Raw genomic sequence first — 70,246 nt, forward strand, 5'->3', positions numbered from 1 at the left:
CTTTCGAACGATGATTTTATTATATTACTCCCCATTATAAATCATTTATGTATTAAAAAAAATAAGAATAACAAAATGATATGTCAACATAAAATATTTGATTGACTATCAAAATTATATTAGTGCCACATAAATTAAGACGGGACAGAAAAAAAATATAAAACAACATATATTATTTGAAAATGAAATAAAAACTATTGTAAATAATAATAACTAACCAACAAAAATTTAAAAATTGCTTGATTTCTGCTTCAGCTACTTCAGTAGTGATTTTATTATATCACCCCTAATTAATTATTATGGTTATTTAAGTATTGTGCCACATAAGTTGAGATAGAAAAAATATTATAAATTACAATGACAAAAAATTTAAATTATTTAAAAAATATAATTAGCTATCATCGACACAAAACTCTGGACACGGAGAGTCGAATATATTATTTAAAAATTATTTAAAAAGTATTATAAATTACAATTGTTAACAACTTAAAATATCTAAAAAAAAATTAATATTTTATATATTTTTAAAAAATTAAATGAAAAATATTAGGAATTACAATAATCAACGACTAAAAAAATTTAAAAGATATAAAATACTGGTTGACTCTTGAAATTATATTAGTGTCACTGAAATTGGAATAGAAGAAAAGTATTATAAATCATAATAATTAAAAACTTAAATTATTTTTAAAATATAATTAACTATTAATGCTACAAAAATTTGAACAAGAAAAGTAACGTATATTAATTTAAAAAATACATAAGAAAATTTATAAATTACAATAATTAACAATTTAAATTATCTAAATACATATTAAAATAAGTTAAACTCATACTAGATTTCGGATGAAATTCTAAAAAACATATACAATCCTTTAATTAAAAAAATTTATTCAAATATATTAAAATTAAATAAATAAATAAATATCTTAATGTTGGGTATGTGCTGACACGGAACATGCTTCACTAGTATATATATATTTGAAATTCTCAAAATACTTACAAATTACAAGCTCAATCTTCTAAGAGAACATCAATAATAATTCTCTCTTTCTTTAATATAATAATAACAACAAACTCAGTACAATCTCAAAAATGATAAGATAAAAATATTAATAATTTTTATCCGATTTTAATGATATAAAAAGCTATTTTCAATAGACAAAAAATACGCACATCCCCCTTTTCTCTCCTTATCTTCATCCTTAATTAATTCTAATTCTACTTCTAGAATACAATTTTTTTCATATTACAATTTAACCCACAATTAACACAAAAACAAAAATCTCTCACAAAGTCCACCGTATGAATAGACTACTAATTACTATATATGATTCCCGCCAAAAATGCCACGTCACCAGTCAACTAACCAATCACCCCCATTTGCGTGAACAGACAAAAATAGCCCCCGTACAACACACTACATCTACTACCTAGCCTCAAGGGCAAAATCGTCAAAATCAAATTCGCCGAATTCATCCCCGTAGTATTTCTCCGGCATCCCAAACTCCGGCAACCGAAAGAATGAGTCAACGTCGAACCCAAAATCGTCAACTTCACAGAACCCAAAGTTATCAAACGGCGTTAAATCACCGTTAACGAGAACTGACGTAGGTGACAACGTAACAGCGTCGTCGCTTTTCTCTCCGCCGTCGGCAACAGACTCCGTTTCCGTCTCCGTCACCGTTAACTCCGTCGTCAATACTCTCGGAAAGTTAGTAACGGCGTCGGAACCTTTGAGTTTAACGGCAGCTTTATCGTAAACTTTAGCTGCTTCTTCTGGAGTATCATAAGTCCCTAACCATACCCGTTTTCCCCGGGTCGGGTCACGAATCTCTGCAGCCCAACGACCCCACGGCCGTTGTCGAACACCTCTGAACTTTTTACGGCGAGTGACGTCAGTTTCCGGCGAAGCTGACCTTCGTTTTTTTTCAGTTATCGGTTTGGGTGATGGCATGAGGTTGATCTCCGTCACATGTCTCTTGACTCTCCGTACAGTATTCCGGCCTTCGTCATCGGATGAATCCGTTGCGTCGGGGTCTGTAAGTATAATTCTTACAACTTTCTGAATAACCTTGGTATGGGGGTTGGATTTTTCATCGTTCTCGTAAACATGCTTGTTTGTAGTAACTACGTGTTGAGTGAATTTGATGATCGGAGGTGTATCCATGGAAGAAATCATTGAATTTCTCGTTATCGCTAGTTTTTTTCTCAAAATTAAAAAAAAAACAGAGCACAGAGAAGGTATCAAGAAAACACCATCATCATCCAAGTAGAGCGAAGAGAGTAACAAAAAATTGGTAGTAGGAGCAAAAAGAGAGTGATATTATAACAACAAGTGAATAAATTTATACGGGGTTTTAAGTTGAATAGTAACCAATTATTATTTTGTATAACAGTAAAGTGTGGAAAAAGTTGGAAATACAATGATTTGAGAAACAAGTTGATGGGTGGAAAAAAAGAAAAGAGATTTCTTTCTTTGCTGTTTTGGCGGGAAAGAAGAATCATTAATGGGCTAAAGGTGAAACAAGAGAAAGAAATATAAACAGACAAGTTAAGAGCTTCGCACTCCACTCAAGATATATATAGTGCATGGGGTATTGGCAATTGAATAATACACAGGTCTGAAAGGCCACTAATACCACGCAGACATACAAGATTGGGGCCCGAATTAGATCCGATCCCACACTCAACAAAATTTGAATTTGGATTTAAGGTTTATCCTTTAACAATATAAGCAACATTAATTTAACTAGATGGTCTTTTTTCTTTTTTCGATCGCGAAGAAGAAAATAAATCTTTTCAGATATTTTATGTGTCCGAGTGGACTAAGTGGGTATAGGATCTTCTTGACCCATTTGTTTCCCGCGCTAAAACTAAGTAGTAAGTATTCCTTCCGTTTAATTAAAAATATATTTTATTAAATTAATCTTATTAATAGTGTTTTGGATAAGTAATTTGAAACAACTACTTTTAGTATATGGACCAAGTAAAACAAAATGAAGAAAAATAATTTATGTGACAGATTTTTAAAAATAATTTTAAAATCATTAAACTTCACCGAGATGATTTATTATAGTCAAAATAAATATTTTAGTTTATTTAGACTACACATTTTTATTTTTTTTAAAACTATGCCTTTGGTCAATTAGAGTTACATAAATTGGGAGGAAAGATGAAAAAGAATATTAATTTTGTACTTGACTAAAAACAGGAGGATCCTCTTTACAACTGGTGATATTGGGATTCTGTACTTGTAGCAGCAAGTCTTTGGTCTTGCATTTTCCTTTCTACCTAATTGTGCACTAATTTCTCTTGATTTTGGAATAGGAACTTGCTAGGAAGCCGCCAGAGGAAAGTTCTGACATTCTATTGGATTCTTTGAAGTTTTAAGAAAGCTATAATTAGTCAAGGTCCCTACCTATTTATGCAATATTACAATGAGGATTTGAGGCAATTCAATAGTAGAATTCGAGAAATTACATTGTTTTGATTTGCAAATTCTCAACCCACCACAGAACATACATCAAGAGGACTAGAGGAGTAATAATTGAATCTTACCTTTAATAATCCATGAGAAAGCTAAAAGGAAGCTATTCTCTTTGGAGGCAAATTTATCAACATACATTATACATGTAACATTCACACAGCTAACACAAGTTATACTAGCATCAAATGCCATGCAATTAGGAAAGGCGATCTACAATGGTGAAACCAAGGACGGATCTAGCGGCGAGAAGGTGTTCACCTAGTCCCTGCGAAGTGAAACCAAGGACGGATCTAGCGGCGAGAAGGTGTTCACCTAGTCCCTGCGACAAAATATTATACTATTTAAGTAAGGTAGATTCTTTTTTAATTCATATATTAAACCCTCTAAACACAAGACTAGAAGCTGACCAATAATTTAAATAGTTCAAAATTCACCTTGAGGTTTCAGATCCAAATTTCAAATACTTTATTTTTGTATGTTAAGCCATCTTAATGAAAATCCTCAAATAGTTTATTTTTGTATGTAAAGCCATCTTAATGAAAATCCTGAACCCGTCAGCAGCACTGCTCGAGCCGTTAAACTTGAACATGAAGCAAAGTGAAGAAAGTCCTGATAGCAGGGCATGTGATTCTAATCTATAGGCTAAAAAGACTTGTTTGCTTGTAAACCAAGTGACAATTATTTGCACATATAATTTTCTTTATTAGCCCACTCTTGCACAAGCAGCCTACCTCTTCCAATTTCAACTCTATATTATACCAACAGACAAAAACTTTTGCCTCAAAATAATGCATACTCCAACATCTGGAGCTTTCCAATTGCACCAACAACCTTTGGGCCCTTTTTGATAGTGACCCAGCATTTATGAACCCCGCTCACACAAGTTGAACTATGAAAGTCTAGCTAGCCTAACTTCCTACACAGGAACAATATACTCTTCCAAAGAAGCTATTCCCACCGCCCACTTTCATTTGTCTAATATACTGAAAACCAAGAGATAATTTCATTTTTTAATACTAAGATTGACTTATAACAAATAATAGTTAATATAATAAAATTATCATTCCATATATTGCTTCTTAAAGGATATGGCAAGTTAAAACATTGAGAGAGTATTGGACACCAGCCGCATAATTACAATTGGCTTATTGACTGACACCTAGGTTGAGGTTGCTTGCACTATTTGAAAATATCAACTAAAGTGCGTTGGACTCTTCAAAAATAGTGCGTTCATTTTCAAAAATCTAAGACAAATATGATCATATATTTGGACCGTCCTAACAACATAAATTGACACACTGCTTATTGTGTGGCTCCACCTCTTCACGAAATTGAGGGGACGAGATAACAATATAAGTAAACGATTTTCAAAATCAAGATAATGACCTCAGCGTGCATTAGAGTCAGTCACCTTTACGTTCTGCAGACGATGGTTTCCAACTTTTCTGTGTTCAGCCAACACATTAATTAGCCCCTGCTGAAACGTCAGAAACTTCTTGAAGCTGTCTGAAAACGACATTACCAAAATTCTTGAATCCAGAGTCCAATATCTCAGCACGCCGGGATACACATGAAAAGAAAAGTCAAAAACTTTGAAGGCCAAATATGAAGGAAAACTTGACGAGAGAGCTTGGATGGTGAACACTCCTCATTTCCAAACCCAAGGGAGCAAACAGAAGGAAGCTCCTAAGAAGGGGCTAAAAAAAGGGAGAAAAACTTGTACCACCTAAGAGAGAAAAACTTACCGACACAAATTTTCAAAACAGAACAGAACACAGAAAAATGGTCTCATACAGATAAAGAGTTGCAGTTTAATCACTGAATTTTTTGCCACTCAAAAGATAGCACTCATACAAGACAGTCAAATAGACATGTAGGAAGGAGCAAAAGTAAAATTACATTTCAGGTTCTCCCCTCACTAAAATTCAACAAATAGATATTCACATATTGAAAGATCTCGGTCTTGACAACCTTGCAGAGTCTACATAAACTGATTTCCTTACCAACATTTTGTTCTTTCATCCAAAGCACAATGAAGACACTGCACTTAGGAATGAAAACAAAATGAAGTTAGCTGAAATTAAAAGTGTATCAGACACACCCGAGGACAAATTTGCCGTCATCCCATAGCATATTTTTGAGTCCAGCTACGAGCAGTGGTCTCGTATTTTGCCCTGTCAGTCTTGTACATATGAGCAATTTCTGGTACAAGTGGATCGTCTGGGTTTGGGTCTGTCAAAAGAGAGCAGATGGACAACAGGACCTAAAACATAAAATAGCCTGGTGAGATAAAATCCAAAAGATAATTGAAAAATGAGAGAGATAAACCAGTGAAGCTCTTCCCTTTCCCCATTTCCAGAAGGTTTAATGGTGCCTTGATACATAAACTGGTTATCAACACATTTTGGATAAACATGCAAACAAGAGAAATTAAGCCACACAAAGATACTACTCCCTCCGTTTCAAAAAGAATGACCTACTTTGACTTGACACAAAGTTTAAGAAAATAAAGAAGACTTTTGAATCTTGTGGCCTTAATTAAAGTAGTGTTAAATGTACCAAAATACCCTCTAATCTTGTGGTCATAAAGATGTCATGTGGAAAGTTGAAATTAAAGTATTGCCAAAAAAGGAAAGGGGTCATAGACTAAAAAGAAAAGTAGGTCATTCCTTTTTAAACGGAAGGAGTAATAAAGAAGACTACTCCCCTACTCGATTATCTAAGACAATACAACAAATACATACAACGATTTAGAAAATAAATCAACTGCATCAACATCAATTAGAGGGAAGATGGAAGACAGAGTAACACAAAATGTGCCATAAGTAGTTCACCTAATTTCTACCAAAGATTTAGTAGAAGCAAGTGAGAAGTGCTAGTCATTACATCAGAAAATAATAGTATAATACAGCAAATACTTATATAATAGGAGCCTAAATGTCAAAAGGTATCTTTCTTTATTAAGGAAATGAGCATGAGACTTCCCCTCACATCATTTTAAATGGAATAATTACTTGCTAAGGTGCTGTTTGACGTCTGTCAGTTGGAGAAAAAGGAAAATAACAAATATGTTATTTAAGGCAGTCATGTTTTGAAGGACATATTATGATAAATCTTGCTCTTTATTAGAAATAGATAAAATATAGATAATATATAGTTGCTCTTTCTTGTTTAAACAAGTCATCATACTGTTTAGTTACTGTTCTAGATTCTACTGTCCTTTGACTCCTTCCTTCTGATTCTAATGGTTAGTTATCGCTCCCTTTCTCTTCAAATACAAACATATCAGCCTAGACCACCATATTTCCTGAGCATGCTATCACATTAGTAAAGCCACAGTATAGCTTGCCAATCACAGCTCTCACATTCATTCATATTGACATAAAGCTTATTCTAATAAATATACTCCCACGTAAGATTATCTGGGCTAACTGTAGGCCATGATTCCAATGGCCCAAAATCCATAAATAAAGAGAGGAGATCAAGACTCAACAGGTCTAGACAACATTACATGACAAAAGTCGACCATTCTCCACCAAATATTATCACTCACCATCATCTTCATTTTATTAAATCTAGTCTTTGGCTAGGATTTATTTTCATAGAGAAATCTAAGACCAGAAAAGAAAAATAGCAACATTTAATTGGACATAAACAAGACCAGGATCCAAACCTTAGATATGGTCAAAGCTGGACTCCATTGCTCTTTAAGGATATCCAAACATATACTTCCATTGCTATTGATGTTAGGGTGGAAAACCTTAGTTCTGAATGCAACCTGAAACAAATAAACAATAAGAAGATCAACCTTGTCTGATCACCACAAAACCCAGTCAACAACTATTAATCAAAAACATTTTCAGAATTGGCAGATAAGAACTCCTTCAGCAAATCTCAAACAGAGCCTGAAACAAACAAAATCCTTGAAACCTACAGAATCACCATGTAGGTAAACCTAACCTAGCAGCAAACAAAAGGCAGCCATATTCTACACTATGGTGCACGGATCTTCTGGTGTAAAAGACCAGCACGCTTATAGGTTTGACAAAACAAAATGGAGGAAAACTGTTACGCCCGTGATTATTGATCTATAATCTTGAACAGCACCCTGAAGTACCAGCTCACTCTAGCACCAGAACATAAGAGAGAGAGCAAGGAGAAGATACACTTCTCAACAAAAAGCTGTGTCGTAGCAAGAAGTGGGAAAGATTATATGGAAGTTACAGTCATAGTAACTAGTATCTAAGGGCCAATTCTTGCTGAAGTTTTCCTAACGGATATGGATCTATTTGTCAATGTATATGTCCGTGCACTCATCTCTGTGGTATATAAACCAAGAAACCATGTGCCATCAAACAAAATGTCAGCATTTCTAATGCTAGCGTACTATACATTCTACTAAAATAAAATTAGAGATGGCGTAGTAGGCAGTAATTTGAATGTTAATATCGGTCAGTTCTATCACTAAATTATATATGGATACAGCTAAGTTGGAAAGATGTCATCCATTAAATTTCCTGCTTATTTTAAGAAAAGAAAAAAATTATCTTAGAAACACATATGCACATATTTGAGATGCATTCAGTGGATTCTTTGTATTTGGTCAATTCATGCAAAATCATACTCTCTAGCTTATAACAATAAAGAATGTAAAGGAACAGACACAGATCTGGACAAGGATAGAGCATAGGCATACCTTTGGAGGCTTGAAAGGATAATCCGGAGGGAAATGGATTGAGACCAAAAATACACCTCCTGCATAGGGGCTATCTGTAGGCCCCATGATTGTTGCTTGCCAATGGAACATATCTTCAGCCACTGGACCTGTATTTTACGAAACATGCTACTTAGTAACGACATAACAACCATGTCATTAACAAATGTATAATCACACTCAGCTAATTAAAGCCAATCCTAAATCACAGAGAAAATAGCAATTGCTATTTTGCTCATAAGGCAAATGACAGAATATACGTTAGGAGAAGTACAACAAAGAACAACACAGAAATTTGATGGACAATTACAAGTAACATTCACAATCTTAAGAGTGCCATGTATTGATTGTAACTCTTAGAAGTGAGAAATAGAAACCAATATAAAGATGCAATACAACCAGAGTTGAGCAGATGCTGGTCAGAAACCACTATCATATAACAAAAAAAGTAAAAATAAACAAAAAGTATGATAACAAAATTGCATTCAGCATATGTCCATTCATAATGGATCAACCAACTAATGATGCCACTAACGGTTTTTCCATAACATTAATGTCCAAGCTTGCTTATAGCCATCTTGAGTAAACCAACAATACATGCTACCTCCAAACTAGGCCATGTATCTCATGACTTGTTCCACCAACGCATAGGCAAATGGGAACAGTTCACCTAGTCCACCTCTACCGAGCTTCGAATCTTGGATCCTAAGATTACTCGTAACACTACCTCAGCTCTTAGACTGCTAGGCTACCATCGCGGAACTAATGCCACTAAACATACAAACGAACACTTCAATCATGCAATTTTTCTAGCAAAGAAACAGAAAATATGTTCAGAAAATTACTAAATCAGACTAGTTCTTCCGCCACAAGTTCTCTAAACCTAGCAGCAGCCTTAGGCTCACGAGAGCCACAGAAAACATCAGAAATACGATCACAGGGACCGCTAAGCTACCACTGGGAGCTAATGCCACTAATATTATAGAAACAAACATTTAAATTATCAACCTTTTAGCTTCTGCTATAACGGTTAAACTTAGCAGCATTAGCCTCTCAAAATCAGCATAAACCACCAGAAATTCAATCACAAGGACCAAATTATCGACCTTTTAGCTAACAATACTAGCACATAAGCTCAGAAATCAGAAAATAATGAGAGCCGACATACCAGCGCTGCATGATGTGGGAGGATCCTTCTGCAGATCCTTAAGCTCCTTCAATATACGCTTCGACGCCATAAATTAGCTCGTATACCTTCAAATCCAAGCCCTAAACCAAATATAAACACAATTTTTTTTCATCAAAATCCACAGATCTCCAACTTTAAGCAAAGTACAAAACAACTACACACACAAATTTCAGTCACAGATATCAGAAAACTGAATATTATCAAAAATAACCAAGAGAATAGCTTATAAAACTGAATCTTATGAGAAATAAACAAAAAAAAAAGCCCAAAAAACTGAAGATTATCAAAAAATAAACAAAAGAATAGCTTAGAAAATTGAAGATTATCAAGAATTAAACAAAAAAATTACTAGATCTAATGCGGAAAATCACAAATCTTCATAATTAATTAACATTGATATGCAGAAAGTACCGGAAGATGTGGAGGCGATTGATTGAATTTTGGTGGAAATGGAGGATTAGGTTTTGAGCTAATGTAATGGAAGAAGGGGGAAAATAATACTACTAGTAAATAGCATTACTACTGTATTAATATTGCGTATAAGAATGCTATTTTTCGTAGAAATATTCTGGAGTGGGGTCCACAAGTAAGGTTCTAGAATCCTCTACTGGAGTCATAATGTGGACATAGCCTGTGGAAATGGCACTAGGTAGACATTTTTAGGACCATTTGAATCTTACCCACTGCTTGTAAATTATTTAAGATCCCTTTTTAATGAGTATTATTTTATTTTAGGAAAAATTGTATCACTTGGCAACAAGAATTTTAAATATAATTTGAAAAAAAAAAAATCACTTTAATTTCTCTCACAAAAAATGATGAGTAAAAAAATTACTTTATTTTCATGGTCAAACATAATTTTAACTTCAAAAAATTTTATTTTCACCATCAAACGCCCGTGCTTAATGTTCTCTTTTCCTTTTTCGCCTTTAAATTTAAGAAAATGTGTTGTGAATTTTTTTTAGTTTTTCATTTCAAAACACCTGGTTGTTATTATTTAAAATTCAATTTTTAGTTCAAAATTTCAAGAAATTATATCCTTTAAGTTGAGCTATCCTTTAGCTTGAGTTGGGGTCTATCGAAAACAGTCTCTCTACTTCTTCGAAGGTAGCGATATGGTTTGCGTACATCTTACTTTTTGAGTTGAGTTAATCTAAAATTATAGGACATTATGTTCTTGAGTTAAGTTTTTCAATTCAAAGCTCAGGATTTTCAGCTTTTAGTAGCTGTTTGACCATGAAAATTATTTACATTTTTCTGAAAAATTATTTTACTTTAATGAAAAAAGTGAAAATAAGATGAGATTGGCCATAAAAATTTCAAATAATATTCCAAAATTATATTTGGAAAAATGAAAACAAATTTTACTTATTTTCACTCATACTTCTCTCACAAAATTACAAAAACAACTTTAATTTATATTCATGGCCAAACACAACTCCAATTCCAACTTTAACTTTAAATCCAACTCCGGAAAGTTATGTTTTTAGTTTACACAACATGCGTTGAGTCCTAAAATTCGAAATGTGTAGTTGTGGAGAAGAAGAAAGAACAAGGAGAATAACAAAGCAATTATGGTAGTAGTGGACCAATTTGATCAGTTTTATTACGACTTGGTGACTAAAACAAATGTGTATTTTCATGAAATTGTGTCATTAAATTTGAGTTCATAGCTAGTTTAAGACTTCAGAACATAGAATTTAAGCTTGAACTTGGTATTCTTGAAATAATAAAGGTGACAGAGATTATACCATTGTGAGATACCATGTTGGCACGTCCTTTATTAAGTACAGGTTAAATATTAAATAGGGAAAACATATCTTTTACTCCATGGACTTATCATCACAACTCACTTTAACATTTAAACTTAACTTTCGTTTATTTATCAATTAACAACTTTCAAATGAATTAAATACCTCTATAACTAACGTGACAAAAAAAAAAAGAGCGAGTGATTTTTTATTTTTTTTTTTAAAAACCACTTTATTACTATTTTTATTATTATTATCTTCATAGAAAACATTTTCATCTTCTTCATCACTCCCCTTCCCCACCCCACCCCCAACACTTCATTTCTTCATCTTCTTCATATCCCCAACCCGTTTCTTCGTAATTCCCTTCCTATCAAGTCTTAATTAATCCAGAATTTTATTTTTCGACAATTAAAAAGGATTCAAGATTGATGAACAAGTTTGATTTTTGACCAAAAATTTCATGTCATGCGAATATCATCTATGCCATTTTCGAATTTCGGACTGTTTATGCCATTTCTATAGACATTTTTGAGTAAGAAATTGAAAATTTAGGAGTTTTGGAATTTTGGATTTTGGTTAATGTGAAAGAATTTGGATTTGAGATTTTGTGTATTGATGTGTTTTTGTGATCATGTACTTGTATTTAGTTCATTGATGGATTTGCTCAAGTTAATTCAAGTTAATTTTGCATTTGATGAAGAAAAAAATTCATTGAAAAAGCTTATGGTAATGGTGAAAGAAATAGAAAAAGTGGTGTTTTTATGTGAAGAAGAAGAAGGAGGAGGAAGGGGAGGGGACGGGGGCTGCTGTCTAACGTAGAAGTAGAAGGAATTGAGGTGGGGTGGGGTGGGGGCTGTGAAAGAACGAAGGGGGTGGGGGTTGTGAAGAAGAAGAAGGAAGGGGGTGGGGTCTATTTTATTTATATAAAATATATTTTTTTATTAAAAAATATACTCTTTTTAAATATATATATATATATATATATATATATATATATATATATATATATATAAATAGTATATATAAAATATATAAAAAGTTAGTGTGTGGGATTATTAAAAAAAAAAAAAAGTCTTTTACGTGGCAAATGATATGACACTGATTTGGCAATGATGTGGTGCGTGTATAGCACACTCTCCGTCGTGAAAGTGGTATTCAGTTTTGAGGGGTAAAAATAATTCACTTTAAAGATGTTAAGAGGTAAATAAACGGAAGTTAAGTTTAAGTACTAAAGTGAGTTATGGCGACAAGTTCGGGGGAAAAGATGCCTTTTCTGTATTAAATAATATGTAAAATCATGAAATGGCTATCTGTTGATTTTACACCCTTGAAAATGATTTCATACTAAACACACCCAAATGAATTGTTGAGTGCAGAGCTGAATCTTACACAAGTGACAAGGAGTTCTTAAAAAGAAAAGAGGAAGACCAGCCTGTCTACTATATCTCCTAAGAAAAACAAATCAACAAATCCAACTTCCATTAGATACATTTGTCAATAGGATTGAATTGGAAAATTTAGGGGGAACATGTATGTTGTTGTTGTACTGGGTAATGGAATGAACTTCTCAGCACTTAGAAATTGTAAGTCCAAAATCCAAGGAATCAATGGATATGCACATTTGAAACATAGGGGATCTATTCTCACTCTGAGGAATGTCTGTTATCAGAGTTAGATTGCCTGACCTCTCCAATCATTCTAACAACTTCTTCCATGTCGGGTCGCATGTCCGGGACCTTTACAACACACGCCATAGCAATTTGCAGCATCTGTACCATCTCTTCTTCAATGTTCTGAAATCTCATCAAATCGACATCAAATACCTCTGATGTCCATTCCTCCCTGACAACTGATTGGACCCACCTAGGAAGGTCAACCATGTCATCACGCCCTGGTGATTGCATTGGCAGCTTACCAGTAAGCATCTCAAGTAGTAAGACACCGAAGCTGTAGACATCTGATTTATGACTATGCTTTCGGTATTCCATCACCTCAGGAGCGCGGTACCCTGGATAGCGAGAGGGTGGTGCAGGGAAGTTCATTATAGGGGCTAAACCAAAATCAGAGACACAAGCTTCCAGGTCTTGCTTGAGTAGGACGTTCGAGGACTTTATATTTCCATGAGTAAACTTTGGACCACCCATTGAATGGATGTGGGCAATCCCCTTTGCTGCTTCATGAGATATTTTAACTCGCGACTCCCAGTCCAGTGGAGTTCTTCCAGAAGTCTTGTTTCCTAAATGATCATGGGGTTTGATAGGGATTGGAGATCAGAAATATCAGCACTATTTAACATTGGCAGCATACTTTACACTGATAAGTTTATGCAGGTTAGTGAATGGAGATGAGTTCACATCACGGGTAGTCTTCCAGGATAGAGAATAGGTATATCATGCATGAAGATTTTCAGCACTAGCAGCTTTCCAGTTAGATAGGCGGCAAGATGGTGCTAGTGATAAACTACACATTGCATGGAGCAGTGATAGGTAAAAGATAGCTGGCAAATGTCAATATGTTGCAAGAGAAACAATAGATACAGAATCACATAACAGCTGTTTATACTCGTAAATTATAATAGACCTAGAAAGATCAGACATGTGCATATATTCGGAATGACTTTTTCTTCTCTAAAGTTCACAATTAGCTACAAGAAAGAATGCTCCTTTTAACACCAGTTCACAAGTTCAAACGTTCAAACTCAAATTGTTTAGATTCATTTAATAATTTGGACTTTACTTGAGTGCAGTTTGTATTGTGTTAGAAGTTTACTATTTAGTCATTCAATGACAAAGGGCGTATCAAGTTGCTATGCCAAAGACCATAAATAGAGAAAGGAAATGAAGATAAGAGCAGATGATGCCTTACCATGCAAGAGCATTGCCAAGCTGCCCGTTGAGAAATAACCATACACCAGTAGCTTCTCATCCTTGGAGTAATAATAAGCACGTAAAGGAACCACATTTGGATGTTGTCCAACTCTACCAATAATTTCCATCTGTTGTTCAAAATCCTTCTTCCCCACAATGACCTCTTTTAATCTTTTAACTACCACTGTAGTTGACTCCTCCAAAATAGCCTTATAAGCAGTTCCGAAACTCCCCTTTCCTAGCACTTCAGCTGAGGCTCTCAATAAGTCCTCGAGATCGAAATTGTACGAGCAGCCTTCAAAGAAAACCAGCTTATTTCTGTCGGGTTCTTGCACCCCACTACCAAACTCTTCCCTCGGCTTTTCGCTCCTTCCTCCACCTGAAGATTTACCTTTCATCACACCTGTGCCATCACCCCTTTTCCTCTTCAGGCAGCAGAAAAACATGATCACAACTAGCAGCAAGACCAGCACAGCTCCTCCAGCAGCAATAGCAATAATATATCCTAGTTTAAGTTTCTTCTTTGAGCTTTTTTCTTGAGTGTTTGGGGAAGGTGCAGGTGGGGAAGCGGATGGTGGTAGAACATGTGAACAAGGATTTAAGGGTAGTCCGCACAAGTGTGAGTTGCCCACAAAGGATGAATTTGGAAACTTATGGAGGGATAACGGAATAGAGCCATTAAGATTGTTGTGGCTTAAATTTAAATGTCTTAGCCTTGGAAGAGTGATATTGGGTATGGGTCCAGAAAGCAAGTTATTCTGGAGGCTTAAACCAGTTAGCTGAGACAAATTCTGAATTGTTTCAGGAATCTTACCAGTGAAGAAATTATGAGATAGGTCCAAAACATTCAGTTTATTCGAAAAAGAAGCAGGAATAGGTCCAGATAAGTTATTTTGCTGTAAGTACAGGGAATGGAGAGAAGGAAGTGAAGCGATAGCAGAAGGAAGGTTTCCGCCGAGACGATTGGATCGAAGGCTGATAATCCTTAAGCTATCCATCTTCCTGAAAGTATTATTTGGAAGTGAACCAATGAGTCCAACTCCTGGAAGTCGTACAGCCACCACATGGGCTCCATCACTACTACAAGTAATGCCTACCCAAGATGAGCAGATAGGAGTGGCAGGATTCCAGTTGATCTTCCTGCCATGTGGGACTGTTGTGGCAAAGTCGAGAAGGGCTTGCTTGTCCGAGTTTAGATCACCAAGGCACAGAGAAAGAAAAGTTGCTACAACAAAAAGAGAATGTAGCAGTTGATTGGTGTAGTAGATTCTCATGAGGAAACCTTCAACTGATTGAAAGCCACTATGCTGTCAGAATTGTGGCTGTCCTGGAATAAAACAATAGATAAACAACTTGAGAACAAAACAAACATCAAAGGGGAGAAAGGGAGGATAAAAGGACATTTTGACATAGCAAACATCTATGCAGTCAAAGTTACAAAAATTCCTCAAGAAAGATGTTTGGAGATGCAGTTTTGCACCAAAATTTTCATGATCTAAAACTGGATGACTTTTTATGGATTCGGAGTATCTATTAATCTGTGTCCATCTAATGTTTCACTTTGCACATACGTTCAAAAGCACTAAGCAATGAACTAGACTTAGATAATTCCTTATAAAATGCCAAATAGTAATTGTTCAATGTTTAACTAATTTTTCACCATCTGCAGAAGAAGATTAATAAAATTAATCATGTTCTCAAGGAACCAGAAAATAAAAGGCCGATCAAATAACATAATATGATGAAAGCTCTGCTGACTTAGTTAAAACTCTTATCCACCATACTACCAAGTAACAACACATAATTACTTCAAAAGCTATTCAATCTCATATTCACTGGTTAGAAGATCCATGAAATGAACTTCAAGTATAAAAACAGAAGTGATAATCGACATTATCTGTCTAGCCCGCAAATAAATAATTTTTTTTTGTGAAGTTCAAAAGTTAAAACTCAAAACTAGAGTCAGATTAGAAACAAAGCAGAACAAGATTTAGAGTTAACATACTAGAAAGATTGAGATGAAGGAAAAGATAAGCATGGCAATGCAATTCAGCACAAAAACGATATATTGTTTGCTTTTCAAGAAAGAAGCAAAATGCAAAAGAGAAGTGGGAAGGCAAAACAGGAAAAACCAGAAAGGTTGCCATATCACTTTCTAGGCCAAAAATAATGAAAACCTTATTCTACAGGGAAGCGCGCAAAAATGTTACAGATGGATGAATGATTACACCAACATAAGGAAAAAAAGAAAAAAAAAGATGCCAAGAGACACCAAACCACGTACAATATTAAACAGCTCAAAACAGAAGTAGTACTGTGATCAGAAAAGTATATAGTAGGAGAAGAAACATTCAAAGAAAAGTCTTGGGTTTACAAATATTCCATTTTCAATTTCATAAACAAAGAGTTTTGAAGTAGAAGAGCAAGTGCTAATATATACAAATAGCGAGACATTTAAGTATTCCAACTTGATAGTATATAATAAGCAAAGGGAAGGAGAATAACCATTTCTTAAAGGCTTAAAGTCATCTTGGGGCTAGACTAATCCATTTAATCACACAATTTTAAACCCTCGTGAAATGAAAATTTCTGATCCAAGATTGGAGCTTGAAATAGTTGATGAAGAAGAACTACATTTAAAAATCTACCAGATCATGGGGATTCTGGGGGTAGGGGGGTGTTTACCAATTACCACATTTCATAATTCAAGTAAATGTCAAGGAGAGTTAGGTTAGTTGGGGCTATTGAACAACCCCAATTCTTATGAGGTCCCAGTAATAGGGAATCCTAAGCTTCCATTAAACAAATATAATTCAATATGATACAATGCAGAAGGACCAACAACATTTTCAATTCTTTATATTTCCACATAGTCAAAGAAGCAAAACAGTGAAGAGCGAAGAGTACAGAGAACCAAACGTGTACTTATAGTCCAGGGTGCAGAGCCAGGACGTGCAAAATGGAAAATCATACTATATAATACAAGTTCAAAAAAAAAAATGTATATATAGTAGATGTTGAACCCCCTTTTATTAGTTGGCTTCTTCTTTATACACCTAATGTATCCTTGCTTTTTGAATTTTATACACGAACTATCAGTTGTGCGAGTTTCCTACCTTTACTATCACCAATTATTTGTCAAAACACACCTCAACTATTAATTGTCCACTTTTCCTACCTGAAACTTCAGGTATGAAACTCAAACAATTAATAGTTTAGGTGTATTTTAACAAATAGTTGGTGAAAATTCAGGTCGGAAACTCGCACAACTGATAGTTCAGGTATGATACTGGTGTGTTTTTGACCATTAACTCTATTTTAAACCAACTTACTGAAAATCCTAGCTCGACCACTTTTTAATACTCCTCCATCCATTCTCATGTAGATTTCCAAGTCAAGAGTCAAATGGGTTTAATTTTCTACATGGATTTCCTAATTATTTTTTAGAAACTAAATTCAACAGCTACACAGTTCAATCTAACAATGCCAAACAAATAGTAACCGAAGGAGCAAACAGATCTGCTACCAAAATTGACAGAACAAAAGTCGAGCTGAACAAATACAAAGAGATAGTAAAATTCAGAAAAAATACCTCAATTTGAAGAAACCCCTTCAAGTTTTTAGGAGGAATTAACAGTACACATGAACCTTCAAATAGAAATTTATCAACTGAATAGTAACCACATTTTGCATAAAATAGGAAATCCACATATAGCTAAGCTGAGAAGTACCGTTTTGCTTAAAGGTGAGGGGAGTAAATATTGGATCTGTGTAATGGAAAATATGTATAATATTAATATATGTGTAGAGAAACTGAAGGAGAAGCAAATTGAATGAGTGTGCTTAGTGCAAGTGAAGAGTAAGAAACGCTAGTAAATATAAGTAATGGTAGTATAATAATATAGTAAGAATAAATAGTAGTAATAACAGAATAATTGTCTGAATTTCTAACAAAGAAAAAAAAAATGTCTGAATACTAAACATTAGGGTGATATACATTTATTATATCCGAAAGACTCGAACAATTTAATCCTTTTGTGCCACTATTATTACTTGACAAATACATGCGATTTCAGTGAAATGATTTTTTAGCTTTTTATTGAAAAAAAATAAAAAATTATATATTTTTGTGAGTAAAGCATCTATTACCTTTAAAACTATGATTAAATTTGTTACGATACACTTCAACTTGAAGGGAATTCCATTACCTCCTGAATTAAATTTAGCGTATTTTTATCAATCTAAATTTTGTATATTTTTATCAATCGTTTTAATTGACATAACACGTTTTGTCAATTTTTTAAGCTGATATGACACCTTTGATATGATCCTCATTATATGCAATAAAAGTATCAGTTCAGCACAAAAGGGTGAAAAAATATGTTAAAATTGAGTTCAGGATAAGTTGAAGTATGTCGTACCAACTTTGATCGTAGTTCGAGGGGACTGGATGCTTACCTCTCTATTTATGTAAGAAATTTTTATTTTTATGTATAATATATTTGAAAAGTTTGCTCTTTTATTTAAATTATAAATAGGTAAGAAAGGTCCTTTCATCTGTTGATTCAATTTTTCTTTTTTAAAATTAATTAAATTATACATATTTCTTGTGAAGGACAGTTGGATGAGCATGATAGAAGAAGGATAGGTAAGGCAATTACTCCCTTTTAGAGGTGGAGGTGGGGATGTGGATGGTCCAAGGCTAAAAGTTGGTGTGTATATTTAATGGAAAAAGATTACTCACCTCAAAGTCCTCTTAATTTTATTAGGTGGATTTAATCATTATTATGTTTTGCTTCTATAAATAATGATCTTAAATTTCTATTAATTGAGAGTATTCTATTCATATACTTAGTAAATACATCACAATGTAGGTTTTGTAAACTCATTATAGTATGTTAACTTTTTTATAATTATAAAAAAAAAAAATTTAATCTAATTTATCATCGCTCAAAACTTGCTTTGTTAGCTTCATATGACGCATGTTATTTCGTTCTCCACATATATTAATCATTATTTGTAGCTCACATATTTTTTCCGTCTCCAATATCTTTTGTTTTATCTTTCCTTTTTTGTTTTTTCAGTGGTAGACCTGACTATCTTAATTGATTGAAAATTAACATGTCATTTTGAACCAATATGCTTGTCATTTGGTTAGTACTTATAAGGATTCTCTAGACAAACTAAAAATTCTTTTTGGTAGTCATGCTTGAAGAAACAAAGTGCCAAAAATGAAAAACAAAAGCAGGTCAATAAGAAAAAAAAAGAAAAGGAAAGAATTAAACACATGGTCCCCAATAAAGAATATGAAATTGATAAGGTACATTAATTATATTCACATGGGTGTGGTGAAAATAATATGCGTCGTTTGGTACGCAAAATGATAAATTCATATGATATTTGATTGACGATATAAATTTATTTTATTCAATATGAGATTATTTTTTCACATCTTCCAAACGAAATAAATTAATTCAAAAAATTTAATCCACATACCAAACTACCTTTGATACTAAAGAGAAGGGTTGATTTTGCAGTAATTTCGTAAGAGTGTTCAATGTTCAACTGTCCAATTTATTTTTTTTTCATTCGATGTTCGATGTTCGATGCCCATATTGAAATCCAACTAATTCAAATTCGCGCCGCGTAGGGTCTCATTCGGGGAAACGCTCCCTACCAAGGATTTTTTCATATCCAAGATTCGAACCCGAGCAGCTACATCCCCTGCACCACATCTTTTGGCGGCAACTGAATTGATGAACCGCTTGATAATTACTGTCAACAATTTAGGATATTTCTGTATTGCGTTGTTTGATAGATATATCAAAATATTTTTACTAAAGAAGTAAAAAAAAATATGATGAATTTATTTTGATGTTAGGAAATAAAACAAGAAAATAGAAAAGGAAGTTATTATGAAAATAGTAGTGACGTATGATGCTTCCCTTTCTGATAATTAGGAGCAATAGAAAGCATGCGTTGAGAAGTCCTACTCATAAGTCGGGCGGATATAGAGTATTACGTGCGGATTTTCGAGAATCAGTAACTTTCATATAGTTCTTGAGTTTATATTGAAAAAACTAGTAAATATATAAGAATTATAAGTTGGAAACTCACAAACAAAATGTGTTATTAATCTATTGGTAAAGAATTATAAGTTGAAAATACACAACTTTTAAATTCTAAATCCGTCTCTATCATCAATCATCGTCATCATATTGTCGTATTTTGGAGGAGTCTTGTTTTTACGATAAACTTAAATTCATATGACATAAGTATTAGTATTACATGGGATGCATGTTCTTATCTTGAATAAAGATGTTACAAGATGTTTTCTTGGTTCATTGTAAAAATTAAAATGGACGAATTATAGTAGGTTTTTGGCCATCAAAATTAAAAAAAAAATTAAGTTGAAATTGAAATTAAAGTTGAAGTTGGTGTTGTATTTGGCCATATCTTTTTGAATTTTTTCCTTGGACTTTTTTTTAATTATAATTTTATACCCTCAATTTTTAAAAATTATCAAAATCACCCATCTTAACTAATTTACCTACAAAATACAACCAAATGTCAAATAGGAGATAATAATGTTGCCTTTGTTGTTAGTTGCATCAAGAGTCACAAGAATGAACAGATTAAAATCCCGCTGTATTATAAGGAAGAAAAAAATTGAAGTTGCCTTTAACTCTGAGGTCTTTTATCGATGGAAGTAAGAAGAAATGAGTAACGTGATAGCTACGCATTTAACTCCGATTATTGGCTAAAATTAATAGGGTGCTTTTATAAAAGTAAAAAGATGGGTTATCCGTAACAATAAATGAAGTTGAAAAAAAGTGATTCACTTTTTCAAAAACAATTTGGAATTGAATTTGGTATTCTCATGTGGCCAACACCTCAATTTTCACAAGGTGAAATAATTTTTCGAAAAAAGTAAAGAATTCTTATGGCCAAACAGGTCCCTATAAGGTTACATTTTCAAGTTTGGGAAGAAAGAGCACACTTAAATTAGGTAGGTCTAAAGAAGTTATACAATGAACAAGATTCCTTGGTAGTGATATGCAAGGTTGGAGATTCTGCATGAAACCTAACTTCACAAGCAAATAAGAGTTCACCAGTAGGATAAAACAATACAAACACAACTAAGAGATGAGAAGGGCAGTCAAAATATAAGATGAAACAGACAGTAGGACAAATAAAACAGGTATTCCAACAATAACCAGCTAAGCCATTCGAAATCAGGGAACACATCATAATTACAAGTTATTAATCTGTCTGAAGAGGACCACACACAGCACAGCAAGGATGGAGGGGGGGAGTGGGGGGGGGGGGGGGAATTAGAGATATGTCATGCTATCAGATCAACTAATCACTATTTCAGGACCATTTACTGTGTTAACTAGCACATTTGGAAAGATCTGTTGGAAGCATTTCACTTGAAGTACCCAATGTCATGCAAGTAAGAAAACAACCAAGGTTTAATTTTATCTACCAGATTTATACCGGCAGTAGCACTCGAGCATAAAATTCTCTTACTCGTCTCTCCATAGTAGTCTACTAGTACAAGACCTTGAGACTAACCCCAACCACACTTATCTACTACTATCATGCTATCAAGATTCAAGATCCAAATTGTGGCCTCAAATGAGAAAGAAGATACATCATACATGCTGAGGCACTTGTGCTCATTTAAACAGAAACGTGTCGAACGCATATCTCACAGACATAGGAAATTAGTAATTTTCAAAACAAAATCTCAACAAAGGGGTGGAGACAATGATCACAGCACACAGATTGTCAAGCTTAATGCGCATGGCTCTTCTACCAAATTTGTCATTTCATATGGACAAACGATATTATCTGAGAAGTTATATTCAGTGATGTAGGTACACCTTTAGCATTAGATATAGCTATGAAAAAAACAGAACCAGGCCCGGTATGGCTAAAGTAAAGGTGGAGATGTCCCTCAATAACCTATCCTAAAAGTAACGGGGAATCCCTTGGCAGTAGCTTCCAACACTTAGAATTGACCTCCTCAAGTGCCAGATATGAAACTTTTCTGAATTTCATACAGAACTACTTACTTGAACTGATCTAAGCTCTTAGAGTTGGTCTGGAGGTTGAAAATTTTCCACTTAACAAGCTAGAATATGAGGAGAATCCCAATGATGAATTGCAGAGTTTCAAAAAAAATTCAAAAGGCAGCTAAAAAATCAAGAACAGTGAAGTCAAAGTGGAAATGGATGAGGTAAGTGGTAAGCAAAGAGAAACTTTCCATTTGCAATCAAACAATATGCTTATGCTCTATCTTTTGGGCGTCTGGCCTATACAGTGGAAAGGAGACCAGTGATGAGGATTGAACAATCCACACACTAATTCCAAAAAATATAAACTCCAATAAATCTCTCTCAAATTATTCTACTATGCTCAGGGATGAACAGTTAAGCCATCAAAATCTTTAACTCTACTATGAGATGGGCAATTAACTCATCAAAACATTTAACTCTGTGTACGACAACAATAACAACATACCCAATGTAAGTGGGGTCTGGGTAGAGCGCACGTAGTAAGGAAAGGAGTGAGGGCATTCATTCGAATCGAATAGTTGAAACTACTATAACTCCTATTTTTCTGTTTTAAGAGAAGCCTTCTAGCTCGTTTTAAAGCGTTGAAGAGAGAGATAGAACATTCTACAGATAGTTGTTGAGGAAGCTAACTACGAGTCCATTTTCAAGGACCTTATACCTACCTCGAGGAGGTAGAGAAGCTGTTTCACTATATGTACTCTTAACCTATAAATGAAAATGTGCACTGGTAACTTAACCAACTTATCTTATTGCAATAATCATAGAACAGTCTGGAAAAGCATATAAGAATTGCAAACTATCTTATATGGCTTGCTGAATGAAATTACCCACTTAAGTATAAAAGCTATAATATGAGAACATCGCCAATAATGTATGTGCAGTAGAAAATTGGGGTTTGTGATGATGAATACAGAGTTTTACCAAGGCAAAAGGTACTTAAATTCAAGAACAGTGCATTCCAACTTGAAAGGGATTAGGCAAGGGGTAAGAAAGGAGATACTTCTCATTCCAATGAAGGAATATGCTTATGCTCTTTTGTGCGTCTGGCATGTACAGTGGAGAGGAAACAGGGACCAGTAGCGAGGAATGGACATCCCACACGCTAATTTTGAGAATTATATACTCCAATAAGCCTCTCTAAAATAATTCTACTCTGCTCTGGGATGAGCAGTTAAGCCATCAAAATCTTTACCTCTACTATGAGATGGACAATTAACTCATCACAACATTCAACTGTGCACTAACAACAACATCATAACACCCACGTGTAATCCCAAGAACAGGGTCCATTAACTGTGTAAGCTAGGGTAGAGTGAACGCACACCTTACCCCTGCCTCGGAAAGGTAGAGAAGGTTGTTAAATTATGTACTCCAACGTATAAAAGAAATCACACGTTGGTGACTTAACTAACTTATCTTATTGCAACAATCATTACATAGTCTGAAAAAGCATATATGAATCACAAATATCATACAATGTATGCACGTATTTAGATAATACACAAAACATCAATACTAGCTAAACCGAATAGCAACTCCGTTCATACATATAAGCTCGTCTCCTCATATACATAATCACCATAAATTTATAGTATCGAAACATCTCTATTAAAAAAGATCAACTTCATAAAACATCTGTATTGAATAGCCAATAATCCCCTCCAAGCCACATATTAGTACAATACATAACATTTGAACCAAAAATTTCCGGCAAAACTCAAAATTTGATACTTTTAAACCATTCTATAAATCGACAACAATAAAATTAAAGCATCTCGGCCCGCGCAGTAACGGCTCTAAGCTTAGAATAAACCTTACCAGCAGGAGAACCCAAAATGAGACTACAAAGTGAATCTCTAGCAATCTTAATATTCAAAAAAGACCCCAATATATGTATCTTGCAATCCGCAATCACAATCCTAGTCTTCGTCGCATTCTCTATAGCAAATTTCGTCTTCCCTCCTTTCCCTGATAATCTACCAATAGCTCGAGATAAATGCTCACCTCTTAGCGTCTTCACATCCTTAATTTCAAATGAATCTACGTACAATTCATCGAGACGGAGCAATGCAACAGCATCACACACATCAAACCCTAGCATAAAAGCGTGAACGAAATCAGCGCACTTTTGGAGGTTGCTAATGTCGGGTGTGTCGGATCGGGTCTTGAGTTCGACCCGGCGTTTTTTGAGGTTCATACGGATGTCGATTTTCATCTGTTCGAAAACTGGAGTGTAGATTTCCATCCATACTTTTTTCAGAGGTGTGTAGCGGTGCTGTGGGACTGTGACTTTGCGGAACTGGACGTGGCCTCCGGAGATCTCGTGGGCGGTTAGAGGTTGAAAATTGGGCTTCGCCGGTAAGGTTGTTGATGGGTTCTCGGCCGTCGGATTGTCAATATCCATGGCGGCGCCGGCACAGGGAGAAGGAGGACCAGGAGATATAGGGTTTCTAAGAGGTTTTTCTAAATCTACAAATCTATAATATATACACACACTACTATATGGGCCAAAAATTGGGCCAGATTTTAGGTCTGGCTAAGTCGAAAGGCCCATACTTACTACTACTTCATGCTGATATACTCATTATTTAGATTTTGTTTCCATTTTTAAAAGTAAAGATTCATCAAAAATTAGATTATAGTTTTAGACCATAATCTAGTGTTCTGTCAAGGATCAGTTTGCTCAAATAGAATTTTTAGACCGTGGTCTAACAGATTACTCTCGACTTTTGAATCGGATTAGAAAAGAAAGTAGGTTATTTTGTTTTTTAAAACGGAGGGAGTAATAAACTGCAACAACTTGTATGATAAATAAAAAGAGGATTATTTACTACACAAACTATCCCAACTTATTAAAGTTTGAACATACTAAACTAGTAAGTGGTGCTCCTATTCTCCATCAAAACACTACACTATTTGGAAAATCGAAGAGTTTTCTCTGCCTTTGGCTATTAGTTATTCAAGTACTTAGCTGATTTGAGTTATATATATATATATATATATATATATATATAATTTTCAGATATGTAAATTCTAATTCAATTTGAAGAATTTTAGATGTTTTTCTTTACTCTTTAGTAAAGTCTGCATTTATTCCAATAGTGCGGTCGCTAATCCAACGCAAGACATGACCAAACTATTTCAAAGGAACTTGTGCCATTTTATCCTCAATGGTGCCGCTTGCATCTGAGAGGATTCCCAAAATCCAATCCTCCATTTTATCCTCAATGGTGCCGCTTGCATCCGAGAGGATTCCCAAAATCCTTTACTTATACACGATGCACAAGTATCACTAAATAAAAAGTGTGATGAGATAAGTCATTCCACAGAATCTGATACTGAAATGTCAGACGAAGTCCAAGGACACACTCGCAATGAGATATTAATGCAGCTTCTGAGAAAGTGCAGAACAAAGAAGAACTTTGCATGTCAAATAGATCTCTAGACTGCTAATAAGCACTTAATGAAAGAACAAGTAACTGGACTAGAATTGTACAAGCCATTAGATGTTTGACAAACCAACAGTACAATAAAATCTTCAATCTAGAAAACCTTCAGAGGTGGGTCGATCTCTAGAAAATATTTGATCATCTATTTTTATAAATCACTTGTAGAACTCAAAGTCCGTATCCGGCTTCTTCACATTGGTCCTGTAACCCTTTTCAAAGTCCTTGGGGAGTATGACATATCGATTCTTTCGCACTGCATGCATACCTGCTTCCTGACAAATAGCTGCAATCTGCACACATTGCAACATGCATCAGAATCGTGCTGGTCGAATTGACTCTACAATTGATGCTCATTCACATTTTCAAAATAAAAGGATCAAAGCAGACACAGCAAAATAAAGAACAAATACTTAGAGCTTTAACACCTGACCTTCCACATTTTGGATAAGTAGTGGAGCATCCTATTCTCTGTCAAAAATAGATGAAGGGTAAAGAGACAAACCTCAGCAGCACTAATTTTATCAGGGCGAGAAACATAATCTTCCAAGTCAACCTCGTCACCTAAGTTCATCTTAGCAGTGCAGACCTGGCAAAATCATCCAGCTTCAGATTCAGCGTTCATTATGGAAATAATTCATTATGGAAATACAGGAAGAAGATATCATAATGAGAGAGAGGCACAATTCATAAACCAATCTATCTTAACTTCCTTACATTTTTCAAATCTTGACTATTATTAGTTAGGTAATGCAAAATGGGGTTAAAGAAGATCCTGAAAGCAAAATCATTCAAATTCTACCTGAAAAACTAGCCTCTTTTGACGCCTATCAGGCAAAGGAAATTCAATCTTCCTGTCAAGCCTTCCAGGACGCAGAAGTGCAGGGTCCAAAGTATCAGCTCGGTTAGTTGCCATGATAACTTTCACATTCACGGTCTGGTCAAATCCGTCCATCTGCAGAAGACAAAACAAAAGAAAACCTCAAAAACAATGCAAAAAGTGGAAACTCTGATGGGATACTTTAGGAATTTGTAGAAGCCTACCTGATTTAGCAACTCCATCAGGATACGCTGGACCTCCCTATCAGCTCCAGTCTGAGCATCGAACCTAGCAGTAGCAATTGCATCTACCTCATCAATAAATATAATTGCAGGCGCATTTTCTTTGGCAAGTCGGAAGACATCACGAACCATTCGTGGACCCTGAATAGTCAGATAATAAGTGAAGTAAGTAAAGCCTGAATGATAGAAACAAATGGAGTCTTATATTTTTTGTGGACAGACTTTATCCAAACTAGGAAATAAGGAGGAGATCTCCAGACAGAAAATTTTGTGCCCGAGAACTTTAAATTGAACTGAAGTTGCATCTCAAATAAAAGAGTTGTGCAGAACAGGCTGCAAGTAATGTAGAATAAAGCAATCCAAGCTGCATGTTGACAGAACTGAAATGCTCTACTCAATTGGTCGCAGAAAGCTGGTCTGTCTTTAACTTCACAAACACAAAATAGAAAACGCCGGTCTGTCTCTATAAGCATCAGAGTGGCCTTCTATATGACGCTTTAATTTCAAGTAATAATTCTTGTAAATGATGTTTGCTAGTCAATAAAACAGGAATAGGGTATCCCATGTCCCTCATCTTTACTGATCTATAGATTTTATAATCAAGATATTTACTGATCTATATTAATAGTGCCTTCTTTTACACTTTAAGATGCTCAAGGAGTTTCTAGAGGAGTATCCAGGTCAGTGCCAAATACATGTGTAAACTTCAGGAGGTCATGAGACCTAAACAATAGCCACCAATCAAGAAATTAAAAAGAAAAGAAGTCTTAGACAAGATGTCACTAGCTTCTTTCTTCCAAATTCCTTTCTATACAATAGAAACGAACAATTTATAAGAAAAAATTGTGTTTACAATAATGCGGTCCAACGTTGTTTGAAAATAATGCAGTTCGAATGGTTTCAACCATTAACAATGAGTGAGTAACAACGAAATTGACACATAAAAACAAATAGCTCAGGGTATTCCATTACTTCAATACATACCTCACCCAAATACTTCTGGACGAATTCTGAACCAACAACTCTTATGAATGCAGCAGTAGTGTGATTAGCAACAGCCTTTGCAAGCATAGTTTTTCCAGTACCTGGTGGACCATAAAGCAAGACACCACGGGGAGGATCTATACCAATCTGCTTGTACAATTCATGATGGGTCAAAGGTAACTCAACAGCCTCACGGATTTCCTGCTTTTGTATGTCACATCCTCCAATATCCTGGGGTGAGGAAAAAATTAGACCAAGGAAAATAGGAAGAGAATGAAAAAGCACATTAACAGAATCCTATACTATATCAGTTTCCACTTGCTTGCTTGTAGCAGTAACAAGTGACACGTGGAATGGACACGAGCATCTGTAATGAGCATTTATCAGGATAAAAGCATAATGGGTCATTCATCATTGGTGTCTGTCTACATAACTAGATTCACTCATTACTTATATCACGCTACCACACTAATGTTTCATGATTTTGAAGAAAAAAGTTGGAGAAAAGACCACAATTTGCGCACTCCATACCATGTTTTCTTTTTCTTTTTGAAGGTGCACTCCAAACCATGTTTTATAGATAACTGAACTTAGACTACAAAATCTGTCATTGATCAGTTAGTTACAAATTCATTTATATCACTTGGAAACTTTTTTCTTTCTTTCCCACAATATAATATAGGTTGTGTATAAAAAACTCGCACACTATATCCACATTCATCCAGGATACACATTTATGAAGCTTCAGATATTCAAAGACACCAATAACAACTCTTTGTTATCCTATTTATTTTGAAAGATATGTTCTGCTTTATTGCTTCTTATGTCTTCCTGGTCGGATTCTTGAAGCAAGAGATGCTTCTTTCTGCAACCAGTAAACAAGGTTTTCATATTTCCCTTTTGCTTTTGAGATCAGAATGATGTGGCTGATGGAAGTATTGCACATATGGCATCTACTTATAGACTATAGAACGAGTACTATAAACCACTTGTCTGCCTTTCAGAAGGCCAAAATAGGATTTTTCGGATAAGGTTATGGAAAAGCCATGGTACTACGCAGGTTTTATTGGGTAATGACGAGCTAGACTGATGACGCTCTTTCAAGGAAAAATGTGCTACAGACACAACAGCTGCGCTGGTAGTACCGTAGTTATTTATCACGGACAGGGTGATAGGAAAAAAAAAGAATATATTGTGCATATGATGGTAGAAAGTAGGATAAATAAGAATATATTGTTCATATGATTGTATGAAATTAGGGTAAATAAGAATATATTGTGCATATGATTGTATGAAATTAGGGTAAATAAGAATATATTGTGCATATGATTGTATGAGACTAGTGTATTGATTGATTATTAAATAGAAACAATCTCCTCAATGAGTTATCAAGTGTCTTTTTTCAAATGGAGCTTCTTTACTTGGTCTCTAATTTACTAGTGAAAATATTGTCATTCTTGTCATCGATGTGTTACACGGTCTATGATAAGTTGTTAACCATATATGAAGCACCCTTTCCTTTTTAGTCCCTCCCAAAAAGAATATCATCTTACTATAATTAGTAACAATGTAACTTTAAAATTCAGCAAAATGAAGTGCTTTAACATTATGTTGTAACAGTGTTGTGAAAAGCACTGAAGCGCTCGCTTTAAGTGAGAAGCGACAGTGGGTCGCTTTTACACTTGAAGCGTTAGGGCGAGAAAAAAGCTCTTGCTTTAGGTCCAAAAGCGAGAAGAGATGAAGCAAAAAAAGTGCAGAAAAGCTCGCTTAAGTGGATATTTTAAGTTTTTTTAGGGGTTTTTTCGGTGGAGGATAAGTTGCGGGAAGTGCGGTAAAGATGGTTTGGCCACATGATGAGGAGGGGCACCAATGCCCCAGTTCGTAGGTGCGAGAGGCTAGCCTTGGAGGGTTTCAAGCGGGGTAGGGGTAGACTGAAGATGTACTAGAGAGGAGTCATTAGACGTGACATGGAGCAGGTACAGCATGCTGAGGACATGACCCTTGGTAGGAAGGTTTGGAAGAAAAGTATTAAGCTTGAGGGCTAAGGTGTGTGATCGAGTGGTAGTCTGTAGATAGGAGGGTTAAGAATAGCTTGGTGGGTAGTTCTAGTTTTGGGGGAGGGGGATCCTTGGTTTGTTGATTATACTTCATTTTTGTGGATGTTGCTTCTTTGTTACTTTATCATGTTGCTCTTCTTTTGGTCTACGGTCCTTTGTCTTGAGCCGGGGGTCTATCGGAAACAGCCTCTCTACTCCTTTGGGATAGTGGTATGGACTGCGTACATTCTACCCTCCCCAGACCCCATTGTGTGGGAATATACTGGGTTTGTTGTTGCTGTTGTGTTGTTTTATTGCTTTATTTAATTTATTTTATTTAAAACTCTTAAGTGACTATACCGACTGCATTGCTGCTGCGACTTTTCTGGAACAACAGCTGAAGGTATGCGACTTCTTCTTCTCTATTTCTCCTCCTCTTCTTCTTCTCCTCCTATTAGGATTTTCTAGTTTTTTTTTCTTCTTCTCTATTACTCTTTTTCATCTCTGTTTTTTTTTTCTCTTCTTCTTTTCTGTTTTACTTTTTTTTTTGTTGTAGGTAATCTGACTTCCAACTTTGTTTTTTTCTTTTTACTTTTTTTTTGTGTTGTATGTAATCTGACTTCCAGCTTTGTTTTTCTTCTTTTTACTTTTTTTTTTTGTTGTATGTAATCTGAATTTTGTTTATCAGTATATATTTTTAGTATTTTAGTAGTTTGCTTGAATGCTTGTTATGACTATCTATTCTCTTTATAATTTGAGTATGGAAAGATTATGTTATTTATTGAGTTGTTGGTTATTTATTTATGTATGTTTAATATTTTTAAATTTCGTACTAAATAGCGCTTTAATCGAAAAAAGCGTGCGCTTCGCTTCACGCTTCTCGCTTCTGTGAAGCGAGCCCTCGTCGCTTTTTTTCGCCTCTCGCTTTTCAAAACACTGTGTTGTAAGCAACATTCACCTTGTTATTTAATTTGGTAAGCAAAAAGGAATAAACGTAGAAACTTTGATAATCTATCTTATGACGTTCTTGGTTGCATCACCTTCTTATCGAGCTTCATTCTACTAACTAAAGTTATCCAAGGTCTTCGTGAGCAATCATTAAAGAAAATCTTGGGATTACTTTATTCATAAATGCAAGAATTTTAGTGACTAACTGGAAATCCTGCTTACAAGATGTATGCAAGATAATTCTTGGGTTAAAAATTCTGGTTTGGATAGTGGAGACAGTTCATCTAATGGAGTCTACATCTAGCTAATAGTTAAATCTGAATCAGAACTCATAACCACTTTAAAAGTAAAACCTAATGCTAAAGCTAAAACCTAATGCTAAAGCTCCACAACTCATGAGCTCGCACTATAAACAAACTCTAATTAACCAATTAAGAAAACTAAGGTAAAATTGTCCAATAAGAAAGGCATCCTAGAGCACTAAAGCTCTCACTATGTGAGGGTTACACGCAAGGGCCGTAACACAAATGTCTATTATACGCAACCTTACCCTACATTTATGCAATAGACTATATCCATAGCTCAAACCCGTGAACTCCTGGTCACGTGATAGCAACTTTACCGGTTACGCCAAGGCTCACCTTCAACTTCACTCATAATCACTATAACTAAAACCTAATGCAAATGTGAATGTTCCACAAGTCATGAGCTCACTATAATCAACCAATTAAGTACACCGAGTTAAAATTGACCAATAAACCCGAAGTAATAACAAACATTGGGACCATAACACATAACCCTGATCAATATTAACATATAAACCCTACACAATATATTCAGGCATACACAAATTTCGCAATTCGTAAAAAACTAAAACTTACATTGTACGTAACATCAGGCTTCTCAGATTGACTCAGCAACGAAATACTCGAATCCGCCTCCGGAGGCAAGACATCAACAAGCGCATTCGAATGACGATGCAAAGCAACAGAAGCCGAAGGCTTAAGCAGCTCCCGATTAATCGTGCTCAATATCCTCACATAGTAATTAGATCCCGTAGTAGAACCAACAATCGCATTATTCTGATCAATCATCTCCATAAACTGTCCAATTACTAACGGCACCGATTGGATCCGTTTAACCTCTTCCTGTGCACGTAAATGTTCGCGCCGGAGATTTTTCAGTTCGTCTTTCACATATTCTTCTTGGATCTCGATGAATTCCAGCTGCCGTTGGAGGGATTTCAGGCGAGCGTAGAGATCGTCTTCGCCGTTTTCGATGTGGATTTCGTGGGAGGATGAGTCGTGTCGGATTGCGGGAGGTTCGGGTAAGGGTTTTGGATCGAGGACCATTGGGGCTGCCATTGTTGGAAGTGGAGAAAAAGTATGGAGCTGATTAGAGAATGGAGAGAATGGAGTATGAAGCAAGAAATTGGGTTTTAACTAACCCGATTTTGTTCTCCGCTCTATGGGTTTTCGGAGCTAAGGAGTCGGGTATGGAGCAAGCAGTTCTATAACTATCCAATCATGTTTTAAGGAAATTAGAAAAAAAATGGAAATACTTTAATTTATGAGTGATTCGTCCCATTTTATGCGTCATGAGTTTGATCGTGATATTAATCAAGTTGTCCTTCATTGAAAGATGTAATTACCATCATCTTTAATTAAATGAGATCAATAAGAATAAAAATGAAATTGTATTTTTAAATAGTTATCAAATAAAAAAAACGACTTTATTTTTTGGACTAATAAAAAAAGAAACCGATAACACATAAAATGAGACGGAGGAAGTATAATATATTAGTGTAATCACGATATATTAGTATAATCATGGAGTAGACTAGAGTATATTCAAGCAATTAGAATTGACACGTTTGAGGAAACAAGTTCAAGAAATCTGACATTTACTGTTCTATGGTTAATCCATCTAAATTGTCTTTTATATGTTCCTTTGTGATTTCGCTCATCCGCTCACCGATCGTAATTACTTGGATCAAAATTAAGATAATTTTCTTTTCATTTTTATTTGGAATCCAAAATAACTGCTTCTTATATGCAGTTTATGCTTGTTATTTGTTTGCTACGTTAAAAAAAAACTCATGGTTCATAATTTGGATTACATAATGCTACTAAAAATTGTATTACTACTAGATTCGTTAAGTTGATGTTTTAGGGTGGAATTACGTAAAATTTTTATAGTAATACTAAACTTCTGATTTACCGTCAAGATGTGGTACTTTTCAAATATTTTTCCTTCTTTTTTTTAACTTCATAGTTGTTTTGCTTCTTATCTGTTGACTTTTAAAATTGTTGTATATCTTCTGTTTTGGCATACATTGATAATCTTAGATAATAGGTCTTTTATATTATGGTTGTAATGCTTGGTTCTCTTTTTCAGTGGATATTAAGATGACGTATGAGAATTGTCAAAATTTCAAATTTTACTCAATTATAGCGGTGCACTTTTGTATCAGTCGGGACATCCTACATAAACATGGATAGTCTAATTGATCGTCTCTCTCACACACACGAAAGCAATCTCGACAAAGTATCGTACAATTTCATTTCATAAATTAATGTACATACTGGAAAGTGTATTATATCATTATTTGCTTGATGATGTTGCCTTCTTTCTTCACAACTACTAAGCAACTGAAAGAGAGAAAATCAACATCATACCTCTTCTGATCCGTGCTTAGCATATGTCCGTGCATTGCTCGGACACAGGGCCATTTAGTATGTGGTAAAAGACACCCGTAATGTTGAGGATGATTTTGAAGACGATGCATTTTTTTACGTGGACATAAAAACAAGGGAGACGAAGAATGTTAGGTGGTTAGGTGTACAGACGAGACTAGAATGAAGTCGAGCACTGCTAAAATATTAACTTACATGAATGAGAAATGGATACACGACACGATGTGATTAGTATGTGGCCTTGGAACTAGTAGAAATTTTATCAACAACGATCTCATTCATATAATCTATAAATAGCTTACTTCATTAGTGTCTAGGGAATCATTACAAATACAAAGAAATATTATTTTGAGCTTGTGTAACTTTCTATTTATTATTTTTAAGAGAATTGTGTTTTAGATAGCGAGTTCAAGAACTCAGAATCGATTTCTATAGCCAGGGAACGCTGAATTTATTCATTTTTCTCTTTTAACTCTTAATGTTGCATATTTATTTCTTTATTGATTGCATTAGTTTAGCGTATAAACAAAATTCAAGCTAATTTGAAAAAGGCTAAAGCTAAATTGCGCTCTTTAAAAGTTGTAGGATTGTTTCTAAAAGATCATTTGCTTAAATTTTATTTTTAAGGGAGTTCAAAAATAAACATACGAACAACTGAAGGGGGTTCAACATTTACTATATAGACCTAAATTTTTATTTTTTAATTATGTATAAATAGTATAATTTTCTGTTGAAGCGAACCCCTCGCCAAAGAATACCTTTGCCCTGGCTAAGATATACAACAACAAACTCAGTGTATTTTCACCTAGTGGGGTCTGGGGGGGTAAGATATACGCAGTCCATACCTCTACCTCTGATGAAGTAGAAAATCAAGATATATAAAACTCAAAAATCAAGATATTCTAATATATATTTGACCATTATAACCAAAAGCAAACTTACATGTTAAGAACAAGAATGGGTCAAGTAACTTATCCCAACACGGGCTTCCTTTCTTTGACAAAGCCCAAATACAGCCCAGGCCCATTTATCTTCGGTGACGCATGCCCAAACGTAAGCCCAAACAATTTCTAAGCCTAAAACTGCTCCTATATAAAGTTTAGGTATCTCCCCTCTTCCTTCGTTATAGACAAAACCGCAGATCAATTGCTGCAACGCCGCCCACATTGAATCACCATGGGAAGAAGTAAGTTTCTTCCCCTTAATACAAATTTATCATTTTCATTTGCATTATAATTGTATTATTACCTCAGATCTGGAAAAAAATTGTGCTCTTACGGATATCTCTTAGCATTTCTGATATAATAACATATGTTATGATTGAATTTTTGGACAACGTTTAATGTTTGCATCATTTCTGATATAGGGTTAGCTAATTTTATTTAATTGCACGAAAGATAATACTGTTTTATGTTTTATTTTTAAAGTTTGTTTAGGTTAGAGTTTTTGGTGTTAAGTTGAGGTCTTGGGGTCGTTTGGTGTATTATCTTACGTGGGAAGAAGATGGAATAGCTAATACCCGAATAACTAATATATGCATTACTAATAATTGTATAGGTCTTAACTAGCTACCAAATGGCCCCTAAATGTGCATTTGTTATGTGAACATGGTAGTCGTGTTTATTTGATATCGACTAGTTTTGATGTTTGTTTGTACGGATATTTACCTTTTTTTTTTTTTTAGATTATGAGATTGTTAATGGCTTTCTATATAAAGTTAATTACCTTTGTGCCAATGCTTTAATAAACAGACTAGCTATGGTAGAATTGGGTAGCCTCTAGATGGATACATGACTAATTTTCTGTGTATTTACTTGTTAAAGCAGACTTTATTTTTCCCAACCAAGAGTCTGAGTTGTGAGAAAGATTAAGGAACAATGGGAGGATTAATTTTGTTTTTGTAAGAAATATTGCATACTTGCATAATGGAAGGATATAGTTTCTTATTTTCTTTGTGGGCCAAAGAAAAATCATTTCTTACTGTGTGTGAGAAGTGAAGTGCTTTGCACCATTATGTGATGAACTCTCACTTGTAAGTCAGCATAAGGTTTTATATCAGATGTGCAACTTTTTGTTAAGACTAGCCTTGATCATTATTCTGTTATTAATTGTGAATACATGTACGGAAAAGCATATTATGTGTTCTGGTTGCCGTAGGTAGTTTCGATACAAGTTGTTTAGTAATGATAGTTTTATATTGCTGCTGTGTGTGATCGTCTTTCCTAGCTCATTTCCTGGGATCCACTGTAATGTTTTGGATTCTTTTTGCACAGGACCTGCAAGATGTTACCGTCAGATTAAGAACAAGCCTTACCCAAAATCACGGTTTTGCCGTGGTGTTCCTGACCCAAAGATCAGGATCTACGATGTGGGTATGAAGAAAAAGGGAGCTGATGAGTTCCCTTTCTGTGTACACTTGGTCAGTTGGGAAAAGGAGAATGTCTCAAGTGAGGCACTTGAAGCTGCCCGTATTGCTTGCAACAAGTATATGACTAAGTCTGCTGGGAAGGATGCTTTTCACCTTAGGGTCAGGGTTCATCCCTTCCATGTTTTGCGAATTAACAAGATGTTGTCGTGTGCTGGAGCTGATAGACTCCAAACTGGCATGAGGGGAGCTTTTGGTAAGCCCCAGGGTGTTTGTGCTCGTGTTGCAATTGGTCAAGTTCTTCTCTCTGTTCGCTGCAAAGATGGAAACGGTAACCATGCTCAAGAGGCTCTTCGTCGTGCTAAGTTCAAGTTTCCTGGCCGTCAAAAGATCATTGTCAGTAGAAAGTGGTATGTTTTCTATCTGAAGGTTCACTTTGTATTTTATGCTATTGATTTGTTTGAGAGCTTTCTATTTTTCCATTTAAGGACTGTAACAACTACAACAACATACCCAGTGTATTCCCACAAAGTGGGGCTTTCCATTTAAGGACTATCCTGTTATTTATGATTGCTGTATAAAAAGTGCCCTGTTTCATTTGATTAGTTATTCAGTTTAGAATGGTTCACTCTTTAAGTATATGCCACCACCACCACCACCACCACCATCTAATTCCACAAGTGGGCTTTGGTGAGGGTAAGATGTAGACAGATCTTACCCCCATCTTTGTGGGGTAGAGAGGCTGTTTCCGAGAGATCCTCGGTTCAAGAAAATAACCTACAGTAAATTACACTAATTTCTTCTTTACCATGCCCATGCCAAAGGTTTTATTTTTTCTCTATGTCGATAAGCACTGGGATTTCTGAGCCGTGATATGTTGGTTTTTTGTTGACTCCTTGTAGTTCTGACAGTTCAATCAATCATTGATTTCTTCATCTTAAATTCTGTACTACTTGAGTGTTATGCAATCTAGCTTACATATTGAAGCTAGAAACTTGTGCTTGAACCTCACATGTGCTACTTTGATTCAGGGGATTCACCAAGTTCAGCCGTACTGATTATCTGAAATACAAGTCAGAGAACCGTATTGTCCCAGATGGTGTCAATGCAAAGGTTAGTTTTATTCAGATCCTTCTTTTTGAACCAATAATTTTGCTTTGCTCGTTAATGCATTTGGTTGGCAGTAGCAATTTGCACTTTATTGCTTGTGAAAACTTATTTGCCTATTCTTTTGTTTTTGCAGCTTCTTGGCAACCATGGTCCTCTTGCTGCACGTCAGCCTGGAACAGCCTTTCTTACATCTGCTTAGGGAATTGAAGTGGCATAATCCTACAAATAGCATATTTAGTTTTCTACTTTGTTGAATGAAACTTCGTTGCTTGAATTTCTTATTTTGCATGGAACTTATTAGTATCTATGTTGAACATCTTCATTTCATTATGTTGTTTTAATTTACTCTTATGATTAAGGGTTTTATCTTTACGAATTGAGAGGTTCCCCATCTTTAGGAATTGATACCGTCTCAAGACCGGCATCATAAAACACATTCTAATCCATATCTCCAACTAATAGATTCTATTAGTGTCAGTATTTTCCCATGAAAGTTGAAAGATGGTTTGGTTTTGTTCAATCAATTAGTAAAAATTTCTGCTTTACATTGATTTCAACTTTGGTGGAAAGATATGGCATGGTATACTTCTACGATATTCATAAACATTCTCATCAGCTAGATCAAATTAATAATGCTTAATTGGAAGTATAAGTTTTACATCATCATGAACAAATTAATATGCTCAATATCTGAAGAAATGTGCAAGAAAGCAAACTTGTCTGTAAGTATGGAAATGAGCTGGCACATATATATAGTATTGTCCCTTGAGTACATTGTCTCATTGGTGAGCAAATAGTGAGTTATTCCTCCGCCATTATAGTTTATTTCAGTGCCAGGGTGAACGGAACATTTGATGAAGTAGCAAAATGAATTGAGTATGATGAACTTACAGAATCCAACCATCCCAGTACAAGAATCAGGATGTACAAACATTTCAAAAGACCAAAAATCAACTAGTTTGCATTTAATAGGCCATAAAAGTAAATATCCTCAAAATGATGGTAGAAAGTTCCAAAACATGACTTATTATTTCCTGTTCAAAACAAAAATACAAACAGAGGTCCTCCCTCGTTCAAATGGGGAATGTAACATTAGTATCTGTGTTCTAACTTCTCCTTCTCCTGGAAGTGCTGCACATACCTGCATGCATCAAGAAACATCATGGCTATGAACTGAGCAACATCTTGACTTAGCAAAGAATACATATATTGTAATGAAGTCAAAAGAAAATCATTCCGTTTCAGTGATCCAATAGCAAAGGGGAAAGGGGGAAGGTGAACTGACTCGACAAGCTCAAGCAACAGAAGATGTAAACAATTACCACAATCGCTTGATAAAATTCACTCTGTCTGAGTGCAGCTCAAATACTATGATCCGGATTAATCTCTTATCATTGAGACAAGTTACAACTTAAAATAACTAAGAACTTTCACATGCTTGGAGACAACGTTGAACAAAATAAAGAAAGTCGACTAGTTAATCACATTTACCTTGACCAAATAAGAATAGCAAAAATACTTTAATTAAGATTCAGTTAGAGGCATAATACCTCATTAGAGCTGTAAACTTGGTGATATATTCTTGAACAATTTACTAGTATGCACACTTGTCTGATTTGTGAAAGTACACAACAATTATCTAACTAGTGTCAAACACGTTCTCAAATGTTAATATCTTATTAACCTTACATTTTCAATCTGTAAGTAGGGTCAAAAGACGCTGATCTCAGCTTCAGCAATTAAATATTTGTAGAAGCAAATGTCTTCAATAAGTATAAATTGGCATTGTGCAATTGTAGATTCACAGTGTATGAAGGTCTCATGAATGCCTGGAAATAATGCTCTTATGCATATTCTAATGGCTCTTCACAGTTTGTATGTTATATTCCAACTAAAATCTGAGCAACTAAGTTCCATACTAAGCTACAGCCTTCAGTTGGACTGGCTATACATTTCTACTCAAGAGAACTAATGTGCAACACTTCCTATCCAACCCCACCCAAGAAAGGGGCGTATGCCAAGTTGGTGGAGAGTAAGGACGAAGAGGAGAAGCGGGTAAACAGGAAAGAGTACAAGCTAGCGAGGAAGGAGGCTAAGTCAGCAGTCACGGCAGCAAAGACGGCTGCCTTTGAGAGCCTGCAGGGTTACAGGGGAAGGGAGGGGAGAAAAAGTTGTTTAGACTCGCTAAGGCTAGGGAGAGAAAGGGTCGTGACCTCGATCAGGTGAGGTGCATTAAGGGGGAGGACGGTAGAGTGTTGGTGGAGGACGGCCACATTAAGAATAGATGGCAGTCGTACTTTCATAGGCTCTTGAATGACGAAGAGGATAGAGCTATTGTGTTGGGGGAACTGGAGCACTCAGAGGAGTGTCGGGATTTTGGCTATTGTAGACGTTTTAAGGTAAAAGAGGTTAGACAGGCTGTTCGCAGAATGCGAAGGGGTAGGGCGACGGGGCCGGATGAGATACCGGTGGAGTTTTGGGAGTTCGTTGGAGAGGCTGGTCTTAGGTGGTTGACGGGATTGTTTAATGAAATCTTCAAGACGACAAAGATGCCCGAGGCTTGGAGGTGGAGCACCATGATACCTCTTTATAAGAATAAGGGGGACATCCAGAGTTGCAATAACTATAGGGGATTAAGTTATTGAGTCACTCTATGAAGATCTGGGAGAGAGTGGTCGAGGTGAGGCTGAGACGGATAGTGTCTATTTCAGAAAACCAGTTTGGATTTATGCCTGACCGCTCGACGACGGAGGCAATTCACCTGGTACGGAGGTTGGTGGAACAGTATAGGGAGAGGAAGAAGGACCTGCACATGGTGTTTATCGACCTGGAGAAGGCCTACGACAAAGTCCCCAGGGAGGTGCTTTGGAGATGCTTGGAGGTGAGTGGAGTACCGCAGGCATCTATCAGAGCAATCAAGGATATGTATGATGGAGCGAAAACTAAGGTGAGGACGGCGGGAGGAGACTCAGAGCATTTCACGGTCCGGACAGGGTTGCATCAGGAATCTACTCTTAGTCCCTTTTTGTTTGCATTGGTGATGGATGTGTTGACGCGGCGTATTCGAGGGGAGGTGCCGTGGTGTATGCTTTTTGCAGACGATGTAATTCTGATAGATGAGATTCGAGGGGGTGTGAGTGACAAATTAGAGGTGTGGAGGCAAACCCTTGAGTCTAAAGGGTTCAGGGTGAGCAAAAGCAATACAGAGTATGTGGAATGCAAGTTTAATGACGTGAGGCGGGAGAATGAGGTAGTAGTGAAGCTGGAATCACAGGAGGTAGGTAAGAGGGAGAGTTTCAAGTATCTCGGGTCCGTGATCCAGAGTAACGGTGAGATTGACGAGGATGTCTCGCACCGGCGGGATGGATGAAGTAGAAGCTCGCGTCGGGGGTGCTGTGTGATAAGAAGGTGCCGCCTAAGCTTAAAGGCAAATTCTACAGGGCGGTAGTCCGTCCGGCCATGTTGTATGGAGCGGAGTGTTGGCCAGTTAAGAACTCCCACATCCAAAAGAGAGGGTGGCAGAAATGCGGATGTTGCGCTGGATGTGTGGGCTGACTAGAGGGGATAGAGTTCGGAATAAGACCATCCGGGAGAAGGTTGGTGTGACCCCAGTGGAGTGCAAGATGCGGGAAGCCCGATTGAGATGGTTCGGACACGTGAAGAGGAGGGGCATGGATGCCCCGGTCCGTAGGTGTGTGAGGCTAGTGTTGGATGGTTTTAAGCGGGGTAGGGGTAGGCCGAAGAAGTACTGGGGTGAGGTGATTAGGCGAGACATGGAGCAGTTACAGCTCACCGAGGACATGACCCTAGATAGGAAGGTCTGGAGGACGCGAATTAGGGCAGAGGACTAGGGCCAGTTTGAGTCGCTAGTGTAGGGAATTACTTGGTGGGGGTTTATTCCTGTTAGGAGTCCGTGTCCCATGTTTTATTATGAATCTGTGTGTTTTCCTCTGTTTTATATTACTTATGGGTGCCGTATTTATGTTATGTAATCTTGTAACCTTGTGCTGTGCTTTACTATTTATTTGTGTGGTATCTCGTGTCTTGAGCCGGGGGTCTATCGGAAACAGCCTTTCTACTTCTTCAGAGGTAGAGGTATGGACTGCGTACATCCTACCCCCAAGACCCCACCAGGTGGGAATACACTGGGTTTGTTGTTGTTGTTGTTGTTTACCTTTTCAATCTGTAAGTATGATCTAGAGCCAACTGATCTCAGCTTCAGAAATTAAATACTTAAAGCAAATGTCATCAACAAGGTTAAATTGGAATTGTGCAATTGTCTTTCATCTAAAATAAATTAAGGGAAGATTCACAGTGTAGGAAGGCTTTACATATCTCACAGGTCGTCTTAGTCGCTATTCTGATATTCCGATAGGAATATTTGGCAGGCAATCGTTCTCTTATGCATATTCTAACGACTCCCCACTCGTCATATGCTATATTCCAACTAAAGCCCGAGCAACTAAGTTCCCCTTCTAAGCTAGCTATACATTTCAGTCCTTCTATTGTACTCATATCTCAATATGAGTTTTCTCACATTGCAAGCAGGCAAAAATAGTTTGATTCAAGCTAAGTGCTCCATGGCTTAATCTAAACTATGCAACCTCTAGGAAGATAAGATCAATAAGCAATCGTCAAAATCTTTTCAAAAGGTGCTCAATTTATTATCAATATTATACTCCAAGTATCAAATGGACCTACCAATCTGAGCTTTCTCAAAGCACACCCAGCTTCAACGAAAACAGCCTAGCAGTCTTAACTGCGATATATCCTTTAACAGGGAATTTATACAAACGTGCTCATCTAGGCACGCACTAAATAGGAATCCTAATCTGATCTGAATAAACTTAATAAACAGAATAAATATAGCTGATTTGATTGATTGACACAATAATCGAATCAGCTACTATCATATATTGCAAATAAGCAACTCCAGCCTATTCCAATTAACAAAAATCTACACAGGCAAATCAATTTGTTAACAAGTACTTAGACATGCGGGAAACGGAGCCTGTGAGAACAATTGCGGTCAAAACTCAAAACAACGAAGCAAAGAAAAGAGAAAATGACAGATATTTACATGTACATTATCACTAAAAGGTTCCAAATAAAATATTCAGGTATAGACTTAATAACAGAAAAAATAGAGCTGATTTGATTGATCACAAAAATCGAATCAGCTACTAATCATATATTGCAAATAAGCAACTCCAGCTATTCCTATTAACGTAAATCTACACAGTCAAATCAATTTGTTAACAAGTACTTAGAAATGCGGGAATCAGATCCTCAGAGAACAATTGAGGTCAAAAATCAAAACAACGAAGCAAAGAAAATAGAAAATGACAAATATTTACATGTATGTTATCACTAAAAGGTTCCAAATAAAATATTCTAGTGTTGATGATTAGTAGAGCCGATCTCCTCGAAGTTTTGATATTGAAATACTTACGAGTGAACGCCGATGAGAGGACCGAGCAATAGAGAAGCACTGATCCAATTTTCAGAGACTTTGTGATGGATTTTACCGGGAAGATCCTTCCATAGACCGGTCATAATCTTCTGCTGGAATGGAGATAAAGCGTAAACAACTGCTTTCAGTTTTACTGGTTGTTTCCCCATTTTAATGGCGATTGATTGATTTCTCCTATCGATACGATGAACAAGTTAGGGTTCGAGATTGAGATGAATGAATGATAATTGGGAATTTGGTGTATGGAGGAGGAAGGTTCTTTTTCCACAAAATTCGTTTGGGCTTCTGGGCTCAATAAGTGTAGCCCAGCCCATCTTGGACAATTGACTTTTTTCTTTTTTTAAAAAATAACATAAACATACACCTTAACTTAGCATATTTACATAAACTCCTACCGTTACAACGTAGTTACAAAACTTTCAACTAATTATATGTATCTACGTTGGATGTATCGAAAGCTAATTATGTATCTTGACTAACTATAAATTGAAAAAAATATATTGGGAGCTAATTATGTATCTTTACAAAGGAAAAAATATATCTTCGTTGGATGTATTATGTATTTCAACATATTCAAAATAAAAAAAGATGCATTGCGAGCTAATTATGTATCTTTACAAAGAAAAATGTATCGGGATCTAATTATGTATCTCGACAGACTCAAAATCGAGATTTTCAGTAATTATGCAAAATGCCAGAATTTTCTGTAATTAAGATCCAAACTGTCAAGATTTATGATGTTTGCTTTTTTTTTTTTTTTTTCTCTTAGAAAACTTGTATTGTATTAGAATTGTAGTGAAAAAAATATATACAGAGTACTTTGGTTTTGGGTTCAAATATGAAAAGTAAGCATACAAAGAAATTTAAGAGGGTTCAAATTCTATCATACATAAAAATAATTTTAGTCCCATATAAATAATGTAATTATTCATCGAAAGAGGTTTGAATGAACTCTCGTGATCCTACTTAATTCCGCTTGTACCTAAGAGGCGTTTGTACTTGTTCCAATTTGTCATTACTCTATGGAGTTGTCAAGAGTATTGCTAAACTATATAATTAACGTGCCTATACTATGTCTCTTTGACTGTTTTTTGTCTTTGAGACGGAGATGTATGAAAACTGCAGTCTGTCCATCTCATCTCTAGTGGTATGAACTATGCAGACGTACTCTTTTCATACCTCACTTTGTGGGAATATATACTGGATATGTTAACACATTTTCATAGCAAATGTTGTCGATTCTAAGGCGTTTATTTGCTCTAAAAAATCTGCCAAGGAGTTAACGTACAGAAGATCATAATGCAGATAGTTTGGACGAAAGAGGACGGATTGAAGCTTCAAGAGGTAAATTCAGTTATTTTACTAATTATGTTCCACTTCTTAATGGCAATTTTCATATGACGAGAGCAATTGGCATTATAGTTACTCTGGAGGTGACAAATTGGATAAATTTTACGTTGAAAGATGATCTTTTGGGTGTGCCATTGGATGGCATATTTGAAAGTTTGTAAGTCCTCAAAAAGTTTGACTTTCTTTCTACATGAAGAAAAGGATCATTCAGATTTAACATTATTGGCTCAACAAATTGTTCAAAAACCATTCGTACAAGGTACCACTGCTAATATATCAGTTGCTTTTGTGCCTTTGGTATCTCCTGATAGGTGATTTATTAGTTTTTTTTTTTGTGGTTCCCTACTTCCCTTGACATCTTAGTGGTACGTTACAAAGATTGATGGTACGTATTAAAGATTATCCCCATAGACTAGTAAATGGTATATATACACTACTTTGTTTGTCTCAGCTTATGTGACACTTTTTGCTTTCTAGTTGACAATTCAAAATATTTAAAAGATATATGCACAAATTACGTTCAAAGATATATAGACTTGTTTGAATCTCGAAATTCGAAAGATGACATATAAACTAAAACAGAAGAGAGACTCAATATTAAGAGCAAAAACTCATAAACTGAAAAGTTAAATTACCTATTCACCCCTTCTCTTGCAGTTGGCAATCTCAGTCAAAACCTTGTTCAAGCTTCTAGGCTTTTTCTATACAATGTTTTTCTCTTCTAAGCATTTGATGTAATGGCAGGATGAGCGAATGAAATGACTCGTCTAGCAACAAAGAGATGACTAATCGCAAGTCACTCCACCTACGAAGAACCACTCAACAAACTCTTTCAGCAGCAAGAGTTAAACTCTGTTGGAAGAGCTGCAACGCGCGATCCGTATTAGTCGAGGCTCCATTGCGAGCACCGGATGGGAAACCAGAAAAAAAAGAAAGTTTTCTAAGCTTCTTATTTAACTTCAAAGTAATGGTGGTAAGATGAGCCAATGAAAATTGTCATCTTGCAACAAAGAGACGGGTAACCACAGCTTTGCAACAATAGAAGTTTCCTGAAAACTTGTCGTTGGTATAAGGGATAAGCAGTCCCGGGAGAAAATGAAGGATCATTTTGTTTCCTGTTTGGTTGGTGGTATTAGTCAATACCAGGATAACTTATCCCATCATTTACACCATAGTGATGGGATAAGTTATTCCGACTATTTCCCAACCAAACGAAAGGTTAAGTGCCGTCTAGAAACAAAGAGACGAGCGACCACAAGTTAGCAACAATGGAAGAATGAACAACAATTCTAAGCTTCTGATTAAGCTTTTAAGTAATGGCAAGATGAGCCAAGAATAAGTGTTGTCTAGCAACAAAGAGACCAATGACCACAAGCTAGCAACAACGGAAGAATGAGTAACAACAAACCGGTTTCCTTTGCCGATGTCTGCCGCTTGCTTATCAGCTATTACTTCTCTCCTCTATCCGATAATTGCACTGATAAAAGGTGGCAGACACCCCGTGACATTGATCGAGGTGCATGCAAACAAACCACAAAGAGAGTCGAGAACAATCATGGGATTTACATACAGCAATCTATATTTAACAAAGGATGAAGTAAATTTTAAGTTACAAATCCCAAAAGGAAAGGAAATCACCCTTGTTAAACTAGCTGTCATGAACAAATAAATCAAATAATCATTCTACTTAAACAACAAACAACTACAGTCAACAAAATCAGTTCGAGGTTGTTTTCAATATGCTGTTTTATCTGTCACATACTATTTTCACCACGTTAAGGCACAAAAAGGCACTGCATTTAGGTGCAGATTAGCATCCTCCTGTCCGGAGATGCGAAGCAGCTGGGCATACGCACCGCGAATAGAAGCATTCATCACCAACCAGTTTTGGCTCGCTTCATCCCAGTTGAACTGAAAGGAGATAGACTACCCCTTGGCTGCGGGCTCTCTTCCCTAAAATTGTTATTCAGCAAAGCAAGCTCTCTAAGCTGTTGCCTTTTATATAAGTCCTGCGACTCGTCCTGCAATTCCAGGCAAATGAACATGAAATTAGCAACATGATTCCTAGAAAATCTCAAAACCACAAAACGGTCATCTTTGACCCTAGTTTTCTTACCGACCTTTCAAACTACTATATATTCTCAAGTCAAACTAAGACTATCAGTTTGACGCTGAAGGAGTAGTTACATTGGACCTTTCTCCAATGGGGATTCAGTTCTATGAGTAGTTAGGCACCATCTTAATGTGTGAAACAAAAAAAGTATGAAACTTACAAACAGATCATAAGAGATATATCTTCTTTTTTTAAAAAATAAAATAATTCAGAATGTTCAGTTTTGAGGGACATAATAATTCCTGATAGATGCAAGTTGAGAAATGCTCTCAGATTATTCATGAAGTGCAAATATTTATCACGCATCATATCGGCTGCTTGCTGATGTCCACTCTTTCAGTATGTCCATTTCAATTCATGATTAAGAACCACACAAGTACTAGATAACGAGTGTTTTGTCTGCAATTGCTTATAGCTGTATAAGTCGGAGTCAGAAAGTGCTTACCACAGGTGTGAGCAACTCTTCAATAATTTGGCCAGCTTGTTTCAACTTGATGTCAACTATATTGATGGGTAATTCTGCCTCAAGTAGAACATGCAGGGGCTCATTGAGGTGCTCATAACCCGGAAGGCCTCTCAGACTCTCCTCCTTCAATAAATATAAAACGAACCCAGTATAAGTAACATAAGACGAATACAAATACAAGAAAAAGTGCAGAGCAGCTATAAAATGGAGGACAGAAACTGGAGTGCATCATAGAGAAAGAAAAGCTTTCTACGAGAATAATTGGACGAAAAGCAGGACAGTGTGGAGAAAATATTAAAGGAACTTACTTTTTCAGGGTCTTTTATTGAACCCTTTCCTCTTATAAACACGCGACATCCAGTGGATGCTTCCACCCGCTTCAGGGAATTACCTCGAGGTCCTAAAAGCCGTCCAACAAAGTTGAACTGTGCCATGAGAAATGTACAATTCAGTGCAACCGATTTCTACTGCTCAATTAATTTGATGAAATATAAACATATCTTCAAACACATCCCTCTACAGTCTACTCCCTTCCTCCATCTCAAGTGAGTTGCTAATTATGTAGAGTTATCACATAATTACTGGTACAAAGTGCATATCTGGGAGTTGAAATTGATATTTTCAATATTACGTGGAGTTTAATGTGAGATGTACAGCATCATGATATGTTACACAGGATAATGCAACCTAGCACTTCAAAAGTAAATCCAAACTAGATCCATAAAGAAATAGATGGCAACACTAAACATTATCAACTCTCGACAAAGTCAGCTTACATTCGGATATCTGTCAACAGGTATATCTATCCGCACCATCCGCTTCACAACAAATGAACTTGGACTTCCTGGTGAAGCTTGCCAGTCGATGGGCCTTCCCTGTGATCCACCAAACCTTTGCTGCAAAATGAATTTTAGGGGTATCAATACAACCAGCAAAGCATATGAGTTAGCTGTCATATCTTCCTGAGCATTCAACTGAAGTGAAAGGGCTTGAAAGTGCAGACCGATCACTAATGAAAGTGACGATAATTATTAACTCATCTTCCGTGACACTGAAACTTCATTAAATCCATATAAACCGCACATAAATAAGTGTTATCTAGTAAAGCGAAATGGAAATGGGATGGGAGGACGAGTTATACCAACTGAAACATGATGCCATGGTACTATGATTGCCAAACTTAGGCAAATTGCTTTTTTCTATTGTCAAATAAAGCTGCTACAACCGTAGACTGTAGACCCCAGACTGAATAAGAAAACACATGCTGATGTATGCAAGTCTCTCTTTTAAATGACCCATGTATGTTACCAGTCTGCTATTACAAGGATCGATGATATGTCTGAACTGTAATAAGGGTGAAACTTGACTCAGACTTCTCAAACAAACAAACAAAAAAATTCTAGTCCTTAGCTTCAACAAAAAAATAAGACTAAAAGATAAACCAATAATTTTAGTTCAACTTAGAAAGAGGGCACTTGACATGTCAGTGTCTCTGGAGAGATTTCAGCTTGGCTGTATAACTCCTTCCCGCTAGCCCCCTGATCTTTCAAATTATATAAATCTGAATCAGGTCATAAGAAATAACACACCGGCTTCTCGATGGTATGAAGTGTTAGCATAGTTAAAGAAGAAAGGAAACTATGAATAATATGTTTAAATTTATAATTCAAGCATGAATGAGAAACTGAAAGTCATTTCTCTCCTGTGTTTCATCTTCTTCCTCCACTTTATGAGTTTGCTCCTATCATAAAAATGAAGTGTTTTCTTACGCTAAAAAGCTAATATTTTGGCTAGCTAGAAAGCTCACAGCAATTTGGTATCCTAGAAATTCTGTGTACAGGGGAGTTGAAATCATCTTATACAGAGGAAAGCATCCCATGTTATTGATTTCATTGTGGAAATGTTCTATTTTACATAAGAGGTTAAGTCGTCGAAAAGAAACTCAGTAATCTACAAAAAGAAACTAGTAAAAAGGGGTTTCTATAAATGTAAAATTATGCAAGTGCCATTTAAAGACCAGGTTGGTTTGTGCTTCGTGGTCGCTTCCCCCACTTTAAATTTCTTAGTTCGCCCTTTTCCTTTCAAGAGTCCCATGGAGCTTCAGCATAGGAAGTGACAAAAATTTGGCACTATCTAACATCAGCAGTTGGCAGTATCTAGGTTCATCTATCTTGAAAGTGTTGTGTGTCCTATATTCTTCCAATGAATAGTAATTTTCTGAACCACTTAATACTAACTGTTATCTTACAAAGTCTACTCTTGAAACATAATTTACACTGAAGTTATGTCCTACTTCTTCATTTAGAGGATGTCTGTCCAGTGTCCTCTTGAGAAAAGGAAAAGAGTGAGTCAGCCTAATCAGTCAATGTGATACAGAAGACAAATTAACCATAAACAGTAATGGCTGTGACGATCCCTGGGTAGATGCTATTCTTTACTCCTTAAGTTTTCCAATAATGATGAAACAAAGTATAAGTCATAAAAAGAGAGTGTCTTACATGTCAACTTACTACAATTACCTTACACCATGTTTGTGTTCCAATTAGAACAGAAACCATGAGCTAGCCTGTCACGACCCGAGCCGAGGTCCTGGCCGTGATGGGCATCCCGAACCATCAAGGCCCGAGAGACCCCTCTTAGCCCAACCCACTATTGTCCGCTCAGGGCCCAGGCCCGCACGGCTTTAAAACGCGTCACTAGGGAGTAAGACTTGCTTACTTATATGCCCAACATCCCTCCTATATTTTGCCGACGTGAGACTCCTTATCCTAAGTTGGGGTGTTACATACAACATGGACTTAGCGTCCTCGCTGATGGGACTTGCCTAGACTCTGGACTGAAGTTTTTCCCTGCCTTACCGTGATTTGCCTAAATTCAGTTTGAACTCTGGCCCACATTGATAGGGCTAACACAGGAACGACTCTAATATCATTCTTGTCACGATCCGAGCCGAGGCCTTGGCCGCGATGGGCATCCCGGACCACGAAGGCCCGAGAGACCCCCCTTAGCCCGCCCACTAATGATATTGTACGCTTTGTGCCCACGCCCGCACGGCTTTAAAACGCGTCACTAGGGAGTAAGGCTTGCCCATCATCCCTCCTGTGTTTTGCCGACGTGGGACTCTTTATCCTAAGTTGGGGTGTTACATAGCCCCTACTGATAGACACGTACGACAACCAAATTCTAGGTGAACAGATAAAACAGAAAACATAGCATATAAAATTTTATATATTATATACTATAAATATGATACTTTAAAATATTTACTCAAAATTGTCATATTGCTATTTTTAATAATGCTATTTTAACGTTATGCGCATTACGTATTTGAGTTTGCTTCATTCGAAACCAACACTCTTTATACGTTACAGCTTTACATCAGTAGTGACGCTTAGCGGTTGTGGATTGAATGAAAAAAACAAACTCACTGACGCTGGGCGGCCGTGAATTGATGGAAAAAACCAGACTCACCGGCATAGAGTCGTGAATTTATTAAACAAGTAAACTCGTCCGACCCTTTTTTAGTAAAAAGCTTATCCCACCTGGTGCTCCGAGTAGGGACCATTACAGAATTAGTGAATAGGAAATCCAAAAATTGTGCCTAAAGATGAGATAAGCGTAAGCTGACCTCTGGAAAAGCATTCCATCCATTTCCGTTCCAGCCACCTAAACTTTTTCCTCCAATATGTTGCATCATGTCAAATGAACCCACAGGACTAGGGCTTCCACGCTGTAGTCTGTCATAATCACTGAGTACTTGGTTGGGAAGCATTCCAGAAAGTCTTAGTATTTCTGTCAAAGAGATTGAAACTAAAATTCAGAATTTTCCATTTGGAGAATCACTAAAGCTATTAAGCAGAATGTACATCAACTTAGCCCGTATTCACCTGCATATGTGCCCACACAATGAGACTAACCTAACCTCATACGATTTGCTATAAAAGTATTCATCTGCTACAAACATTTCTTTGAATAATAATGATACGTTCGAGAAAACTCTACTTAATCCATTTATTTTTTACCGACAAAACCGACAACTTCTTTGTTGTTAACGCCTCCTAATTACGTCACATACCAATCTGTAATTTACCTCTTTCAAAACGCCATTACACTAAAGTTTATCTCGAATACGCCACTTCACAACCGACAACCTTTTTTTTACCGACAAAACCGACAATTTCTTTGTTTGTAACGCCTCTTAATTAGGTCACATCCCAATCTGTAATCCACCTCTTTGAAGACGCCATTAAACTAAAGTTTATCTCGAATACACATTTCACGACCGACGTAATAAATAATAATCATAACACTTCCTAATCGCCAATTCTTGATCCTACTTAATTTAATCCTGTGATGACACTGTTTAACTAAACAATACTCAATACATATCGATTGTATCGAAACTCATTAAAATCTCATCTCAATCACTCTTTACTATAATAAATCTCTTCTTTTCCAACTCTATGAGCTAAACCAATACCACAACCAGCAGATTCGATCAAATTTGGCTTAAAATCAACAACTTAATTATGATTCTCTTCCATTCATAACCATTTATTGAAACAACAGCAGACAACCTCTTAACAGATTAGCACAAGAAGCAACTCCTACATAATTAAACAGCAGCAAATAAAAATTCAAGACATAAAAGAACAAACCATTATTCAAGAGCTTGCTGCATATTGGAAGAACTTGCATAAAGGGTGCAAACTTCTGCCTTTCTGCTAACAACTCTGTCAAGTACTGATTACTGCACAACAAATTCCCAAAACACCAAAAACAATAAACATTAATCAAAGATTCAATCTTGCATAGTTTTTTCAGCATTAAATATCACCAAAAACAATAAAAACTAATTAAAGATTCAATCTTGCATAGTTTTTTTCAACATCAAATATCACCAAAAAAAAAAAAAAAAAACTAGTTAGAGATTCAATCTTGCATAGTTTTTTAAACATTAAACATCAAACCCCACAACTTTAATCAAGAACACAACACACAAAATCAAGTAAACAAAAAAGATTGAACCTTTTACCTATCAACATCTTGGTTGCTCCTTATATGAGGAGAAACAGCTCTTGCTGGTGAAAAATTCAAGTTGTGATTATACAAATTAGACATAACTTAAGTTCAACAAAAAGGCCTTAAATTGTTTATTTTTATTTTTTTTTGGAAGTAAAGAAAAGGGTCAAGAGAAAAACAAGAAAGATTATTTTTTTTTTATATAATTATTTTGGTTAAAAAGAAGCAAGGAGAAGAAAGCTATGAATCAGTGAAACCCTGGAAAACAGGGGAGAAATAAATAGTGAAGTGTAGAGTTGGAGCCTTAAATAGGTGTGGGGTATGTACTAGCCCACGTTAGTAGCAATACTTCCTTTTTTCTTCTTGTTTTTCTCTACCTAGTGACAAAAATTACTATGGGTAAATTGTTGAGGTATTGTGATAGGATGAATAAGATTTTTCTAAAATTATAGCGGTATTGTAATAGGATGAATAGGATTTTTTGTAAATTGTTGCGGTATTATGATAGAATGAATAAGTTTTTTGTACGTAAATTACCGTAATATTGTGATAGGATGAATAGGATTCTTGGTGAATTGTTGCGGTATTGTGATAGGATGAATATAATTCTTCGTTAATTATCGTGGTATTGTGGTAGAATGAATAAGCTCTCTATATGTAAATTACCACAGTACTATGATAGAGTGAATAGGATTCTTCATAAAATATTGTGGTACTGTGATAGGATGAATAAGATTCTTCGTAAATTGTTGTGGTATTTGTGGTAGGATGAATAAGTTCTTTGTATGTAAGTTACCGTAGTATTGTGATTGGATGAATAGGATTTTTCGTAAATTATTACAGTATTGTGATATAATGAATATGATTTGTCGTAAATCATCGCGATATTGTTGTAGAGTGAATAAGATCTCTCTATATGTAAATTAATGCGTTGATGTGATAAGATGAGTAGGATTCTTCGTGAATTGTTACGGTATTGTGATAGGATGAACATGATTCTTCATAAATTATCGCGGCATTGTGGTAGAATGACTAAGCTCTCTATATGTAAATTACCGCAGTACTGTGATAGGATGAATATAATTCTTCATTAATAATTGCAGTACTGTGATAGAATGAATAAGATTCTTCGAAAATTGTTACGGTGTAGCGGTAGCATGAATAAGACTCTTTTGGTATGTGATCGGGGTTTCGGTAGAGTTTTTTTCTTAATGAATTTTACGTAATAATATTCAAATTAATCTAGATTGAATGCGAATATCTACTAGAAAGAAAATCATCACATCATGTTCTTTCGTTATTGTGGTAGAATGAATATGATTTATCTTTCACAAAATTCTAGAAAATATTATGACCTTTCTTTAATAAGTCTTACTCAATGAAAATTGAGATTAATCAGTATTGAATATGAATATTTAATATAGGATAAGTAATGGAAGCAAAATATTATCTAATATTCTTTCTTATTATGGTTATAAGATAAACAAAATTCTTTTATTAGATGATGGAAATTCTAGTAATTTTTTTTCTTTAACAAGTCCTAATGCGAGAATCTAGATTAACTAGTATTGAATATGAGTATTAATAATGAACAGAAAATGAAAATAAAATGTCACCAAATGTCTATTTTGCTGGGTTTTGAACGTTTTTGAGATATATATGCATTTCGTTATTTACTAGATTATTGACGTTTTCTCTTTTGTTTTTGTCGAAATTTGAAGACCATCACATTTTACTCACTTCATTATTCACTAGGTTACTCATATTTTTATTTTATTTTTGTCGAAATTTGAAAACCATCAAAACATATGAATTTAGTATTCACCAAGTTATTGACGTTTTTTCTTTTGTCGAAATTTGAAAATCATAAAAAGTTACACACTTCATTATTCACTAGGTTGCTAACGTTTTTTCTTTTGTTTTTGTCAAAATTTGAAAACCATAGTTTCTCGTTTGGAGAAGAATCGTGGTGGAAATACGGTTGAAAACTGAAATGAGACGACATAATGAGTGAAAGAAGTTACTTTAAAACTTCGCACTTCATTATTCATTAGGTTGATGACCTTTTTTTTTGTCAAGATTGAAAAAACATCAAAATTTACGCACTTCATTATTCACTAGATTACTGACTTTTTTTTTTTGTTGTCGAAATTTTAAAAATCATCAAAACTTACACACTTCATTATTCACTAGGTTACCGACAGTTTCTCTTTTGTTGTAGTCAAAATTTGAAAATCATCATAACTTACGCATTTCATTATTCCCTAAGTTATTGACGTTTTTTTTTCTTTTATTTTTATCAAAATTTGAAATCATCAAACTTTATGCTCACTTTATTAATTATTAAGTCGTATCATTTACGCTTTATTTATGTTAATTTTATAATATAGCACTTTCATATTATTAAATCACTTTAAAGATTACTACAAATGATAAATCATAACAAGTAAAGCTAGTCATCACTTGAACACTAAGAAAATCAACCATATAAATGATTTTCAATATCTATCTTACAATTTAAATAGAAGCAAATATTGGATATGAATATCTAATATTGGATAAATAATGACAACAAAATATTACCTAATATCTTTCTTGTTATTGTGATAGGATAAACAAAATTCTCTATTACATGATGAATATTTTAGTAAAGATTTTTTTTTTAACAAGTCCTAATGCGAAAATCTGGATGAATTTGTATTGAATATAAGTATCCAATAATGAACTAGAAAATGAAAACGAGTGAAAGAAGTTACTTTAAAACTTACACACTTTATTATTCACTATGTTGAGGGCCTTTTTTCTTTTGTTTTTGTCGAAATAGAAAAACCATCAGAACTTAAGCATTTTATTATTCACTAGGTTACAAACCTTTTTTATTTTGTTGTTGTCGAAATTTGAAAACCATCAAACCTTACGTGCTTCATTATTCACTAGGTTACTATTTTTGGTTGTTGTCGAAATTTGAAAACCAGCATAACTTATACATTTCATCGTTCACTAAGTTATTGACGTTTTCTCTTTAATTTTTGTCGAAATTTGAAATCCTCAAATTTTACGCTCGCTTTATTGGTTATTAAGTCGTATCATTTACGCTTCATTTATGTTAATTTTATAATATAGCATTTTTATATTATTAAATCGCTTTAAAATAACTACAAATGACAAATCATAATAAGTAAAGCTAGTTATTACATGAACACTAAGGAAATCAGCCATATAATTGATTTTCTATATCTACCTTACAATTTATATAGAAGCAAACAATTTTACAAGTATTTTTCTTATTTGTAGATTTTCCTGTGTTATTTTTATTTTTCTTTTTTGGGAAAAAAATTATATACAGATTCCAAAATCAAATATCCTATCAATGTAACAAAAACATGTCAGATTACACTAATTACATAAGAAATTCGTTCACATTGTTATATAATTAAGTTAAACAATATAAACCGAAAAAACTTATTTTGCCATATAATTAGCTAGGAACAAATCTCTTTTAAGTGAAAGGGGACATATATATTCCATCTCTAATTTTGCTTTTCCTATTAAATTAATTTTACATACATCACGGTAAAAACTGATTCATATAATATTTACATCAAATCAATAAATATATGACACATATTGAAACATGTACACTTATCATTTAACTAGGACTAATTAACATATAGTTTACTTTATTAAATGCTTAATTATTATAAATTGCGTTAATTTGATATAAATATTCCATACTAAATTGCATTAAATAATAGTAAGAAAGAAAAAATGTTCAGATAAATAAGAGTATTACAGTGTTAGTAAATTGATATCACCACAAGCGACACAGCCAGCAGAAAGCATCTGCCAAAAAATTTAGTTGTTCCAATATGCATAGAGAAAAAAATCATGGAGTATTTATACTTAATCAATAAATATAATTTTTTTTTTCCTATGTTACAACAGTAGATACAATATGAATATTCGATGCGAATAAATATTTATTTATGTTGAGATAGTAAATATACTTACCTGTCATGAATTGTCTTTTGCAATAAATTTTATTGACTGACGAAATTCCTGAACAAACGAGTCTCATGACTTCTCTTAATGTGAGCCACTGTCTTTTTCTAGTATTGAATTATTAATAGTACTACTAATTATAGCCAATAAATAAATTTTACCTTTTTTGGTTGGTGTAAATTTACTAATGCATTTCTCAATAATTAATAAAGTATTGAAGAGAACTTTTAACATTTTTCAATTGAAATACATGGTCAGACACAATTAATTAATTTTTAAATATTTTTCAATTTAATTCTATTTTCTTTCAAATATAATCAAATCATGTCTAAACGCCTACTTAGATATCTAATATAGTTCTAGGAAAAGACCACTAACATTTCTCGCATTCGATGTTTATAATTATCAACCTATGTTTATACATACCAAATTAGTAAATATAAGACATGTGTTGAATTTATAGTAAATATAAGACATGTGCGAATAAATTTTTTAATTTTAATAATTTCAAATAAGTTTTTTTTCCCCATCAAAATGATGGAATAATATTTGAATGACCCTTAGCTAGCATAGGATTCCAAAGAAGAGTAACAGTGTACTTGAAAATAATATGACCATGCACGTTGGACAGAGACAACAATGTGTGGATCGCAATAAAGCCCCCCACCTTCATAAATTATTAATTCTTTTTTAACTTTATATAAAACCATAGTGTAAAAATAATATATATGAGATCACCCAAAGTATGTATGAGTAATCCTTCATATAAAAAAGTTCTTATATTTTGAAAATGAAATGGATTAGTACTTGTTATTATAGATAAAAAGTGGCATTATGGTGTTACAGAGTATAAATTGTAACTCTTAATTATACTATATATTAGTGAATATTAGTTAAACTTTTATTAATGTGTTCGTACATATCATCTTTACTTTAAAAAGATGGAATTAGCGATGAATTTTATAAGTTGTTGCTAAATATAAATTTATTGATAATCTATCGGTAAATGGAATCAACGATGAATTTTGTTGGTCAACTAAAACGATTGTCTGCTTTGATTCCTACTTTTTGGTAGCGAGCTTTGAAGTTTAATTATTATCGGCAGCTATAGTTTGTTAGATTATGATTCATAACTATTATTTTGAAGTTGTATCAGTCTATCTCGATAATTTTATTGTATGAGTTTGCTCAATCTAGTTATATCAATATACATACAATTTCACTGAACACACTCTATTTGTTTGCTCAAGTTAATACTATTAGTACATAAAATTTTACTGAATACCTCATATCCAGACACAAGACGCATGCTGATACATTTTACATCATCACTCCTAAATGCCACAGGTAGAACTAATACGCACCCAACATTCACTCTTGTATTTTCTTTTAGTGTATGCATCGCGTATGTATTTATTTTGTTGTCTTTTTTTTCTTTTTTCATTTCAAAATGAAAATTAGAAGGAATATAATAGAGAGAACTTGTTTATGAGTCCCGAGTCATAGTATAGTCCATATTTATCGTGGGCTTTGATGGATTTATAGGACTTGGGCTTTCCAACTATATTGTTATGGGCCCTTGATTTGAATTGTTTGTTGGGCCCAAATTACTTCGAGAGATATTGATACCTATATTAGACGGGTCATTTGCACAAACGCCTTTATTTGGAAGAGATTTTTAATGAGAAAATTATCCCATACTTTTAGATAATTGTATTAATAGCAACTTCATTGCAAATTATAGCAACTTATTAAAATATATTTTATTTTTATTGTATTTTCAAAATTCATTTTTTAATTATATAGTTTAAAATCAGTTCCATATTTATAGAATTGTAATCAATATTTTTCTTAAATAGTATATTGATAATTATGGTAAATATATATTATATTTTATTTACAAGATTTCACACTTTTATCAGATAACTTTATTGAAAGAAGAAGTGTATTATGACATAAAAAGCTTTTTAATTCTCCAAAAAGAATTCAGAAACACTTTTTTCTTTCTCCATTCACATATTCAACCTTCAAAATTTTTTTACAACTCGGTTCTCCATTAATGTACTCAAGATTTTTCTTGACAAAAAATTGTGGCTCCGATATTCATCTTCTTCGCATAAAAATCCAAAATTGATCTATTTGGGGTTTTTTATTCTCCATTGTGATAGATATTCATAAGTCATAACCCCAAATTTGTCATGTTTAAACCCAAATTTGATTCTACTCCTTCACGTAGAAGTCCTAGAATAATCGAGAATACTAGCATTCATTTGATTTAGATTGTTTCACTCCATCTCTTCTATCGAAGTGTAAAAAAAGGATTGTTGAAAGTGGTCTTACAACAAGAAGCAAAATCAATGCTTGCCCGATAAAATTGAAGTTCCGTTTGTTGATGAACCATCGAAGAATCTAAATTTGAACATGCATATTGAAAAAAATATCAACAAAAAGGTTGTTATTCCTCAATATAAGATGAATTATAAGGAAAAGAATATGGTTAATGAACAAGTGTCGGACTCCGATTTTGAGGATGAGATTCCATTACTCAAACAAAAAAATTCAAGTGTGGAGGCATACATAGACATAGATATTGTACTTTTGATGTTTAATTATTTGGTTATTACTATATGTTTTTCTAAGATTGTTGGTAAGAACGAAGTTTAGCTTTTGTATTTAAGCAGTATTTATATAATGTTATGGTACTTTAACATTTGTTTAGCATTTTATATCGTTGAATGAAATTGATATGAATTAAGTTGCATCAGATGGTATTAAATTTGTTATTAACTGCATCAAATTATACATTTTTCGATTATGCAATTAGTAACATTTGACATGAATATTGTATTTTCAATTATGCAATTAGTAACATTTGACATGAATATTATATTTTCGATTCTGCAATTAGTAACATTTCGATTCTTTCAAATTATATTCTAAATATATGCATACATATATTACATGTCATACACACATATTCTGATCTTCCTACCTATTTGAAATATTTCTCACATATATTAACATGCACAAGACATATACACAAACATATAGTGATATGCACAATTGAATGTCGTATGTAGTTATTTATTATATGTATATAGGTGTATGTATAGTGATACATAAGATATACACTTAACATACGTCAAACAAACATTCGTCTCTTTCATTGCCGGTGGTGGAATAATTGTATGCCGAATGTATGTTATTTGTATATTCAATGTATCACTAGATATACAATAACATACACATTCAAAATGCATGTAACCACATAATTATATGTGCTGTAAATACCGTATATACGCGACAAGGTAATTGTATGTTTTTTGTATGTGACTGGTGTATTTACTGTGTTTATATATGTTATGTTAAAACACTATTGCTAGTTTTGTTATTTCTTTAAATCGAATAATTAAGACCCGAATTTTGCATCTCTAAGTAAAATTTTCTTCTTCTTTTTTCCCAATCCTAGAGCCCTCAAATCAGTTAACCAAATCCAATGACTTGCTAATGATTTGCAGTTTGTATATTGCATTACAAAGTTATTCACTCCTAATTGGAAACTGAAATTTCTAAATGCTCACATTCAGTATTCATAATTACAAAAGTGGATATACCAAATTTTTGTTATCTAATTATTATAATCTGTGAATTCTATATGTACTTGATGAACATTAATAAAGAAAATAGAGAAGAGGATGTAGAGAAGAAGAAGACGAGGAATTAGAGGAGAGATTAGAGAATGTAAATTTGTTTATTTACTTCATTCAATCAAGAAGATAAGGTAATTTATTCATAGAACCGTTTTTAGGTTAATCAATTTGGAACAAAACCGTTTCAGAGAAGATTAAGAGATGATTGATATCTGCCATAACTGTAATCCCCTTTTATGGGTATGTATAATATATTTTTCATATATTAAAATTATTTTTTTTTCTTATTTTTAATCATTAAGAAAATATTTTTTTTTTTTCGTTTTATAAATGATTTTTGCTATAACTTACAAAGTTAAAAGTATTGCTATAACTTGCAATTTTCTATCTAAGGAATGTTATTTTACGTTTTTTTTTCATTTTTAATTTTTTCCTTTTAAAATCATTGATTTTTATTTTTTACCCAATAAAGCGTTTAAGTTAAAAAAAGAAAACAAAAATGTTTATGACTATGGTATGGGTTATATCCCAAACAAAAACTTAATGACACAAGTTATATCTGAGGAGCTTAGTTGGTTACCTGAACTTTCACCTTATTGGTGAAATTTTGATTTCCCACGTTTTAATCACTTTCTTATTTTCCCTTCCCTTATCCCCAATTTTTTTTTTTTTTTAAAGGAAATTCTTTCTTTTAAGCAGAAATTATCAAATATGTAGGTTATTAAACAAGGGTGGATATATGGAGCTTTGAGGTACGAGATTTATAACTACATCCATTGAAAATCATATTGTGTATAGAAAATTATTATACGTAGATAAATCAAAATTTACTTTTTGTAAAATATATAAAATCTAAGACATACCTAGCAAAATCTCAAACTTTATAAATTTATATGTGAAAATTTACTAAAATTAAAACATGCCCTTAGATCAAGAACAGATCGAACATAAACTTCATCTAACCTAATAAACCATGCACAACCTTACAATAATACTAGGAAGCATCAAACAAATCTTAAGTGACTAAACACTAGGATATCAAAAAAAAAAAAAAAAAAGTGCAAGATGAAACTAAAAAATCCTGGCTCCAGTTCAGATCAGCTATATATCGATCAATCCTTTCTATTCAAAGCCGGTTATATCGTCGCCTAGATCACCATGGCATTCAAAAGCTCTTGTTCATGCAATTTCTGCGTAGCTAAGTCAAAAAGTACTTCTGGTGGAGCAAGCGCAGGCGATTTCACAAAGTGAAGATTAGCCTCCCTAGCGAGGGAGAAAAAAGGCTTCTCAAAATTATAGTTACTCTTCGCTGATATCTCATAGTATCCTGTGACCTGCCTATGCTTGACATCAACTTTGTTTCCACAAATAACAATAGGGATGTTGTTGCAAACCCTAGAAAGATCGCGATGCCATGTAGGAACATTCTTGTAAGTCAATCGCGCTGTAACATCAAACATGATAATTGCACATTGACCATGAATGTAGTAACCATCGCGAAGACCTCCAAACTTCTCTTGTCCTGCTGTATCCCAACAGTTAAACCGAATTCTTCCAAAATTCGTGAAGAAGTCTAACGGATGAACCTCCACACCAATCGTAGGTTCATATTTTTTCTCGAATTCACCAGTGATATGCCTCTTGACAAAAGTTGTTTTACCAGTACCACCATTACGAGTTTGAAGCTTGGATAATCTACAGTTTGTTGGTCTCGTTGAGCCATGTTGGTAAAAAAAAAAACACAGTAAATTAATTAACTTGAAGAGAGAATTAAAGAGCTATGGTTTTTGTGTTAACTAGGTGAATAAAATTGAATTGCCAAGGTAAGGTTTATATATTGGACAAATAGCTTTAACATGAAGCTAAGCTACGTACTTTAATTTGGATTTTTTTTGCTTAAATTTGCCGCTACTATACTAACTTGTTTGTGCAAGTATTAACAAATTTAAATCAGTTAAAATTTTGTGCATTTGTAAGTAATTTAATTTACGAGCTGTCTCAATCATCCATAACTACGGGATTAATGTGCTATTTTTTATGCTGAGTCATAGAAAAATTAGAGAGAAGACAAGTTTAGTCCTACTTGTAATCTAAACAAAATTAATTCATAGTTCTACTCGGTAACCAAATTTATTTCATGTTCAGTCCTATTTGTATAATTTCAAAAATACATTAAGACTCAATATTAAAAATAGTAAAAGTTAAATGTATAAAGTTTAAATTTTGAGTTCGCCTATCCTAAACAAACTATAATTAGTTTGATCGTCTCAACCCAGCCCCACCAACATGACGAATCTAGAGGAAAAAAATAAATTTAATAGCGTGATATGCCCTTCAAATTAATTAGTCTCTAATTTCCGTCCTTTAAATGAGTTGATTTAAAATTTTTTACCCTTTAAAATTAAATATATACCTAGCAAAACATAGATTCTTTAAGGATATGAGACATAACTTATGAAATATTAAATATAAATTATGTCCTCCTGAAAAAAATATTTATTTTAAAGAATAAACATTAAAAACCAACACGACAAGAAAAAACGCGAATACAACCTTCCCACACCCACTCACAAAAAATCTCTGAGAGTTACTAGGATCACCAATGGACAACATAGTTTACATTCTTCGTAGTTGTCAAGGTTTTAGTGGTTTTGTTTTAGTCATTTGTTTCAAATTAAGAAAACATAAGCTTTCACAAGTCAAAAGGAAGTTGTAGTACTATTCTGTTTGGCCAATTTTCTGCCACAACACCACTTTTTAAAAGATACTGATCATCTTATTCAAGAATGAGTATATTCATAACCAACATGGGTGGACTAATACCAACATCTGATGCACTGGATGAGACTGCTCCTTCCTTAATTAGAGGTCTTAGATTCGAGCTCTTTGATATGAAAAAATCCTTGGTAGGGAGCGTTTCTCCCAAATGGGGCTCTACGCGACGCAAATCCAAATTAGTCGAACTCCAATGCGGGTACTGGACATTATGAGAAAAAAAGAAACATGGGTGGACTAATATTTATAAACTTCTTCCTTCTACTCCACTTCAGATAAAACCCCACCATATTGCAAATTATTACTCTACTTTGACATTTTATTTTATGTTTTAACCAAAAATAAAAGGCAATTGATTAGTTCAACTTAGTGACTAATTACTGACCATGCAATCTGCTACCTGTTCAACCTTAATTGGCTAATTGTGTTTTAATGCTATAACGCATGCATAATTAATTCTGTAAATGGAGGGGATGCAATAATTTGGGAGAATTATATTTTTTGTACTTCGAAGTTGCAATAATAAGTCAACAAATGTGGGAAAAGAAGTCAAGAAATGTAAAAAAAAAGATAACAAAATATCGAAATTCTCAAGTCCAACAAGACTATTTGAATATTTGTCTACATAAGAAATTAAGCAAAATCATATGTTTGATATGAAAGTCTTTCTATGATCAATATTTTTCCAAATATATATATATATATATATATATATATATTAACGATTACTTATATTATTAGTGAATCACATAATATTCTAATAAAAAAAATTGAGTACTCTGTATAAGCTCATATTGGTTTAGCTTAAATTATATTTAAGTGCATATTTGATTGACTAACTGAAAATTGAAGTCCTAATAATACAGGTTCATAACAATATTGATTATATAAGCTTAAGAGCACCGCTATGCAGTGTAAGTTAATTAAGTGGAAAACTAACTTGATTCAAAATTGACAGGCTAAGTGGGGAATGTCCAATAATCTTTATTTAATTTCACCTAAAAGACTTAAGATAAAAGTCATATTTATCTAATATGTGGGATTTTCTACACAATAAGGTGTAGAAAGGTTATATACCATTGATTTCCATTCAAAGTGATCATAATCATTATAGACAATAGAAATTGAATTAGGTAACTTCTAGTGGTAATTAATTGGAAATTAAGCAAGTAATATATAAAAAAAGGTAGAGGACTAGTTTTATCAATATTTAACGATCTTGAAAGCAAAATATTTTTGGAATAATGTTTTCCTTATTTCCAAGCACACCTTTAGTACGGCTAAATTCAATAACTTTTGCTCAGATAATATATTTGTGTTATAAAATTCATGAAATTTAAAATTCAAGTATTAACATTTGAAGTGGATGAAATTTCAAACTTTAAAACAACCTATAAAATTTAAATCCCGACTCTGCATATAAGTCCTAAATTATTTCTTCGTTTTTCTATCTAATTCACCTTTCAAAATCATCCATATTTATATCTTAAATTTCTATTTTGACTTAGCAGTGGCACTAACTATTTTTCCCTAGTCTATGGGGTTTGGCAACTGAAACATATATTTTTCTCTTTCCAACCTTTAATTTCTACTCAGAGTCCATCTTTTTCATGTTACTAAAACAATATTTTTATTTGAAAAATTAATAAATAATTTATAGTTGTGTTTATTTTACTCTTACTTATTAACTATAGTTATTATTTAATGAGTTATTTAATATTTCTTAAGTTGCATTATGTATTGTGTGCCAAATCGATAGCAGACAAGTAAAGATGGATGGAGGAGTATATAAAAAGATATCTTACCAAAAATATAGCAAACAACCTACTTTATAACATTGTGTGACATATTGGATAAGTAAAAATGGACGGAGGGAGGGAACATATAAAAAGATATGACCAAAATATAGCAAACAACCAGCCTATATAACATCATGTACCAAAAAATCGATAGTGGACAAGAAAAGATAGACGGAGGAGCGAATATATAAAAAGATATCTGACCAAAAATATAATAAACAACCATGCTATATAACAACGTGTGCCAAAAAATCGATAGTGGACAAGTGAAGGACAGAGGAGTGAGCATATAAAAAGATATCTGACCAAAAATACCAAAAAATCGATAATGGACAAGTGAAGGACAGAGGAGCGAGTATATAAAAAGATATCTGACCAAAAATATAGCATACAACCAGCCTATATATAATCCTCTGAAACACCACAAAAACAACAACAAAAAACAAGAAAACTAATTAAGCCATAGCCAAAATGTTGTTATCATCAATAGCCTTAGTGTGTGTACTAGGTTTATTTTTTCATCTTTATAATTCACTAATAACAAAACCAAGAAAGCTTCAATTAGCTCTTAGAAAGCAGGGTATAATTGGTCCACACCCAAAATTTCTTCTTGGTAACATTTTAGAGATGAAAAAATCACGTGAAGCTGCTGCAAAAATTGTTTCAAATAATGGAGATTTTATAGACTCCCATAACTGTGGAGCAACTCTTCTTCCCTTCTTTGATCAATGGCAGAGAAAATATGGTATGTTAAAATTTTGTTATTTGTTAAAATTATGTCTTCAACAACCTCTTACGTGCGGGTCTGACTTTTTTTTTTTTTTTTGTGCTAAGCAAGTAGTAAAATATATCTTTAGTTCATTTCATATATAACTAGCACGAGCCAATATCTAATATCACATATACATGTCTTTCTTTCATAACGCAACCAAACATTCATCTTAGATTAGATTCAATCCTATTGGAGAATTCTTAAAACGTGACATTTGTAATCTTTAAAAAAAAAATGGGTTACACGATGCTACAACATGTAAAGTGACACACGATGGGGTAAGAATTATTATGAGTGACATTATTTTATTTAAAAGTTGTTTTCTTAGAGAGAGCGGACTTTTATTTACTAGCTAATTAAGTAATCAACCTTATTTCGCGTAAACACACAACAAACCTTCTTGGTTTCTCTGCAATTTCAAGAATTATTGTTCTTTAATCAAGACTTTTTTTTTTCTTTTTTGTTTTGTTTGTGTTGATGAGCAATAAACAGGTGATGTATTCATGTTTTCTCTTGGCAACACACAAATTGTGCATGTGACACAACCAGAAATGGTGAGAGAGATCACTACTTGCACATCCTTGGATTTGGGTAAGCCCACATATCAAGCAAGAGAGAGGGGCTCTTTGCTAGGCAATGGGATTTTAACTTCAAATGGACCTTTTTGGGCTCATCAAAGAAAAATTCTTGCTCCTGAGTTGTATATGGAAAAAGTCAAGGTAAAATACTTTTGCGTTTACGACACTTTACTTGATTCTGAATAAATTATTTATACATATCAAGTGAATTTTTAACACCAAAAGTACAAGGTTTGACTCAAAGCTACTACTGAACCTGTAGCTCTATCCATATCTCGAGCACTATATATTGTTTTTAGTATATGCACTAATAGCATAAGAGTGTAATTTAACATGTTGTAGCAGATGACTTAATGACTACTCTATATTTCTTGACAAAGTTATTGATATATATATATATTTTTTTGTGGTGTGTGTCCAGGGTATGATAAATTTAGTACAAGATTCTGCATTAACATTGTTGAGTTCATGGAATGATCAAATCGAAGCTGAAGGTGGAATTGCTGATATCAAAATTGATCCATACATGAGAAGCTTTTCTGGAGATGTTATTTCTAAAGCATGTTTTGGAAGCAATTTTTCCAAAGGAAAAAAAATCTTTTTTAAGCTTAGAGCTCTTCAGCAGGCTTCTTCCAAAACTGTCCTCTCTACCGGAATTCCCGGTGCGAGGTACATCTCGAAAGAAAATGCAAAATTATTTTAATTTGTGTTTAGTTGAACTTTTCGTTCCGATATAAGTCGTATGGGGAGAAAATGTTATTTTTAAAATATATTGATAAATTTCTCGTGGATCAATTTGAACTATGTACCAATTCAACTTTTAGATTAGTTGAATGGGTTGACCTACAATGAGATGAACTAACAAATGAGTGAATCACTTACTCGTCCTAACCAGTGACAAGTGACAGAGCCAAGATTTTCACTAAAAGATTCATAAGTGAATATAAAAATTAATCGAAGGGGTTCAACATCTTTTATATATATACATAAAAAATAATTTTAATCATGTATATATAACATAATTTTCCGTCAAAGGAGATTTGGATGAACCCCTAACTTAAGTGTAGATCCGCCACTGGTCCTAACTACGCGTTGGACAGATTATGTTTTTAGGAACTGATTTTGCTCACTCTAATAACGATGTTAAAAAATAGTATAAATAACATAAATACCAACACTTTTGGAAGTAATTACACTCTCTCCCACTTTTTTAATTACTTTACTCTCTCTCTCTATTAATAAACATAACATAACCAACATATACATAACATTCTGTGTATATGTTGGGATTTTTGTAATATGTTTAGGGAGTTGAGATTTTTTGTAATATTGAAAACATAAGTTGTGTATTTGTGTAATTTTTAGTATATACGGACTAATGAGTACTCCCTCGGCCCTTGTTCACTTGACAAACCTTTTAACAAAACTTTAATTAGAGGTGTATTTTACTTAACTAATCTTATTATTGATACTTTACTTTTACTTTATATAGTTCTTTAATAAGGGTAGAAATGGAAAACATAATATTCCCTCCATTTCAATTACTTGGCCAACTTTCTATATTTGTTTGTTCCAACTTACTTGTCTTTATAAAATCGAAACTATTTTAGAACTTTTTTTTTCAATTTTACCCCTGTTAAGCATCACACTTTTTAAAATTTTAAAAATAGGATTGTTGAATTCCAAAACCATTAAAGGTAAATGACCCCTTTTTTCTCTTTCAGTACAACTCCAAAGTCGTTTCTGTTTAACGAATGCAATTTTACAAAATAAATTGGTTTTTGGTTTCTACTACATCGTTATTGCTCAGTTATTAGGATGTAAGGGTAAAAAGGTAAAAATACACCTTCAATCATTGACGTCTTAAGGGGTGTGTCAAGTGCAAGCCAATAACTTGATTTCATGGATTGGACAAGTAAATTGAAATAACGTATCGAGGCCAAATAATATGAAATGCCGGAGTAGTTTTGACAGTACTCAACCTGTTTTGCTTTGTTGGATGCAACAGATATATTCCTAGCAAGAACAACAGGGAGATATGGGGGTTAGAGAAGGAAATCAAAGCATTGATCTTGAAAATAGTCAAGGAAAAAAGAAGAGAAGAAGCATCTGCTACAAGTGAAAATAAAGATTTACTACAAATGGTTCTTGAAGGAGCTACAATAGAAATGACTACTCAAAATGCAATTGATACATTCATAGTTGATAACTGCAAAAACATTTACTTGGCTGGTTATGAGACCACTGCTGTTGCTGCAACTTGGTGCCTCATGCTTTTGGCTGCAAATCCAATTTGGCAACAGCATGTTCGTGATGAGGTAATGCAGATTTGTAAGGGTCATGAGGCTCCTGATGCTGACATGATTCGACAGATGAAACAGGTATATATGTACGAGTTGATTTTGTCGTTTTTCGGGTTTAATAAAATCTGTATTTTACAACAAAGACTTCAAGCACATGTTTAAACTAGCATACAAACAATCAAATAAAGTTTTAACTCTGTATTCACAAGGTTTTTTTTTTGTTTTCCATTCGGTGTTCGGTACCCGCATTGGAGTCCGACTAATTCAGATTCGCGCTGCGTAGGGACCCATTCAGGTGGAAGCGCTCCCTACTAAGGATTTTTTCATACCCACGGCTCTAACCCGAAACCTTTAATTAAGGGAGGAGCAACCTCATCTACTGCACCACATACTTTTTTTGAAAAACAACAAAATAAAGTTCCTCATGTAGAGAGACAAATTTTGAGTTGAAAAATATCTTTTTCTTCTTCTAAAAACTCTAGTGCGATCTCCAAACTTTTGAGTGAGTTCGTAGTTCAGAAAATTTGAGGTACCACTATTTTCTAAAGTGAATCATTTTATCGTGAGAGGGAATATTCCATTAATGATTAACCTCGGGTAATTGAGGAGAGCAAATTTTTAAGGACACACCGTTTTGTAAATTCGGGACTTGATTCAATACTTTCCGCCTTTCTACTTTTTTTGACTTATTTTTTTACTGTTTTTTTCAGAAAATAGTAGAAACTTCATTTTGATAGTCCATATATCGTTTGAACTTGTGTAATGAAGCTGTTCGAACTTCTTTGTAGTTCTTGAACTTAGTGTGGAAGTTCATATTGTTAAAATACAGATTTTTGTACTCGAAAAAAATACAACAAATTTCACATATGATCATCAAATAAATTAAAACTTAATTGTAATCCATTGTTATTCTTTTCATATAAGCTAGTGAGTTTCTTAACTATTGATTAACACATGTTAATAAGTCCTATGATGTCTTGATTTGCAGTTAACGATGGTGATTAACGAATCATTGCGTCTTTATCCACCAGTAGCAGTGATATCAAGAGAAGCAGTAAAAGACATGAAATTTGGTGAAATTAATGTTCCTAAAAGTGTCAATATTTGGACATTGGTTACAACTTTACACACTGATCCAAAAATATGGGGAACAGATTCTTACAAGTTTAATCCAGAAAGATTTGCAAATGGAATTAGAGGTGCATGTAAATTTCCACAGGTGTACATGCCTTTTGGGGTTGGACCAAGGGTGTGTTTGGGACAAAATTTGGCTATGGTGGAACTTAAAATACTCATTTCTTTAATTTTGACCAAATTTTCTTTCACTATTTCATCAAAGTATGTTCATTCTCCAGCTTTGAATTTGGTCATTGAGCCTGGACATGGTGTGTATCTATCACTGAGGAAGTTGTGATCAAATAGAGTTGATCTTGGATACTATTTTTCAATTTATTTTTATTTATGTAATGAGAAGACAGCTATGGCGGAAACAAGATTTTCATTAACATCAGGTCATCATCTACTATATATATATATATATATATAGTAATTTTCTGTCGTCGAAAAGGGTTTAGATGAATCCTACTCTTCCACCCCTTACTATTAAATGGAGCTTAGATATTTCTACTTTATTTTTTTATTATTAAATCTATTTATGTAATCGGGGTAATGTAACTATAACTTATAATGCAAAAAGAAAAAGACTATTGAATTTTAGTCTTATGTATACGTTCGCCATATTTCGCCACGTTTCTTTTTTTTTTTTTTTTTTTGTAATAATGAAAGTTTCATAGAAATTAAAAAGAGCCCACTAATACAGTTACATGTTTTCAGTTTATCAACCAGGGTTGATTTGAAACACTTGATAAGTGCGATCTACCCTACCATTAGAACTAGATCTAACACTTCTTTGAACAGTAGTTCCTATTGTGTCTGTCCATAGAGCGTTACGGACACACACTGGAGGAACTTCAAAAATTCTTGCTTCATCAAAAAACGTTGAGTTTGCTCCCATTTTTGCTAGTGAATCAGCCACCATATTGGCTTCCCTAAAGCAGTGGTGTATGACTGGAATCCCCAACCTTCTTAACCTGTACCTGCAATCATGAAGAATACCATCATAGATATCATGATTTTCTTTAAGCATCCTTATTATTTCCTGGGAGTCCGTGTTGATTTGAGTAGGTATTAATTGATGACTTTCAATGATTTTTAGTCCTTCATTCAAAGCAAGTAATTTCATAAGATTGTTGGTTCCAATAAGAAAGCTTTTTGAATATCCTAGCAGCCAGTCACCTTTGTGGTTTCGAATTACCCCACCAATAGCCCCCTTCCCAGGATTACCTAAGCAAGACCCATCAATGTTCAACTTAAAGGTTCCGTGTTTTGGAGGGATCCAATTGATGTTGATAGTGGTTAAGGTATGAGGGAGCCTACCATCAGAGTGTATGTGGGAGAACTTAACAGCTTGTGTATATGTGTCTTTGAACGAAGCATTATATATTTGGCCAGTGAAGTTGTTAGTATTTCTAGTTGTCCAAATTGTCCATAAACAATAAGGGGAAGTATTTCCGCCCAAAGAAGAAGTTTGTCAAACTTCTGGTTTCGAACATTCTTCCAATTAGTAAGGTAGTTCAAAGAAGAAAAGTCAGTGGGCTTAAGCTTAGAGGGTTGAGTGGCTTTGGCATTGAGATCTCTCCAAAGCTGCTTAGCGTTGATACAATCAAAGAAGATATGATTTAAGTTCTCCTCTTCCTAGGGACATATTTTACAAAATTTGCTGCTGAAGATTCCTATTTTTGAGAGATGAGAGTTGGAAGGAAGTTTGTTATGAAAGAATTTCCAAAGGAAAAACTTAATTTTATTGGGGATATGGATCTTCTAGAACCAGACCAAGTATTGCCCTGTTGAGTATGTTTTTCCAACCGAGAAACATGATTGTAGTTACTAGCAGTAGAGAATTTCCCACTACCAGTAAGTTTCCAAAGAGGATTGTCTATAGGCCTTTTGGTATTGGGGAAAAAGTGTTAACAATGAGCTGCTTGGTCTCGAAGGAAAGGTTAATGGAAAGATTGTCAAAATTCCAAGATGAGTTGGTCCAGACCTCAGCAAGTTTGAGATCTTCATCATTTTTATTAAGGGGGCCTTGAATGGTATTCCTAAGGGGAGTGTTATTTGGTAGCCATCTGTCCAGCCAGA

The 70,246-nt window shown here is 34.3% G+C and overlaps 9 protein-coding genes and 1 pseudogene across 12 annotated transcripts; 2 read left to right on the plus strand and 8 right to left on the minus strand.

Moving 5' to 3' along the window:
• Positions 1–1,011: 1,011 nt before the first annotated feature.
• LOC107875403 (pathogenesis-related genes transcriptional activator PTI6) lies at positions 1,012–2,868 on the minus strand. Its single transcript, XM_016722112.2, has one exon. The coding sequence runs from the start codon at positions 2,180–2,182 to the stop codon at positions 1,430–1,432; it is 753 nt and encodes a 250-aa protein (XP_016577598.2). The 5' UTR covers positions 2,183–2,868; the 3' UTR covers positions 1,012–1,429.
• A 2,392-nt stretch (positions 2,869–5,260) lies between these two features.
• On the minus strand, positions 5,261–10,079 carry LOC107875402 (ubiquitin-conjugating enzyme E2-17 kDa). Its single transcript, XM_016722111.2, has 5 exons — positions 9,805–10,079; positions 9,373–9,473; positions 8,187–8,314; positions 7,164–7,268; positions 5,261–5,753 (listed from the first exon to the last, which is right to left on the minus strand). Exons 2-5 carry the CDS (start codon positions 9,440–9,442, stop codon positions 5,610–5,612), a joined length of 447 nt encoding a protein of 148 aa, XP_016577597.1. The 5' UTR covers positions 9,443–9,473; positions 9,805–10,079; the 3' UTR covers positions 5,261–5,609.
• A 2,319-nt stretch (positions 10,080–12,398) lies between these two features.
• LOC107875400 (probable inactive receptor kinase At5g58300) lies at positions 12,399–18,046 on the minus strand. 4 transcript variants are annotated; one of them, XM_047414183.1, is made up of 4 exons: positions 17,746–17,980; positions 17,607–17,662; positions 14,013–15,341; positions 12,399–13,383 (listed from the first exon to the last, which is right to left on the minus strand). In XM_047414183.1, the coding sequence occupies exons 3-4, from the start codon at positions 15,286–15,288 to the stop codon at positions 12,791–12,793; spliced, it is 1,869 nt and encodes a 622-aa protein (XP_047270139.1). In that variant the 5' UTR covers positions 15,289–15,341; positions 17,607–17,662; positions 17,746–17,980; the 3' UTR covers positions 12,399–12,790. The 4 variants fall into 4 exon arrangements, with proteins under 4 accessions (XP_047270139.1, XP_047270140.1, XP_016577594.1 ...); XM_047414184.1 differs by lacking the exon at positions 17,607–17,662 and having other exon boundaries at positions 14,013–15,219; positions 17,894–18,046; XM_016722108.2 differs by lacking the exon at positions 17,607–17,662 and having other exon boundaries at positions 17,746–17,945.
• A 5,660-nt stretch (positions 18,047–23,706) lies between these two features.
• Positions 23,707–24,745, minus strand: LOC107875399 (RNA-binding protein pno1). The gene has a single exon (XM_016722106.2). The coding sequence runs from the start codon at positions 24,500–24,502 to the stop codon at positions 23,864–23,866; it is 639 nt and encodes a 212-aa protein (XP_016577592.1). The 5' UTR covers positions 24,503–24,745; the 3' UTR covers positions 23,707–23,863.
• Positions 24,746–25,462: 717 nt separating this feature from the next.
• LOC107875398 (26S proteasome regulatory subunit 6B homolog) lies at positions 25,463–32,179 on the minus strand. The gene is made up of 6 exons (XM_016722105.2): positions 31,456–32,179; positions 27,591–27,821; positions 26,589–26,747; positions 26,347–26,499; positions 26,050–26,133; positions 25,463–25,837 (listed from the first exon to the last, which is right to left on the minus strand). The coding sequence occupies exons 1-6, from the start codon at positions 31,936–31,938 to the stop codon at positions 25,703–25,705; spliced, it is 1,245 nt and encodes a 414-aa protein (XP_016577591.1). The 5' UTR covers positions 31,939–32,179; the 3' UTR covers positions 25,463–25,702.
• A 2,125-nt stretch (positions 32,180–34,304) lies between these two features.
• LOC107875396 (60S ribosomal protein L10) lies at positions 34,305–37,096 on the plus strand. Its single transcript, XM_016722103.2, has 4 exons — positions 34,305–34,456; positions 35,544–36,045; positions 36,667–36,748; positions 36,879–37,096. Exons 1-4 carry the CDS (start codon positions 34,447–34,449, stop codon positions 36,942–36,944), a joined length of 660 nt encoding a protein of 219 aa, XP_016577589.1. The 5' UTR covers positions 34,305–34,446; the 3' UTR covers positions 36,945–37,096.
• Positions 37,097–37,595: 499 nt separating this feature from the next.
• Positions 37,596–42,530, minus strand: LOC107875397 (cytochrome b-c1 complex subunit 8). The gene is made up of 2 exons (XM_016722104.2): positions 42,198–42,530; positions 37,596–37,886 (listed from the first exon to the last, which is right to left on the minus strand). The coding sequence occupies exons 1-2, from the start codon at positions 42,365–42,367 to the stop codon at positions 37,838–37,840; spliced, it is 219 nt and encodes a 72-aa protein (XP_016577590.1). The 5' UTR covers positions 42,368–42,530; the 3' UTR covers positions 37,596–37,837.
• Positions 42,531–45,111: 2,581 nt separating this feature from the next.
• Positions 45,112–51,450, minus strand: LOC107875395 (KH domain-containing protein At3g08620). Its single transcript, XM_016722102.2, has 7 exons — positions 51,183–51,450; positions 50,806–50,897; positions 49,776–49,939; positions 46,924–47,043; positions 46,456–46,572; positions 46,127–46,270; positions 45,112–45,589 (listed from the first exon to the last, which is right to left on the minus strand). Exons 1-7 carry the CDS (start codon positions 51,266–51,268, stop codon positions 45,443–45,445), a joined length of 870 nt encoding a protein of 289 aa, XP_016577588.1. The 5' UTR covers positions 51,269–51,450; the 3' UTR covers positions 45,112–45,442.
• An 8,209-nt stretch (positions 51,451–59,659) lies between these two features.
• On the minus strand, positions 59,660–60,605 carry LOC107874594 (annotated as a pseudogene).
• A 3,040-nt stretch (positions 60,606–63,645) lies between these two features.
• On the plus strand, positions 63,646–68,806 carry LOC107874592 (cytochrome P450 714C2-like). Its single transcript, XM_016721357.2, has 5 exons — positions 63,646–64,140; positions 64,660–64,886; positions 65,167–65,414; positions 66,754–67,126; positions 68,037–68,806. Exons 1-5 carry the CDS (start codon positions 63,867–63,869, stop codon positions 68,460–68,462), a joined length of 1,548 nt encoding a protein of 515 aa, XP_016576843.1. The 5' UTR covers positions 63,646–63,866; the 3' UTR covers positions 68,463–68,806.
• Positions 68,807–70,246: the final 1,440 nt, after the last annotated feature.

This window comes from Capsicum annuum, chromosome 6 (genome assembly GCF_002878395.1).
Source record: "Capsicum annuum cultivar UCD-10X-F1 chromosome 6, UCD10Xv1.1, whole genome shotgun sequence".
Classification (NCBI taxonomy): domain Eukaryota; kingdom Viridiplantae; phylum Streptophyta; class Magnoliopsida; order Solanales; family Solanaceae; genus Capsicum; species Capsicum annuum.

What these genes read in the sequence shown, in the direction of transcription:
- LOC107875403 (XM_016722112.2), bottom strand. Translation starts at nt 2,182, where the DNA reads ATGATTTCTTCCATGGATACACCTCCGATCATCAAATTCACTCAACAC.
- LOC107875402 (XM_016722111.2), bottom strand. Translation starts at nt 9,442, where the DNA reads ATGGCGTCGAAGCGTATATTGAAGGAGCTTAAGGATCTGCAGAAGGAT. An exon ending in TCCCACATCATGCAGCGCTG is followed by an intron (nt 8,315 to 9,372) that starts GTATGTCGGCTC and finishes CGTAAAATACAG; the next exon opens with GTCCAGTGGCTGAAGATATG. An exon ending in ATCCTTTCAAGCCTCCAAAG is followed by an intron (nt 7,269 to 8,186) that starts GTATGCCTATGC and finishes TATTTGTTTCAG; the next exon opens with GTTGCATTCAGAACTAAGGT.
- LOC107875400 (XM_047414184.1), bottom strand. Translation starts at nt 18,013, where the DNA reads ATGTATATCACCCTAATGTTTAGTATTCAGACATTTTTTTTTTCTTTG. An exon ending in TATTATACTACCATTACTTA is followed by an intron (nt 15,220 to 17,893) that starts TATTTACTAGCG and finishes CTTTCTCTGTGC; the next exon opens with CTTGGTGATCTAAACTCGGA. An exon ending in CTTGGCAATGCTCTTGCATG is followed by an intron (nt 13,384 to 14,012) that starts GTAAGGCATCAT and finishes ATGATCATTTAG; the next exon opens with GAAACAAGACTTCTGGAAGA.
- LOC107875399 (XM_016722106.2), bottom strand. Translation starts at nt 24,502, where the DNA reads ATGGATATTGACAATCCGACGGCCGAGAACCCATCAACAACCTTACCG.
- LOC107875398 (XM_016722105.2), bottom strand. Translation starts at nt 31,938, where the DNA reads ATGGCAGCCCCAATGGTCCTCGATCCAAAACCCTTACCCGAACCTCCC. An exon ending in TCCAGAAGTATTTGGGTGAG is followed by an intron (nt 26,748 to 27,590) that starts GTATGTATTGAA and finishes CTGACTATTCAG; the next exon opens with GGTCCACGAATGGTTCGTGA. An exon ending in AAAAGAGGCTAGTTTTTCAG is followed by an intron (nt 26,134 to 26,346) that starts GTAGAATTTGAA and finishes TGATTTTGCCAG; the next exon opens with GTCTGCACTGCTAAGATGAA.
- LOC107875396 (XM_016722103.2), top strand. An exon ending in ATCATTGTCAGTAGAAAGTG is followed by an intron (nt 36,046 to 36,666) that starts GTATGTTTTCTA and finishes ACTTTGATTCAG; the next exon opens with GGGATTCACCAAGTTCAGCC. An exon ending in CAGATGGTGTCAATGCAAAG is followed by an intron (nt 36,749 to 36,878) that starts GTTAGTTTTATT and finishes TTGTTTTTGCAG; the next exon opens with CTTCTTGGCAACCATGGTCC.
- LOC107875397 (XM_016722104.2), bottom strand. Translation starts at nt 42,367, where the DNA reads ATGGGGAAACAACCAGTAAAACTGAAAGCAGTTGTTTACGCTTTATCT. An exon ending in CCTCTCATCGGCGTTCACTC is followed by an intron (nt 37,887 to 42,197) that starts GTAAGTATTTCA and finishes TGATGCATGCAG; the next exon opens with GTATGTGCAGCACTTCCAGG.
- LOC107875395 (XM_016722102.2), bottom strand. Translation starts at nt 51,268, where the DNA reads ATGTCTAATTTGTATAATCACAACTTGAATTTTTCACCAGCAAGAGCT. An exon ending in CAGCAAGCTCTTGAATAATG is followed by an intron (nt 49,940 to 50,805) that starts GTTTGTTCTTTT and finishes TCTCTTTGACAG; the next exon opens with AAATACTAAGACTTTCTGGA. An exon ending in CTGTTGACAGATATCCGAAT is followed by an intron (nt 46,573 to 46,923) that starts GTAAGCTGACTT and finishes CTCATGGCACAG; the next exon opens with TTCAACTTTGTTGGACGGCT.
- LOC107874592 (XM_016721357.2), top strand. Translation starts at nt 63,867, where the DNA reads ATGTTGTTATCATCAATAGCCTTAGTGTGTGTACTAGGTTTATTTTTT. An exon ending in TGTATATGGAAAAAGTCAAG is followed by an intron (nt 64,887 to 65,166) that starts GTAAAATACTTT and finishes GTGTGTGTCCAG; the next exon opens with GGTATGATAAATTTAGTACA. An exon ending in ACCGGAATTCCCGGTGCGAG is followed by an intron (nt 65,415 to 66,753) that starts GTACATCTCGAA and finishes TGGATGCAACAG; the next exon opens with ATATATTCCTAGCAAGAACA.